The sequence below is a fragment of the Magnolia sinica genome, chromosome 2, assembly GCF_029962835.1.
Source record: "Magnolia sinica isolate HGM2019 chromosome 2, MsV1, whole genome shotgun sequence".
NCBI lineage: Eukaryota > Viridiplantae > Streptophyta > Magnoliopsida > Magnoliales > Magnoliaceae > Magnolia > Magnolia sinica.
The window spans coordinates 114969369-115041457 of NC_080574.1; the positions used below are offsets into that span (position 1 = coordinate 114969369).

The 72089-nt window shown below is 39.1% G+C and overlaps 2 protein-coding genes across 2 annotated transcripts; one reads left to right on the forward strand and one right to left on the reverse strand.

Moving 5' to 3' along the window:
• Positions 1 to 1793: 1793 nt before the first annotated feature.
• LOC131237427 (cypmaclein-like) lies at positions 1794 to 17692 on the forward strand. The gene is made up of 3 exons (XM_058235174.1): positions 1794 to 1906; positions 16864 to 16909; positions 17465 to 17692. The coding sequence occupies exons 1-3, from the start codon at positions 1847 to 1849 to the stop codon at positions 17644 to 17646; spliced, it is 288 nt and encodes a 95-aa protein (XP_058091157.1). The 5' UTR covers positions 1794 to 1846; the 3' UTR covers positions 17647 to 17692.
• Positions 17693 to 18943: 1251 nt separating this feature from the next.
• On the reverse strand, positions 18944 to 58276 carry LOC131237426 (uncharacterized). Its single transcript, XM_058235173.1, has 6 exons — positions 57977 to 58276; positions 51878 to 52077; positions 49949 to 50089; positions 49768 to 49848; positions 21009 to 21133; positions 18944 to 19227 (listed from the first exon to the last, which is right to left on the reverse strand). The coding sequence occupies exons 1-6, from the start codon at positions 58218 to 58220 to the stop codon at positions 19179 to 19181; spliced, it is 840 nt and encodes a 279-aa protein (XP_058091156.1). The 5' UTR covers positions 58221 to 58276; the 3' UTR covers positions 18944 to 19178.
• Positions 58277 to 72089: the final 13813 nt, after the last annotated feature.

Here is a 72089-nt window from a genome sequence, read left to right on the forward strand (position 1 = left end):
ACAGGATCTGCTTATATCGGCAAGTCACAGATCATACACCTGAGCCAATTAGATGCCAGAAGTGACGTAACACAATACGAAAATGATGAATTCAATGAGCAGGGGGTCGAGGAACCAAAACCCTCTATGGGTTTCCTTGTTAATCGTGGATCTTCCACACTTTTTGGATTTGGGAATCTGGACGGATCTAAAATTACTGGTTTCTCGAATCTTCTTCTCGTAGTCAATTCCTTTAATGGGAGATATTTATGGCCCACTAAATGGATTTGATCATTAGGACTGGGGGTGTCAAGATCCTCTGATGAAGATAACCAGGCTGATATCAGGGAACCTCAGGGACTAACCCAGACCTCAAATCGATTATGACTGCTCATCTAGTGGCCCACCTCCTCCACTTCTGATCAAGGTGTTGGATGGTCCATATCATTTGGGATACTGGTGGGATTTGACACATGATACTGATTTGCTATTAAACCAATTCGGATATAATTCTCCCATTCTATTGATCCCAATCGGACAGCGGATTAGGACCGGATCATCCAACCGAATTGTCTTTCTCCTGATTTGGGACCAATTCGTAACCAGATTTGTTTGGATATATCGGTTCAATTTTTCGATATTTGAAACCTTCTCGAACACTGCGTAGTTTCCAAACATCTTTAGAAAGATCTCCCATTTTAGAAGGAATATAGTAGATGGCTTCACTAAAGGTGTCATTGCCAAATACATGATAAGATCCGTTTTCTGAGCAAGTCTTTTTATGGGTGTGTTGGGCACGCTGCCTCGTTAATTGGCAAAATAAATATGGCCACATGACATCATCCTTCTCATCCTCTTAAAGGCATACATATAGGTTAATTTGTGCTTCTACATTAATATCAAAATGCGTAACGCCTAAGAATGATCAAAGGAAGATGGTCCCGAGTGAGAGTAGGATTTCTACTAGTACTAGCCCACCACATGACCGCTTTTCATTGGTGTACACAGGGGCCCCAACAATGGATGTAAACGGATTGGACAGCCACAGCTTATACTTGTTTCTTTAATTCAGATGGAGACTATTTTCTTTTAATAGTCTATCCTATGTGCACCAGTCGACCAGTTAGAATATCGGATTGATGGGACCCATCTAAAGTGGGTCTAATCATTTCAATGGTTTAACTTGATTTAAGTGTGCACGCCACTTCTATAATTTCAGAGAACATGCGCATGAACAAGCACACCCTACTGGCGTATCAAAATTTTTCTCTTTGGAAAACGTATGAGGATGATTTTGAACACTTTCTTTCCAAGAAAGGGAAAAAAACAAAAAAATAAAGCTTTTTATACTCCGGGAGAGTGTGATGCTTCATAAGCATGTGCTTGAAATTTCTATCAGTGGCGCACATATATAACCACAATAGGTTGGTCCAAATTACTTCCTTAATTCAGATTGTTGAATCAATAAAAAATTATACTCGAGTAATGTTCTAACTGTCCAATTAGTTGAAAATTAGTGAACAGCTAAAATACATAATGGTCAGAATTAAACAAACAACTGTGCACCCACCAAAAGTTAGGATCATTCAGGCAATCTGATTTTGGGTTTATGGCCTATCTAGAGTGGGTCCCAAATTTTAGACCGTTTAATTTGAGCTACATATGTGCCAAGTGTAAATTTTTAAGTGCACGAGTATGAACCAGCACACTCTGCCAGAGTATCAAATTACATCCATTCAGAGTTTGGTAAGTGGATGAGAATACCCTAGGCTGCTCACACGTAAAGACTGCAATGAAAAAGGCTCCCTTTATAAAGGGAACATGCTTCTCATTCCTTCCCTCAGCTCTCTCTCTCTCTCTCTCTCTCATGGCTAATACAAAGGCCACGTTGGTGTTTACAGTCTTGTTCCTCTTCCTTGTATCAGAGGTACGTATATATATATACACGCATGATCTTTCAATACCGTTTTATATGAGCTAGGCTCCTATGTTAGTTTTCCACCGTTTAAAAATAGTGGTCACTCATCTCCTATGCGTTTTGTAAGAGTCGCCACCATTTTTTAAATGGTGCAAAACTAACATACGAGGGTTACGAATGCTTGTTTTCTATATTAGTCTTTGATGTTCATGACTTTACAAAAAGAGTTATTATCCAGTTCACTAGAGCTGGGGATCGAGTCCAGTCGGACCGAGTTAGGGCTGACCCGACTTGATCCGGTTTTGAAATAGGCATGACCCGGACTTGACTCGATCGACTCGATACCGAGTCTAGCATGCCTGAACCGATCCAAGATCTGGCATGAACTAATCCGGATGGAGTCCGACCTGGTTAAAAGTACCGAATCGATTCAAGTTGGCACCGATTCGGATTGAGAGAGAGAGAGAGAGAGAGAGAGAGAGAGGAGGGTGGTGGTGGTGATGGTGGTAGGCGGTTGTCGGGCTTGAAAGAGGAGGATGAGGGAGGGAGAGACATTGGGATCAGGTCGGGATGGGTCCGGAGTCAGCATATAGGGTTAGAAATACTTAGAAATTAAGGTTTTTATTATATATATATATATATAATATCTGATTCGAGTTGGTTTCAGAACGAGTCGGGTCTGACTGAATCAAGTTTTGGGTCGAGTTGGGTCGAGTAACTGGGTAAGTTGAACTCAACTTGGTTTGAGTACGGATTGGATGAAGCTTACTCGGCTCGGACCGACTCACCTATTCGGTTCATGTGAGTCGGGTTTGAACGAGTCGAGATGAGCAAGTCAATTCGTCCAGTGCCCACCAATAACTACAATAGTTCAGTGATCCAGACTGTCCAACTATTCCCAGTGATATGTCCCACACACAATCTGGAAGGCTTTTAATAGTGGTCGTCCCATCCCAACTGTTCCCTGTGATGTGGCCCCCGGTTTCAGATTGGCCTGATTTGTAGCCAATAGTGAGAACTTTAGGGGCCAAATGATGGACGGCTTGGATGTCATGAAAACTTCACGGTGGGCCCCACACGTCCCTTGTATGTCAAAGCTTATCCTAGAAAGCTATGCAGTGGATTCGCCTCAATGAGTTATTAGGGGGCAGACCCCTAAGTTTTAGATGAATCAACCAGACCATCGAATACACATCTCTAGCACTAATATACAGCTATCCAGACCATCAAATTGTGTGTCCCATTGTAGATGGATCATCTCTCGAAAATCACACTTATCAAGCAATCCCAACCATCCATTTAATAGCTATCAAATGAGGTTAAGAGTAAAACCTTGTCAGTGCAAACTGGGGTCAGCTATTTTTGGACCGTGGATTATTAATGTGATGTAGAGGAATGCTAGTTGTATTCATCCAATGACCTATTACCATAGTTAAAAGACTCCCATTATCTCAAAGAGGCAGAGAGTATGCTCGCGTCGAGATGCCCAAAACAGGTTGGCTAGGGGTATGGAGTCAGACCGAGTCCGAGTCAACTCAGACAAGTCACACAGGTGAGAGTCTATGAACCAGGTATATGACTCGTTACCTTGTGGCCCGACTCAACCAACTTACAATTCATCTAGTCCAAGCCCAACCTGATCAACGGTATCAACCAAAGTTTTCATGCGTGTAACTTATGTGGGCCTCACCTTGATGTATGTGTTAGATCCACATTGTTCATCCATTTCACCAAATCATTTTAGGAAATGATCCCAAAAACGAGGTAGATTCAACACTCAAGTAGAGCACACCACAAGAAGCAGTAGGAATTGGACGCCTACCGTTAAAATCCTCTTGGGGCCCACCATGATGTTGTTTTGTCATGTAACCTCATCAGCATAAGGTCACATGGACCTGGACCAACGGCAAACACAGATATCAACTTGCTCCGAGCCTCATGTGGCCCGAAGAAGTTTTTAATTGTGGGCGTTCAATCATCACTGTTTCATATGGTGTGTTCCACCTGAGATTAGGATACGCAATTACTAATGTTTTCTATGGTGTGGTCCAATTGATATTTGATCTGCCTCATTTTTTGGATCTTGCCTTAGAATTATTGGAAAAAAGTGTTGGACAGTGTGGATCGAACACATACATTATGGTGGGCCACGGTAGCTTCACATGTAGAAACCATTCGGTTTTGTCGGCACGGATTTTATTTTTATTTTTATTTTTTTTTATTTTTTTTATTTTTTTATACTTCGCATGCACACACACCCCTACACACTCACCCTACTGGAATTTCACCACTCGGCACAGATTGTGCACCCAGTTTCCTCATAATTAGAGTTGTGCATCGAGTTGAGTCAGACCAAGTTAGGGCTGACCTGACTTGATCCAGTTTTGAAATAGGCTTTAGCCCGAACTTGACCCGACTCAGTACTGAGCCCAGCATACATGACCTGATCTGGCTTGGACTAATCCACACCAAGTCCGACCCGGTCACAAGTAGTAAGTCAGGTTGAGTTGGCACCGAGTCAGGTAGGCTGCAGCCGGTATCCACATGCTATAGTTACAACTCAAAACCTAGATTCACTTGTCAAAATTGCAACCTCTTGGTCAACTTAAAACTTAGTTTTTATATATATATAGATATATATATATATATATATATATATATATATATATATATACACACGAGCGCATCAAGTTTTGAATTGAGTCGAGCTAATACCAAGTTGAATTTCGAGTCGAGTTGAGTTGGTGTGTGACTCGAACTTGACTCCGTTTGGATTAAGCCAAGTTTGTACAACTCTAACTGTACTAAGTGAACTCTGTCGGACCCACACTTAATATATGTGTCTTATCCACACTGTCCATCCACTTTTACAGATCATGTAAGATCATGATACCAAAATTGAAACACAATGAAAGCTCAATTGGACAACTCCACAGGAAAAAGGAGGGATTGTGGCCTCGACCGTGGAAATCTCCGAGGCTCCCACAGTGATGTTTATTTGTCATCCAACGTGTTAATGAAGTCACACAGCCATGGATGGAGATAAAACATACATATCAGCTTGATCAAAGTTTTCTGTAACCCTATAAAAGAAAAAAAAAAAATCAACGGCAGGCATTCAATTGCAACTGTTTTCTGTGATGTGGTCCACTTAAGGTTTGGATATGCTTCAATTATGGGATCACGACCTAAAGTGATCTGGAAAAGAGGATGGACAGCGTGGATAAGACACATACAGCACAGGAAATAGCGTGGATAAGGCACATACAGCACGATGATCGTATGCTTTATCCATGCGGTCCATCCATTTCTCTGGCTCCTCCAGCGCATGAGCCCAAAAATGAAGCAGATCCGGAGCTCAAGTGGACCACATTGGAGGAAATAGTGTGGATTGAACGCTTACCGTAGGCTGAAAACTTCTTGAGGCCCACGTCATGTTTATTTTCCATCTGGCCTATTGGTAAGATAACATTATTTTCCATCCGACCTATTGGTTAGGTAACATGAACACTAAGTGAAAACACAAATATCAGCTTGATCCAAATCGTATATGGTCGAATTTTCAATAGTAAGTGTTCAATTCCCACTGTTTCTTGTGGTGCTAATGTAGAGAGGGTTGCGGACAGTTTCATGGCCAAGATGGATTAGAAAAGGCCCATTGACGATAGAAGTGATCCAGACCGACAGACCTTAAATCCGGCATATCTTACAATTTGAGATGAGTTATCAGACATAAAATATATGATTTTAGGGTAGAACGAGCTACTCTAGCCACCTAATCCTACTACACCGGGTTACACAAGCCGGATTTACGAAATATCACCAGATCCACTACTGGTCGTTTCCCTATTTTAATTTCGTTTTTACTAAAAATAGTGTGTCCTATTTGGCTTCACCGAGCTGTTTGGATCTGTAAAATATGCCTAATTTAAGGTTGGATGGTCCAGATCACTTCTGTCATTGACTGGGCCTTTTCTGATCCATCTTGGCCATGAAACTGTCCGCAGCCCTCTCTACATCAGGTGTGGACCACTTGAGCTTTTGATTTGCCCTTTTTTTGGGTTTATGCACTAAAATGATTGGTAAAACTGGATGGACGGTATGGATCTAACACATACATCATAGTGGGGTCAGGGTTTTTCCACACGTCAACACTCCGTTGCTTGCGTAATGAGCAGCACGCAACTCAATTCCGGAAGGAAAAAAGAAAACGTGATGACCAGCACGCAATCCAATTCCGGAGACAAGAAGAAAACTTTTCATTTTGGACGTGTGGAACTACCGTGTGGGTCCCACCATGATGTAAATGTATTAGATCCACACCGTCCAAAGATTTTTCCAGATCAGTTAGTGCAAGATTCCAAAAATAATGGAGATCCAAAGCTCAAGTGGACCACATGACAGGAAACAATGTTGATTGCACGCCTACCATTAAAATCTTCTTCGGGCCACAGAAGGCTGGGATCAAGCTGATATTTGTCTTTTCCCTCATCCAGGTCCACGTCGGATTGCATACTGAATTACACAGTACCTTCTCATCGTACTGAGTAAACTCAGTTGGGCCCACCTTGAATATATGTGGTTTATCCACATCGTCCATCGGTTTTTCCATCTAATTTAAGGGGTTGAGCCCGAAATTGAAGCATATCCAAAGATCAATTGGATCATAACACGGAAACAGCGGGGATAATGATTTCCACCGTTCAAAGCTTGCTAGGCCCTACAGTGATGTTTATTTGTCATCCAACATGTTCATAAGATCATACAGACATGGATGAAGTGAAACCACAAATGTATGGTTGATCCAAAACTTCTATAGCCCCTAAGAAATTTTCAATGGTAGATGGTCAATTCAACTGTTTCCTATGATGTGGTCCATTTGAACATTGTATATGCTTAATTTTTGGATTCAAGAACTAAAATTATCTATTAAAATGGATAGACAGAGAGGATAAAATACATAAATCATGATGGACCTCATGGAGTTTCGGTGGGCATCATTATGGCCCACCTGATTTTTATTTTTTATTTTTTGATAAGGCTAACTTTTCATCCTCAGAGTTTCATGAGTGACTCATCCAGTGGATAGTAGAGCTGGGCAAAAGAGACCCGATCCGGTGGATCCGACCCGTTCCGACCCGATCAGAACCGAACCAACGGTCTGGATCGGTACTGATCGGGTAGCTCCATTCAAATCCGAAATCTTTCGGGTCGACTTCGGATAGCCGCTGATCCGACCCGACTCGACCCGAAAATCCGATCCGAATGGTTCCGATCAAATCCGAACCTATCCGATCTGGAGTCGCTCTTATTAATGCTTATACTTTTCCCTGTGGTATGATCCGCTTGAGCTTTGAATATGCATCGATTTTGGGTTCAACGACTAAAATAATTTTCAAAAACGAATGGACGGCATGGATAAACCACATGCATTCAAGGTGGCCCCCAACAATACTTACTATGTACAATAAGAAAGTGTTCGTTGGTGTACCGCACACAGCTAGAGGTGGGCATCGGACCGAGTTGGATCGGATTAGGGCTAACCCGATCCTGCCCGAAATCTAACTGGGCTAACCCGAATCCGTTCCGATCCGGGACCGAGTCCGGAACATAGGACTCAATCCGACCCGACACACGGTTGGTCTGACTCGAACCGCGTTTGACTCGTTCAGAAAAATCGAGTAGGGTTGGGTGTGATTCGAATGGTTAAAAACGGTGAAAATCATTATCCCATTGCTATTTTTGGTGTGGTCATTTTAGTTTTAAATATGTTTTTTTTTTTTTTTCAAATGATTTAAAATGATCCTGCAAAATGGCTAAACGGTATGGATATAATAAATATACAATTATGGGGCCCATATGAGATTGATACCAGTTGAGCCGTTCGTACATCTCGGAGCATGAGGCTCTGCAGCGGCGAACGTGCTTTGCACGGCAGCTGCGGCAACTTATTGCCCACGAAAAGATATCTTTACTTATGTAGGTCTGATCATGGAATATGTGTTATATCTAAACCGTCCATCCATTTGGCGAGCTAGTGTTAAGGCTTGAGACAAAAAATAAGATAGATCCAACTATCAAGGGGACCACACTGGAAAAAGTAGTGGGACTACACTGGAAATCATTATTTGTTGCTATTTGTGGTGTGGTCCAGATGATCTTTGGATATGATCCATTTTTTTGGATAATGCTCTAAAATGATCTCTAAATATGTATCAACGATGTAGATATAATAAATACATCATTGTAGGGCCATATAACTTTGATCACCTTTGAACCATTCGTACAACTCGCAGCTCGAGGAGCGCCAGCGGGCTGAAGAGTGAAGACGGGACGGATTGGCTACTCCCCTTGACACCGGCACCGTGGCCAGTGGTCGGTGATCTGTGGGGCCCATCATGATGTATGTATCTCATCCCTTCCGTTCATCCTTTTTAAAAGATGATTTTAGTGCTTTAACTAAATTATCATAGGGAGATAAATCTCAGGTGGACCACACCACAGGGAAACAATAGTGATTGGATATCCATCATTTAAATCATACTAAGGCCCATTGTACTGTTTATTTGACATCCAATCTGTTGATTAGGTCATAAAGACCCAGATGAAGGGGAAAACCAAAGATCAGCTTGATCCAATACTTTTATGGGCCCTAAAATTTTTTTAATGGTTGACATACATTCAACACTGTTTCCTATAATGTGGTCCACTTGAGATTGGGATATACCTCATTTTTTGTGTAATACCATATAAGTATCTAGAAATATAATTGAACGGCATTGATGAAACAAATACATCATAGTGGGGCCCACAGAGCATCGACCGCCAGCCATTAGCTGGTGGCAGGGGAGTAGCGAATTCGTTTTCACTTTCCAACCACTCGTCTTGGTAAGACAGCTGTACATAGCTGTGTACGGTACACCAACGAACACTTTCTTATTGTACACAGTAAGTATTGTTGGGGCCTACCTTGAATGCATGTGGTTTATCCATGCCGTCCATTCGTTTTGAAAATTATTTTAGTCGTTGAACCCAAAATCGATGCATATTCAAAGCTCAAGCGGATCATACCACAGGGAAAAGTATAAGTATCAATAAGAGCGACTCCGGATCGGATAGGTTCGGATCTGATCGGATCCATTCGGATCGGGTTTTCGGGTCGAGTCGGGTCGGATCAGCGGCTATCCGAAGTCGACCCGAAAGATTTCGAATTTGAATGGAGCTACCCGATCAGTACCGATCCAGACCGTCGGTTCGGTTCTAATCGGGTCGGAACGGGTCTGATCGGGTCGGATCCACCAGATCGGGTCTCTTTTGCCCAGCTCTACACACAGCTATGTACAGCTGTCTTACCAAGACGAGTGGTTGGAAAGTGGAAATGAATTCGCTACTCCCCTGCCACCAGCTAATGGCTGGCGGTCGATGCTCTGTGGGCCCCACTATGATGTATTTGTTTCATCAATGCCGTTCAATTATATTTCTAGATACTTATATGGTATTACACAAAAAATGAGGTATATCCCAATCTCAAGTGGACCACATTATAGGAAACAGTGTTGAATGTATGTCAACCATTAAAAAAATTTTAGGGCCCATAAAAGTATTGGATCAAGCTGATCTTTGGTTTTCCCCTTCATCTGGGTCTTTATGACCTAATCAACAGATTGGATGTCAAATAAACAGTACAATGGGCCTTAGTATGATTTAAATGATGGATATCCAATCACTATTGTTTCCCTGTGGTGTGGTCCACCTGAGATTTATCTCCCTATGATAATTTAGTTAAAGCACTAAAATCATCTTTTAAAAAGGATGAACGGAAGGGATGAGATACATACATCAAGATGGGCCCCACAGATCACCGACCACTGGCCACGGTGCCGGTGTCAGGGGGAGTAGCCAATCCGTCCCGTCTTCACTCTTCAGCCTGCTGGCGCTCCTCGAGCTGCGAGTTGTACGAACGGTTCAAAGGTGATCAAAGTTATATGGCCCTACAGTGATGTATTTATTATATCTACGCCGTTGATACATATTTAGAGATCATTTTAGAGCATTATCCAAAAAAATGGATCATATCCAAAGATCATCTGGACCACACCACAAATAGCAACAGATAATGATTTCCAGTGTAGTCCCACTACTTTTTCCAGTGTGGTCCCCTTGATAGTCGGATCTATCTTATTTTTTGTCTCAAGCCTTAACACTAGCTCGCCAAATGGATGGACGGTTTAGATATAACACATATTCCATGATCAGACCTACATAAGTAAAGATATCTTTTCGTGGGCAACAAGTTGCCGCAGCTGCCGTGCAAAGCACGTTCGCCGCTGCAGAGCCTCATGCTCCGAGATGTACGAACGGCTCAACTGGTATCAATCTCATATGGGCCCCACAATGATATATTTATTATATCCATACCGTTTAGCCATTTTGCAGGATCATTTTAAATCATTTGAAAAAAAAAAAAAAACATATTTAAAACTAAAATGACCACACCAAAAATAGCAATGGGATAATGATTTTCACCGTTTTTAACCATTCGAATCACACCCAACCCTACTCGATTTTTCTGAACGAGTCAAACGCGGTTCGGGTCAGACCAACCGTGTGTCGGGTCGGATTGAGTCCTATGTTCCGGACTCGGTCCCGGATCGGAACGGATTCGGGTTAGCCCAGTTAGATTTCGGGCAGGATCGGGTTAGCCCTAATCCGATCCAACTCGGTCCGATGCCCACCTCTAGTGGATAGTTTGAATTTTGTACACAAATTGGTGAAATAAGCTCTTAAAGGATTTCACAAGTTCTCATGAGAATTATGTCCTAGATTGGATAAAGGGTTGGGCAAAAAGTCACATTTTTAAAAACTAGGTGGGACTCAGTAAAAATTAAAGGGGAAAATTTTCCTACTATATTACTATGTCCCACCAGATTTTTGGATTAGGCTGACTTTAGACTCTACCAGTTTAACGAAGTAACTCATTTGGTGAATGGTTTAGATTTTATCCGAAGTAACTCATTTGGTGAATGGTTTAGATTTTATCCGCGCATCCTGTGAGATGAGTTCTTGTAGAGTTCTCATAGGTTCTTGTGAGAGAAAATCTCTCCTCTCTCTCCACACATACACGTGTAGAGGGTTAACCAGGCTTACATGAAAGGAAAGGGGTGTGTGGCTCGTATGGCCCAAACCGTGATGTTTCTCAGAAATCTACCATGACCACTAGGTGCATGACTCAATGTTAAGTCAAGGGATTAAAATCCAACCTCATATGTGTGATTCAGGTGAGCCATATGACTGGAAACAATGTAAAAGGTGACCCCTGCACTCTAAACTATTTCCCTTGGTATAACCAGCTTGAATTATGGACGTGGGTTTGAGTTTTCGGCCCTTTTTTTTTTTTTTTTTGCAACATCTAATGATTCAATTGGATTTCACATAATCATCCAGGTGGACTTTGTAAAAAAATCAATGGTGGATGTCTCTTTCCACTGTCCTTAGGTGTGGGCAACTTGAATCACAGGTTAACCTGAATTATTTAGCCTTAGTCTAACATGGGATGACACATGTAATGACCGCAATAGATTTCATGTACACATCACGGTGGGTCCCATCAAAAATCAAGGAGAACATTCCCCTCCCAGTTGTTTCTCTTAGTATGGCCCACCTGAATCACGAATGGGGCTGATCTTTTAGCCCTAGGCTAAAAATTGGGTTATACACCTGATTTTGTAAACACTTCATGATGGGCTCACTCAAGCCACACATTCATTTGCTCGCGCATAAGCCTCGTTATGATCTAGTTCATAAGAGACTGGTAAACGGGCGCGTGTGTGCATGTGTTCACGCACGTGAGGGCTGTGTGTGTGCACACACCTGAGGGCTCACACTAGTTGGACTTACAACTAGCAATCCCTTTCTTACTCTCCTCATCTTCATTTATGCTCTCTTAAAAACATATCCTCTCTACATCTCTTAATTGTTCTCTCTTTGTATTAAGTTTTACTCCCTCTCTCTCCATTGAGTGCTTAAAGGATGATCTGAATCATTCATGTTTTAGATTCTATGTTATTCAATCCATCCTAAGAAACATCAGTTCCAATGAGTGATTGTATGCTCATATTCAAATTCAAAATGCCAAGGTCTTGATATAATATCAATAAAGCATGATTATAACTTCTATACGGTAGTAATAAGAACATGATGGTTTAGATCGATATACATATCAGATGCAATTAGCTGTACTTGCAACAACCAATCCCTCTTTTCTTCATTTATCCCCTCTCTCAAACGTTTAAATCTCTCCTTCGATCACTCTATTAATTGCAATTTAATGATTTAAGGAATCATTAGATAAATTATATTTCAGCACTCATCATTAAAATTTGATGTTTTCAATTATTTTCATTTATTCAAATCATTTGGCAGATCCAACTTATAAAGTACTAAAATTAATTAATTTTCACTGAAAATATGGATCTTTTTTCAGCTCCCCTTCCCTAACTAAATGCTGAAGACTTGCAAAAAATTAATTTATTGTGCATGTATTACATCTACTCTGTCCATCATTTCTCTAAATCAACTTAGGATGTGAACCAAAAAATCAAACCAATCTAAATTCATCGAGCGGACCACACCACATTAAAAGTGGGCAGGAGATGTCAACCATTGAATCCTTTTTGGGCGTAACTAAAGATTTAGATTTGGCTAATATTTGGTTGTCTTTATACCAGTGGTGCTCACCTTATGATCATGTTGAATTGCATACAACATCATGGTAGGCTTAAAAAGGATTTTAATATTGGACATTCTCACCCCATTATTTTGTGAGGTGTGCCTCACCTGAATTTTGAATTGGACTGATTTATGCTAGGTATGATGAAGATGAGATGGCTTATGTGAGGGACCACTGGAATATTACGATAACAAGATAGTAGGTCCCACACGTAGGATATGAACTCACGTTTTAGATGAGAGATTAAGATTTTTATTTTATTATTTAAAAAAAATAAAAAATTTGGTTGTGGTAGGGAGAATTGAATTCGTTGGCAACTAGACGTATTGAAGAAGTTAGCATTTAAGAGACTAAGAGAGTTTTCAAAGCCTACACGTGTATAAGAAGCCAACGCTCGTATATGATCCTAGACATCCATGCTTGCACATAGGAATGAGGTGAATAGTACATGTAGATCACATGCCTAAAAGTCACGTGGGCAATAATATTAGAATCTTAGAAAATCATGCTAAGTTTTCTCATCCCTAATTGTGACTTGTTCACCACACACACACACACACACACACACACACACACACACACACACACACACACATATATATATATATATATATATCATGATGGACCTCACGCTAAGGGTAGTGAGCTACTATGCAATCCGCCACCTTTCCCCACCAGTCATGCAACTTGTTTAGTGGGTTTGAGGTGAGCCTTCCTTAACATGTTTATAAAATCCACTTCAACCTGAAGGGGCATGACGCTAATTTAGGCATACAAATTAAGCATCATCGCATCCATAATTCTAGTCGACCACATTAAAAAAAAAAAGACTGCAGAGGATGCCCACTATCCAAGCTGTTTCACTTGGTGGGGTGCACCTAAATCACAAACCATCATATTTTTGTGCCCCAGAGCTTAATTACTATCACAGACTTAATAGACGGAGTAGATTTTATAGACACATTATAGTGAGGCCCACCTCAAACACACTTAGATAAGTCACATGACCGGTGAGAAAAAGGTGTGTCGACCATTACTCCCATTACTCTCTCTCTCTCTCTCTCTCTCTCTCTCTCTCTCTCTCTCTCTATATATATATATATATAGAGAGAGAGAGAGAGAGAGAAACGCTCACCAGCGTACCTTCTTACATGAGCATTTTGGTACACATGTCATGGGCACCGAATCTAAACGGTCCACGTGATGCGGCATCCCTTAAAACCTCACAAGCGCAATTTTTAGTCTGATCCAAAACTCTAGTGAGCACATGGGGATGAAATCACATCCACCCGTTGTATGGGTTGCTCTATTATGGTGATTTCCCATTATAAGAATTAAGTCGATCCATTTATCATGTGGATCAGGGTTTAAAAAGAGAAATGATCACTTACAAGCTGATTGCATTGCGAGAGTGCGTACAATATATTTTCAGCCATAAAAAAAATAATAATAATAATAAAATAAAAAATAAAAAATTCTAATCCTCACTCCCACGTAATTTTTTGTGGCTGAAAAATAATTATTTTCCGACATGGGATTAAGTCATTTTTGCGTGACCTTCTCAGCTAGACCCAACTTCACGAGTACATGTTTTATATCCTGTAAGTATGCCATTCCATTCTTAGATTAGGCAACCTATGTCTCTTGAAAGTGGACCATTTGTTATGTTCATGTGTATTTCTCTCGTGCATTGTGGCCCACTTGATCAGGGGATAGATTAGGAACATTGAAGTGAGAAGTATGGATTTTTCTAATTTTTGGGCTGGGCACATCCAATATTTTCTAGGTTTGGGCTTAAGCCTACTATGCTAGGTTGTGCTCAGCTTGGCCTCGGGTCTTTAAGGTGGCGTTTCGATGATAAGTTATTTTAGATAAACTATTCATGATTGACGCGGCTAATCTTAGATAAGTATGCTTGGTAACAGCATACTTGTTAGTAAAAAAAAATAGAAAGCATGTTTCTTTTCCAACATAAGGTAATAGTTATCCCTCAAGGTTGTTTGGTCCACCAACAAATCCACCGTCCGAGTGGGGCCAACCTTTGATGTGGAATGTTTATTGTGTGGGCCCCACCTTTGATGTAGTCCATCCATCATTAGTGTCTGACCTTTAATGTGTACCGTCCATGACATGTCCTCTCATTTTTTATCCATGTGTATGCTAAAAGGGTTGGTGAGAATGATTCATCCATGTCACAATAAGCATACGTAGGAAGAGTAAAAGAGATGGCTTCTGAATGGTGAAAGGTGGAAGTAATCATGCATTTTAGATAAGGTCCGGCAATTAAGTCCACCTTTTCAACTGGAGAGAGGTAGTGGTTTGCAAGAGATGGTTGTAAAAGAGACTTATCGGACGGAGCGGATTAGGTAAGACCCTGAACTCACCCAACACGATGCGGCCCTCACCATTGGGCCCACCTTGATGTATCTACTCTGCATCCACACCGTACATCCATTTTGACAGATTATGTCAGAGCATTATCCCAAAAATGAAGCAGATCTAGTTATCAAGTGGACCATACCATAGGAAAGAGTGTTGATTGACCATTAATGGGGCATGAAAGTTTTGGATCAAGCTGATATTTGTTTTTTACCTTCATCCAGGCTCATGTGATCTTATCAACAGATTGGATGGCAAATAAACATTAGGGAAACATTAAGGTGCCGCTCAAAAAATTTTAATGGTAGGGCATTCAATCAACACTGTTTCCTATGGTATAGTCCACTTGATAACTGGATCTGCTTCATTTTTTAGATAATGCCCTAAAATGATCGGGAAAAGTAAAATACATACATCAAAGGTGGGCCCCACGGTAAGGCCCTTACCGTCTTGAGTTATGCGTCTCTAGCAAGGTACCAGATTTGATGCCTGGGCACTTTGAAACTATACATATAATATAGTATTTCCAATCATTTTAAATAAGGTCCTGCCATCAGGTCCTCCTTTTCAACCAGAGAGAGAGAGAAGTAATGGTTTGCATTCAAAATCATACAAGTAGTATAAAAATCACTTATATAAGTTAAATTTCAATTTTTAATTTAGTTAAAAGATTTAAAGCTCTGATTAATAGATTAATAAGTATTTATTTATTGAATATGGACTATAATTAACTAATTTCATATGATCGTTTATTAAATTTACACCAATATATTACTTTAAATTAATTTTCACTATTTAACTTCAATTCCATAGATTTCGTGTGTATAATTAGGTGTGTACATCGAGTTGAACCAAGTCGAGCTGGCCTCAGCTTGACTCGGCTCGGCCCTCGAGCTTGACTAGCTAGCTCGGCTTGATTCGGTCAGCAGCTCAGGCCAGCTCGAGCAGAGTTTGAGCCAAGATCAAGTTGTGTTCGCCATTGTAGTATTTTCAAAAACACCTGAACTGTACCTTCAAAATCTCATTGTATTTGAGACAGCATTAATGGTTTTACATGTATTTTATCAAACACTTTCTAAACAACATAAAAATCAAGACAAAAAAAGGGTGTAGGTTTCATATACATACCTTCCGAGTTGGAGAGAGAGAGAGAGAGAGAGAGAGAGAGAGAGAGAGATTAAAGAGTTGAGAGGGGCGGTCGAGTGGGAGTTTGGGACAAGCAGGGAGATAGAGCGTCTAGGATGAGCAGGGACTGGGAGTCTAGGAGAGAGGAAGCAAGGACAACTAATGAACTAGAGTCTATGTCAAGCAGGGAGAGAGGGCCGGGTGGGAGTCTGGGACAAGTAGGGAGAGAGGGAGCAGGGAGATAGAGGCGGGTGGATGTAGGTTCCCAGGAAATCTGCAAGAACACATAATGGGAATATATATATATATATATATATATATATATATATATATATATATATATATATATATATATTCAAGTCGAGTCAAGCTCAAACTCAGCTCGAGCTCATTTTCGAGCCGTTTTTACGGCTCAACTCGGATTGAACTCAGTTTCGAATCAAGCTGAGTCGAGCTTTTTCGGGCACGTCAAGCGAGCTAATTGAACGGGCTCAGTTCGTGTACACCCCTATCAGGATAATATAATTTCTTAGTGCCCATGTACCAAATATCTTACTCTTAAATTTTGAACCGTTCAATATCTGGGCCGAAGCGAATACAAGAAAAACTAGCACATACACGTGTACACAACAATGGCTGAGATGATCGAGTCCTGTTGCTCAAAACCCAACATAGAATTCATCTTTAGATTTTCAAGCATAAGCAGGTACTGATTTATTTTAAAATCTTTCAGTTGCATGTGTACGGGAAAGGAACGTTGGCGGCGGAAGAAGAGATAGGTAAGAAATTATTTTGAGCGAGTACGCCTTTTTATGCACACGCATCTGCCATGTGGCAATGTGGGACACGTGTATGAGATACAAGCCTTTCATGAGATGGAAATCAGTGTCTAAGATGCTGTCTCATATCAGGCTGTATGATCAACACTCAAGACTGCTCTCCTACGAAATAAATGGGCATTCAGAATCAGTTTCTTCAGAAGACATTTTATCTGGTGGGACCCACCTGATCAAAGATGGGGGGGCATTGACTGTAATTAATTTTTGTATATGAGAAAATCTCAAATGTGTGCACCTGTTTGCAAGATCCAATCAACTGATGGGGTGGGACCCACATGATAAACTGATTCGATTTGATATTTGCTCACGTATAAAATAAACATAATCAGATCAATTGTTTAAAATAGAAAATTATGCAGTGAGCCCCCCCTCCTAATGATCCAACGGAATCATGCAAACGTGTGCGATGTTGCCACACGTGAGTGAACACACACCCTGTGCACAGTCATATTTTAATATGTGGTCAGGTGATTAGAAATGTTGACACGTGTGCAGACTGTGGGTCCAAGTGCGAGTACAGATGCAGCAAGGCGTCGAGGCATAAGATGTGCATAAGGGCGTGTAACACGTGCTGCGAGAGGTGTCATTGCGTGCCACCTGGCACATCTGGGAATGAGGATGTGTGCCCCTGCTATGCTAACATGACCACCCATGGTGGTAAACACAAGTGCCCTTGAAATACATGCAATACCACCCTATTACAAAATAAAATAAAATAAAATATGCGTGCGCTTCACCACCCCTATGCTATTTCTGATGTTTATTATTTATCTATTCAAAGAATAATAGTATGAACTATGAATTAAAGAAGAAATGGCCTCTCTCTCTCTCTCTCTCTCTCTCTCTGACTTGGGAATGGAAAAGACATTGATATACACGTGGTACACATGTACATACATCCAACCATTCAGATCATGGGCCCTGTTCTTGTAAATAGATCGCATCCCCAAAATCAGAGAAAATGGATTAGGTGGGGCCCACCCTGATGTATGTATTGCATATCTACGCCGTCCATCCATTTTGCCAATCAAGATGACCCCGCCTTTATCCATATCCATTGTAATACGGGCTTGACAATTGTATTAGAACGACCATTAACATCCCAAGCAAACCTCACATGCCACTAACAACTCTTAACAAAATCTTCATCATATTGAAATGGTCAATCAACAAAATTCCAAGGAAACCAACGTCTCGCATTGAAACTGTTACTAAACAAAAAATCTTCATCATTTATTTATTTATTCAAGTGGCCATAACCATTATCATAGTGAAACGCTATTAACAAAACCCCAACAAAAATCTTTTTTTTAAAACATATAACAAATCAAATGATAACAAGTTAAAAAATAGGAGGGGAAGGGAATTTATGCTCAATAATCTAATGATTATGATTGCCCGCATGCAACCCATCACCATCACCTCACGAAGAAAGGTTTCAACTAATGGAGCATTAATGAGAAAATAACCTCTGTTGATGGAAATGCTCTCTCAACAACGATTGAAAGAGGTGTGATCCACAGCACACACGCCCACATGGCATGGCATGCGTGTGGAGATATAGACGGCTACTCCCCATGTGGGTACCACACAGAACATGCCCTAGTACATGAATCAATCCGATCCACATAGTATTGTACCAGATCTGGACATTCAATACTGTTTTCCATTTATTTCTCAAACATGCAACCAACCTGATGGGTGGGTCAGCAATATTTTGGGGCTAGGACTTGTCCACACCGGGACCACAAATTGACGGCTTGGATGCTAAAATTGCCTACCCCTCAAAACATAATCAACACAACTGCCGCCGCCGTGCTTTTCAGGGACTCCACTCCATTACACCCAAAATCAAACCGCAATTGATTATGTTTCATATACCCAAACCTCAGGCTTTTCCATCTCCCGTGCAAGTTAACGTTGTATTAGCAAATGCAGTCCAGTAATCATAACCAAAACATTTGAATCGGTAAATGACGAAGGAGGTGATATATTATTGATGGATGAAATTAGTGCCCTTGCAAGAAACACTAAAAACAAAACCAGTCAATAACTTTGGAACTAAAAGAGTACCTGCTAATTTAAGTAGTAATCAGACCTTTGTCGGTTTATATCTACAAAATGAGACATTGGAATTTCTTCTTAGTCGCTCTCTCTCTCTCTCTACTTTGTTGGTTGAGAGGTTGAATGAGTTGAATGGTCGGGTCTTTCAAACTACACCTGAAGGGAGCCGCAACACAAGATGGCCGCCCACAACACTGCCCGTCGAAAATTGGAAGCTTTGGTTAGAAAAATGGAGATAAGGAACAGGTTAAAGTACAATGATGACAGGTAATGCATACTCACAACATGTAATAAACATATACGGATAGACATGGCAATGGGCTAGGCAAAACCGGGCCTGGATTTTAATCCGGTCAGGCCAGGCCTTCAGATGGGCCCTCAAATTTTCATTTTGTTGTGCCCATGCCATTGTCAGCCTCGTAAATAAAGATGATAGGGTGGGGGTTTTATGTCAGGGTGTGTGTATATGGAAGGAACTAAACATTGTGCCAGCCCATGCAAGTGGTGCCCATTGTTAAACAACCTAGACCCTTGGGCTGATGGGCCTCACCATGAGAGGGATGCCCCAAAAAGATCCACATTGGAAGATTCTGACTCTTTCATAAGGGGGCGAGAGTACAAGAAAAAAAATACAGTAACAGGCCAGACCAGCAAAAAGGCCAAAGTTATTTTATTTATTATTATTATTATTTTCCCATTGACTAGGATCTTTCCAATCCACAATGTTTTGGGGACATTTCCCATCAGCTGACGCAGCCATGCCAGATGCACTGTCCACAATCACTTATCATTCATTATAAAAGGGTACACAATTATTGAACCTTTTATTCCATTAGAGAATCATATCTGTCCCCTATAACCTATAAGATTGGCAGAAATCCTCCAATCCAGATCAATTAATTGGTAAGCCATCTCATGAAAGGGCCAATGCCCATATCTTACACTAGTCAGGTGTTCTAACCATACTAAATATCTTACCTAACTCTGTGAATTTCAACCTACCAAATAAATATGTAAAAAACCTTTTTCTTTTGTATAATAACCAAATAAATCCAGGTTTTTTATTACCAAATCCCAAACATTTGACTGCATTTTCCAACTGAAATAGAATGTGATTACCAAAATTGCATTGTACATTTTTTAATGTACCACTCCAAACATTTTCTGGCTGTCCAAAAGTAGTCAATACAGTGGAGAGTTATGGAGATGAATATTTCATTTCCATGTCATAATCTACCCAAGATGATTTTTCCAATTTCACAAGGTCAGTTTCTCGGTTTTAGTTCACCAAGTCCCAAATTCATGCCCCATTCTCAGGTTCTTATTTTGAACATTCGATTTCACATCACACAACCCAATTCCAGCCTGTCTCAAAGAATTTTTCTGTTTCAGAACCAAGTAATCTTGGCATGATTTTCAGGCAACGGCTCACCCAAGAGGTGACTCACTGATCAAATGGTACAGATCCATTGAAATTTGCATCAATCCAAGAGTTTGTAGGGACAATACCAGTTACTAAATGATATGAGAATGTGTTAACTCCTCGGTAGGCTTAAAAAACCTTCAGTTTTGCAGTTCAATAAAATGGGCCTGAGGCTCAGTGATCCGCATTGTAGATCAGATGGGTCGTGCCTCAGAAAGGGACTGCCACAACAATCTTCCAGATTGGAAGATCCTAACCCTTAAATCAGTGAACTATAAATCACAGAAGACAAAATTAGAGGAATAGCCCACATTCAATGTTAAATGGGGCAAAAAATCAAAATGTTGGGAACCTGTGACCTGGATGATTTTTGGAGATAACCCCCTTCCATGGTGGGGGGGCCATCAGATCAGCAGTTCAGATCACCAAACCATGGGCCTCCATTTGTTAATAGTCCTGAGCTCCAGAAAATTCCGTGCTCGCTGGTTCATATGACCTATAATTCCTCTTAAAGGATATATGCATAACTCATAACTTATAAGTAAGGCATACCTCTTTACATAGTAGTAGCAGAAGTCAGCCAAGATGAACGTTTGAACGATCTCAGAGAGGAGAACCATAGAAGGCCATAACCCATGACCCAATGCAGTCAATAGGTATCCACGGGAGTCCAATACCTGCAAAGGAAAAATGACTTCATGAAGGAGAAAGTAAAGGATATATTTTCCTCTTGCACAACAGGAGACACTTTTGCATAGTTTGTAAGTGGTTTTCAAAGATTTCTATTCATCAAAAATAAAAAAATCGAGGACATATGCTCTCCAAAATTACAAACAGTTGTGTTTACACAAACAACTAAAGGCAGTGGTTTCACTAAACATATTTAATGTCAAAAACTCATGGTAACTTCTACAAACCTATATTAAAGGTCCAAATATTTGAAACATGAAAGTGGCATTTAATACACAACATTTGAAAACCTTATCGCATGACCCCACAAAATGACAATGAGAAGCCGACTCAGTGCATGCAGAGTGCACCAAATCTTCATTTTGAAAACATCAAGATTTTAAAAACTTGATTCCAAATGCAGCCTAAATGGAACTAGAAAAATCTAAGTTTTCCATACAAGCAAGGTTGCAAATAACAGTTACATAGAGATTGGTACAGCCATATCTCATCCATTTCACTCATGGCTGATACAGTATACAAAGATGAAACAGTCCAGTTCACAATAAGGTGCCCATATCGGCCCAAGACGCAGAATAGTGTGTATCAGTTACGGACAGAAACTGTAAAAGGCATGCTTTCCAACTTTTTTGTTTTTTCCCATTTTTCTCTCATTTCAGTCCTCTTCTCTACATTTCAACCCTAGAGCCTAGAGCAAGCTTAGAAACCCAACTTCGACTAACTTTAGGCCCATTTTGGAGATAAAATAGCATATTCAGAAAAATAGCTCTTGCCTCTATTAGATAAATAACATATTCAGGGGAAAAAAAAGGAAAAGAAAATTACAAAATAGTTTCATTCAGGAAAAAAATAATTACAAATACTACAGAAAAGTTGAAGCAACATACTCTACACAAGGACAATAAAAAGGAAAAATCCAAGATAGCCCACCTACGCAGCCGAGCCCACACAGGAGAATGATAGTGATGCAGGACAATTAACCACTTGCTCTAAAAGAGAACCGGTGAGGAGTCTTGAACACGAGACCTCCCACTCTCATACCACTTAGATGCAAGACGATTAACCACTTGCTCTAAAAGCTAGCATGGCGAATTAATCCCTTTATCTCATAACCCAAGCCCCACATCGCATGGGTTAGGACCTCGGTTCAACCCTCTCGTGGGCCCCACATAACATGGGTACCACCTCACACAAGCCACCTGCCTCATGCGAGCCACCCGCCTTATACGGGCTGCCCATCCCGAGTGTGTCCTCGCATCCCACAGTCTACCCCACTCGAGCCTAGTGTGAAAATGCCCCTGCATTAGATAGTAGCCTCCCATGGAACTTTACCACCTCAATCACATAACAGAATTTCCACCCAATTTTGTATAAATATCAGCCCTCAAAACACCTCTAAATTCCAGTTGAACCTTGCGCAGCCAAGCAGCAAACTGCTAATCCTACTCGGGTTGCGGTTGATTTCCCTTCAAGTATTCTCCTGTTTCTCCAGCCAAACACACCAGATAACCGCAATGAAGGTTCCTTAACCTAGCCACCTCCTGATCAAGCCCCAAGCCCCAACTCACCAGTTTCCAAAAAGCTGAGAAACTGATTCTGAGAATACCCAGGATATCCCAAACTTGCTGTTAACAGTATCTCCCTAGCTACTTGACAGTAAATAAGAAGATGATTTACCAATCCTTCAGCATTAGAGCACATAAAGCACCAGTTAGGAAGCAGCAACCCACTATGATGGAACTGATCAATCGTCAGTGATTTTCCTAGGCAGGCTAGCCAAGCAAATGCCCTGATTTTCAATGGGAACTCAGCAGACCATAAATTTCCCACTTTAAAAGGATATGCAAGGATTATCCAACATGAGATATGCCAACAATCTCACTGAGAACTTACCATCACCTTGTAATCTCCAAATGATCCTATCTCTCACGTGGTTCAATGGTCTGCTTGAAAGAATAACCCTCACCACTTGTTCAGTCAAACACAAACTGTCAAAGAATATTCCCTTCAACCATCCATTGACAATGCAAGTTGATGGTCAGAATCATGTACACGACATGAACTCCAGGGTAATACCAGTCCACTATAGTACTCAAAATATGGATGATTCTTATAATCTGATAATCTATGCAAGTGGGCGCCATTCATGCATGATTCATAACATAGGTATGCTAACTAGCAGTTGTGCACACGAAAGACAGAGGAACTCTAATCCATTCAGAGGGGTCAATGCACAATGTGTCTATGGAAGCCTATCCTTCTCAAATGTCCATTTCTGCAATCACTGCCATTGTCATCGTCTCCATCATCATAGCATTCACTCGGCTAATTGGGCTCAGCTTTATAAACCCTAGCTTCACAATTATAGTTGAGACCAGTGTTTGAAATATCGATACTTTTGGCCGATATTATCGTTATCGGCCCCCAACGAAACAAAACCCGCGCGATAACCCCCGGAAGATTAAAAAAAACCCCAAAATCCAGATATCGCACGATATATCGTCGATATCACACGATGTATCGTTGATTTTATCGGGATTATATTACTTTTATAGGGAATTTATCACTTTTTTCAAGAAATTTGCTATACAACACCTACCAGGGCTATTGTAGCCAACTCCAAGATGTTGGGAGAGCATCATTATCCGAAAAAAATGGGAAAAAAAAAAACTTTCAACGGTAGATTTATGTAACTGTAAAGAAGATCGCCCTAATCGGAAGTTGTGTTTGATAGGCCATTTGAATCGAAGCCTTTGATTTGGAGAGATTTGGGTGCGAAATCTGTCGAAATCTTCGAAATCATTGGCATTTGGGAGAGATTTTAGGGTTCTGGCGTTCCAGAACCCTCTCTGCTTCGAAAAAAAGGGCCTCAAGCCCTTATTTAGAGGAAGCGGACGGACTGGTGTATCGCACATCACCGGGTGTGTTGACGTCACCAAGTTATGTGGGCCCCATCATGAGGTATATGTTATATCCAAACCGTTCGGCCATTTGGCGAGTTCGTGGTAAGGCTTTAGCCGAAAAATAAGACAGATCCAATGATCAAGTGGACCACACTGGAAAAAGCAGCGGGATATTAAACGTCTACCATTGAAAACCTTTTGGGGGTCACAAAAGTTTTGGATCGTATGATATTTGTTTTTCCTCTTCATCAAGGTCATTGTGACCTCATGAACAGATTGGATGGAAAACAAACGTTATGGTGGACCTTACGAATGTTATAACGGTGAGAATCATTGTCCTCACTGCTATTTGTGGTGTGGTCCAATTGATGTTTGGATGTGACTCATTTTTGGGCTCATCATCTAAAATGATCTCTCCAAATGAATGAACGGTGTGGATATAATAAATACATTATTGTGGGGCCCATGTAACTCTGATCTCCTTTGAACTATTTATACAACTCGAGGTGGATGATCGTCAGCGCTCGTCTTGGCTTCGGATGAAGTTCATGCGCTGGAAACTTAGGTGGGGTCCACCGTGATGTTTGTGAGAAATCCGCTCCGTCCATCCGTTTTTTTAGCACATTTTAAGACATAGGGCTAAAAATGAGCCGGATCCAAGACTCAAGTGGGCCGAAAACATGAGGATTGAAGGTCCACAGTTGAAATATTTGTGGGGCCATAAGTTTTGAATTAGTCTAATATTTGGGTTTTCAATTCATCCCAGTAGTAATGACGTTATGAACAGTTTGGATGGAATGTAACATCACTGTCGACCCAGGAAGGTTTCAACGGTAGGAATTTCCCTACCCACCTTTTTCTTTAGTGCGGCCCACTTGAGTCTTGGATCCTGCTCAATTTTTGCCTCAAGTCTTAAAATAAGCTCACAAAACTGATGGACGGAGTAGATTTCTGACAAACATCACGGTGTGCCCCACTCCTGCAAAAGGATTTAGTAGGAAATCTGCGTCCCATCTTTGCACGACACATACCCATACCACGCTGATGTGTGGTACACTAGCCCATCCACACCCTCCATCCATTTTCATAAGTAATTTTAATGCATGAGCCCAAAAAGGAGACAGATGTAAGATCAAGTGTACCACACCACAAGAAAATGTGGTGGCAATGATGTCCACCATTGAAGCTCTTTAGGGCCCACCGTAATGTTTATTTGACATCCAATCTATTAATGACGTTTGACAAACCTGGATGGGAAAACATAAATATTAGCTTTATCCACAACATTTATATCCCCAAAAAAGTTTAATGGTGATCATTCAATGACCACTATTTTGTGTGGTGTGGTCCACCTCAGATTTGGATCTGCCTTATTTTTCGCCCATGCCCTAAAATGATATGTTAAAATGAATTCCAATTGAGGTTTGGATATGACTCATTTTCATACATATCTTTATACATTTATAAATGGTATGCATCATATTTAAATATATTTACCCTGTTGGTTGCTTGCCTGGGCTATTTGGGCCACTTTACAAATCCTATTTTCCAATCATAGTTGAAAGGTCTAGGACCAATTCCCCGCCTCAAATCAACCTTCCTGAGCTTGGGACTAGCTGGCACACCTCATCCATACTGAGTTCAAAATATTTCTAAAAAATACATTACAACGTTTTTCTTTTTTCTTTTGATCAAGCAATGAAATTTCATTACGAAAAAGATATGACGCTCAAACTTACAAAACAAGAGGAGAAACTAGAAGAGAAACCAGCAGATAGAAGTGCAAGGATTGGGACCCGACGCACGGTTAAATGAACCGTTTAATCAGGTCGGAAACCCCATAACCTAACCAAATAGATTAGGCAATTTGAACTCTCAATCTCTGATAGACTTTCCACTAAACTTTGGAAACAAAGACGCCCATTATAGAATAAAACCCTTGATTTTCTCTGTCAATGCTTCTAAAGAAATCTGGGCCTCCTTGAAGATTCCAGAGTTCCCTTACTTCCATATTTACCAAAAATGGCAAAAGGCATGATGTTCCATAGTGTTATCGGATATGAGCTGTTCTATGGGCCATTTATGTTTAGGATATGATGGGTATTCTTGCTTTGTTACTAATGGCATTATTGTAATTACTGAAAATCATATTAATAAATGAAATGGGGGGACCCTAATCTCTCATTTTCTCTTTCTCCTTTCATGCTTTCTCCCCTTTTCTTCTTCTCTCCCTTTTATCAATCACGCCACATAGTATCAAAGCTAAATCAATTCAGACATTGATCACTTCCTCATTCCCTCTCATTTCTTCATTCTTCTATTTGCTTGAGGTGAATTTTTAATGTCTATGGGCTGATCTACATGAATTCTCATGGACAAAAGTGGGCTATCGTGCATTTATCGTTAGTTTTGCTTGTGACTAGAGATGATATCTAAAGAGTGTAAAAGGTGTATATGGGAAGGATCAGAGAACAACTGTATATCTGAAGTTTTTGGATCAAGCAATGATTGCGCTCGTTGCCATGTCATCTTCTAGAATACATGGATCAGGCAATGATTGCACTCGTTGCCATGTCATTTTATAGAACACATGTTGGGTAAGTTAAACGTTCTTCCCTTGTGTATTTGATTTCACCTACATAAATGGATGTCAAGTATAAAAGCCAAGACTAGTCTTTTGTCTCCATCTGAGTCGATGAACTTTTAGATTACATCCACTAAACTCAATGGAGCAAATTATGTTCGATTTGTGTGTTTCATGCATCAACTTGATCATGTTCATGACAGGTTTGAACCAAGGGCTATTAAGTGTATTTTTATTAGGTATACCCATACCCAACGGGGTACTAATGTTATAATCTTGTCTTCTAGAGATGTTATATGTCAGATGATGCCATATTCTTTATTCTTTAAACAAACTCCATATTTCTCTAAGGAAGGAAACGCTTTACAGTTTGAAGAGCACTCCGTAACTACTCTTTCCATTGTACCTAATACTACTACTAGAGTTAGGGAAATGTTTATGCAACCTATAGATTGACCTTTGCAAGTTTATTGCAGACGTTTCAAAAATGGAGACGGAGTACATCCAAGCATGACTTCTACCAATCCTCTTGATCTGTCAGAGGATACATCATTCTTTTAAGTCATTGCCTAGACCATCAAATAACGGTAATTTACCTATTGCTCTTGGTAAGGGTATCCGTTCATGTACTCAGCATCCTATTTCCAACTTTGTTTTGTTCAGTGATTTAACTCCACTTTGATAATTTGATTCGTCTCCGTAATTTGTCTATTCCTCGTTCTTTCCGAGAGGCTTTAAGTTGTGATTGGTGGAAACGAACTATAAAAGAAGAGATGGTTGCACTTTATCATAATCAGACTTAGACATTAGCGTGTAGTTGGGTGCAGATGGGTGTATACGGTAAAATACGATCCTGGTGACTTAGTGGATCTAGTTGTCCAAGGGTATTCTCAAACTCTTGGAGTTGAATATTTGGAGATCTAGTTGAAAAAGTTTACATGAAGAAACCACCTGGATTTGTTGCTCACCGAGAGTCAAATATAAACTCAAAAGACAGAATCCCACCCAAAAAATATAAACTCAAAAGACACTAAGAGGCCCAATCCCTGAACATGATAAGGACTCGAGAGAACACATCAGCCGCAGAAACAGAGAGATTTCTGAAACAACGGTTATTTTTTTCCATCCAAATAGCCCAAAGAACGGCTAGAAATAAGATCCTTCACTTTCTTTTACCCATTGCCTCTCTTTCTCTTTTATCAATCATGCCACAAATAGAATGCTCATTTTGCTCGTACTTGGGCTGATACTCCAATACAAGAACTCCTCTTCCAATGAAAAATTCCCTACCCGGAATGTCTTAAACTAAGAAGAAATTCCAAACACCACAAGCTACCTGGTAACGAAGGAACTGATGAGGGCATGTTTCCTCCTATCTGCACATCATGCATCAATTACAGCAAGCTAAAACAAGATATTACAAACTGCTGATTGTCGAGATTTTTGGTCTAAATGCTAGCCACATGAAAGCTGATACTCAAGTGTTACTCTAAAGGGGGTAGAAAACTACGTTGGATCTTCATTAACAATGCACCAATAAAAGGACTTATCATTGTCACCCTAGAGCCTGCCAAAATTAAGACCATCTAATACAGGATTTCTAAGATATTCTTTGGAGTAGAGCTCTTTATAGAACCCTATTGTTGCATTATGGATATCATCCTTATCCTCCAGAGTTCCTCCCTCCACTAGCAAGCCTTTAGTAGTGTTTTTAGAATTAGCCAAACTATGAAAATAATCAATGTTTCTATCCCCTTCTTTCAGCCACAAAGATCTTGCAAAGTGTTCTTAGAATTAGCCAAACTATGAAAATAATCAATATTTCTATCCCCTTCTTTCAGCCACAAAGCTCTTGCCCATTGCCTCTAAGCAAATTCCTCTTACTTGATGAAGAAATTGCTTGAAGACATTGGCCAAGAGCTTCATGGATGAAAGAAGGCGAACTTTTTTATGAATAATCCATTTTTTCTTATGAAGTACAATTTCAACTCATGTCATAACCTAGATACGAGGACGATTGCATCAAATTAGCACCTGCATCAAACTCATGACGTAACTTTCTATGAGAATCCGAACAATATGACATTTCAAAGTCATATTAGGGCGTTCCATTTAAGCAACCAGTTGCCTGGGAACCCTCATGCATAGAGAAATGGACAAGGATTGGCTAGGGCATCCTAAGGAAGTGAAGCACCGCAACAACGCCTTGTTGCAAAGAGAAGTATTAGGCAAGAGTTTGCATGCCATTCTGAAAGCAAGCAGGTAAAGAAGCAAGTCTAGGAGAATAGGATTCATCTCACCACATGGAATATGGGAACATTAACAACTACAGAGTTAGCAGATACAATGAAACAAAGGAGAGTTAACATAACTTGCCTTCATGAGGCCAATTGGAAAGGGGCCAAAATTAGAGAAATTGATGGATAAGAACTTTGGTATATAGGATAGGACAATATAGAGGTTTGGAAGTGTGCGAGGGATGCTAGGTTATTTTGGTTGAAAAAGTTATTCACAAGATTGTGAGATAAGACAAATGGAGGAGAAGTATTGTGGTACCTATTTATAAGAATAAAGTAACATAAAAAAATTACACTAACTATTATGGGATTAAACTTATGAGTTATACTATGGAACTTTTGGGAAAAAGCAATTGAGCAACGACAACGACATGAGACGAATATATTGGAGAATCAGTTTGCTTTCATCCCATGCAGGTCTAACAACGAAGCTATTTTCCTACTTGGACAAGTGATGGACATATATAGGGAGAGGAAGGATCTCCACGTGATCTTTTATCGACTTAGAGAAAGCTTAATAAGGATCCCTAGGAAGGATCTCCACATGATCTTTATCTACTTGAGCTTTGAATCTGCCTTTTTTTTTGGGCTCATATCCTAGAATGATATGAAAAAACGGGATGGACAATGTGGATCTAAGAAATACATCATCGTGGGGCCCATGTTAATTTCAAACGTCAAGAAATTTTATTGCTTGTGGTGTGGTGCAACACATTTCGGGGAGAGAAGAAAACTGAAAGTGTTGACATGTGGAACTTGATACGGGGGCGTAACGGTGCAAAATTTTTTTTTTGCCAAAAAAATATGAAAAAATATTTATTAAATCCGTAATATTCTAAGCATTCCAAATATGCATTCATTTATAAATTGGAACATGTTTATGGTGGTGTAACGGTCCACTATTTGGTGAGAAGTTGTATCGGACTGTCTGATTAATTTTTAACCAGGTAACTTGAATTTGACTACAAAATTCATATATTTAAATTTTTAAATATGTAATTTATATACTTAACAACTTGATATTATTTCTCCCTATAGTTCTTTAAAAAAAAATGAAATTAAATTTAGGTAGATGGCGTTACCAATTTGGGGCTGACTTGGAGGACCAATCTATTCTCCAAATCAGCCTCAAATTCATGTTATTTATTGTCATTATCCCACTTATAAATTGGTGGACATTTATTGGATAGTGAATCATAAAAAAATAAAATAAAATCAAAAGGTCCTATTTTAAAAAATAAAAACTCACAAATTAATAATTAAAACTATTTAAGTAATTTGATTTTGGCATTGTGAGTTAGCAATTGCAGTCCATAATTTAATTGTCAAATTTTAAGTTAATATATGTCTCGTGTACAATTATTTAAGGCTTGAATTAGGAGGGACTCAGATGTAAAGTGCAACACGTGTCAAAGTTTTTTGGGCCCCACCCGTGATGAATGTGTTATATCCATAACGTCCATTCATTTTGCCAAATAATTTTAGGGCATGAGCCCAAAAATGAGGCACATCCAAAGCTCAGGTGGATTGCACCATAAAAAACAACAATAATTAAATGTTCACCGTTAAAAATTTATTGAGGGCTAGAAAAGTTTTAGATCAAGCTGACATGTGTGTTTTCCCTTCATCCACGTCAATGTGACCCACTTAATAAGTTAGATTGAAAATAAACGTTACAGTGGACTTTAAGAAAATTTTAATAGTGAGCATTCTATAACCATTTTTTCCTATGGTGTGGTCCACCTAAGATTTGAATATTACTAATTTTTTGAATCCTAACATAAAATGACGTGGCAAAATGGATGGACGATATGGATAGAAAATATACATCATAGTGGGCCCCACTTGGGTCTGATCACATTGGATGGAAAATAAACGCTACCGTGCGCGTACGAATTATTTAACGTGAAAATCATTATCTTTGTTGCTATTTTTGGTGTGGTCCAGATGATATCTGGATATAAGTCATTTTTTGGGCGGTGCTCTAAAATGATCTCTGAAAATAGACGAACGGTGTAGATGTAATAAATACATCACTGTGGAGCCCATATAACTTTGATCTCCTTTTAACCGTTCGTACAACTCGGAGCTCGAGGAGTGTCAGCGCGCGTCTTTGCGTGACACGTACCTACATCAGTATTAAAAAAAAAAAAGGGCAGAGAGGGAAACGAAAAGAAAAAAAGAGGGAAGGAAGAGAAAAGAAAAAAAGAGGGAAAGGGGGAGGAAGAGATTGAGAGAGAGAGAGCGAGAGAGTGAGAGAGAGAGAGAGGAAGAAGAAGAAGAAGAAGAGGAAGAAGCAGCCGCAGCCGCAGCCACAGCAGGGCGCAGCCGCAGCCGCAGCCGCAGCTGCTCGAGAAGAAGAAGAAAAAGAAGAAGAAGAAGAAAGAGAAGAAGGAAGAAGAAAAGAAAGGAAAAAAGGTGAGTTTTTTTTTTTTAGGGCCCGTTACAGCCGTTACGGTTCCGTAACGGCCGTTACGCCCGTAACGGCCCCTAACAGCCGTTACGGTCACAGAATTCCGTAACGGCCGTTTCCATCATCGTGGGGCCCATGTTAATTTCAAACGTCAAGAAATTTTATTGCTTGTGGTGTGGTGCAACACATTTCGGGGAGAGAAGAAAACTGAAAGTGTTGACATGTGGAACTTCCGTGGGCCCCATCATGATGTAGTTTTTAGATCCATACCGTCCATACAATTTTCTACATCAATGGTAGCTATTCAAATCCCCTCTATGGTGTGGTCCACTTGAGCTTTGGATGTGCCTTATTTTTGGGCTCGTGCTCTAGAATGATCTAGAAAAATTGATGGACGATGTGGATCTAACACATAAATGAACTGGTGTCATCAGCAATGACATGGACCAATGAGAAGCGATGCCCAGAATTTCCCTATGCGCTCAACTGTGAGATGTGGGACCCAAGTTTGTTTTTAGGTATGATAAAATCAATGATCAACATACAATTACAACTCTTTATTAAGGAAAGAGAGTGGTTGATCTCTGCAACACATTGTTGGCAATCGTGTTGTTCCTCATATGTCTGTACATTGTAAATGGTTACCAAAAATGGCTAAACGGATGAGAATTTGAGGCATGAGATGTTATGTCATTCCCACTACTGCACTCTAATTCAAATGATGCAGTTTGTAAAGTCGGACGATAGGCTCATTTTCCATATGCTTTTCTACCCTAATATTCCTTAATCACCAAGCACCACCCATCTCCACCCGGGAAGAGTGAAACTTTGGTCGAAAATGGAGAATTTCCTCAACACCAAAGCTCTCCTAGATATGTCGTTGATGCCAACACCATCAAAACCTCCGGAATTCAACTACTTCAACCTCCCTCTGTTGCTCAAATCTGACTACTTCCACCACCCTCCGCTGCTGGATTCCAACTACTAATTACTCCCTCGATGTCGGAATCTGACTGCTTCTCCTCCACCCACTGATCCCAAAATCCGACTATTTATACTTCCTCCGCCCGTTCCGGAATCAAACTTCCCTCCTCTGCCAACACAATCGGAATCTTTGTGCGCACAATACGTTTTTTTCTTTTAAACAATGCAGCACTGACCTCACCAAACACGATGCAGCCCTGATGATTCCTACTCGCCCAAATACCCTGGAGAAATTCACTAGTAAACATTCGGCGAGGTATCCTTCCACATACATCGTCACATATTCCGACAAGAGCTTCCCATTTCCTGCTTTCTAAGAATCATTTCTTCTTCGAACTTCAGTCCAACCCTTGTCTTCATCTCCCACCATAGCTACCTAACTTTCATTCATTTCTCCCTCTACAATATCCTTCTTTGATTCGTCCATACTCTTCGAAACCATGTTCACATTTGAGTTTTCGGCCCTCGAAAAAATACTCTACTGCACCACTCAGATTTCCGCTTTCCTCACTTTCGCGTCATCTCAGATTTTCACTCTAATGAAACAAGTCCGAGCTGAGGATGCCTTTATCTTTATTGAGATTAATAGATTGAAATTTTTTCGATAATTCTAAAAGGAATTCAGCTGAGAACTTAAATAGATTTGCCTTGGGGAAATAAAGGTTTAGGAGTCAGTTGCTTGGGTATGAACATCAGTTATGTACTGAAGGGAGGTTTTGGGTGTTGTTCAAAGGAAGTAGACGGTTGATTGCTTGGGGTATTTTCAAATTTACTTATTTGCTTTCCTAGAGAACGTAAATAGATGTTTGTATAATTATTTTGTTCAATTATGTGGGACAAGTCTTTATGGGTTGCAAGTCATTCATCTTTGAATTGAGATTCTTATTTAATTGGTGTTGCAATGGTTTCCAAAAATTTGATTGACCGAAGAGGAGACAAGGGTTGTATTATGGTTTCTCCTTTAGGGGTTTCCCATTTTTGGGTTAATTGATGAAGCATCATGATCTTCTTTGAAGAAGATTCGGTTTTTGAATGGTATTGAGAAAACCATGTAAAAAAGAATGTATTTCTCTTTTGTTCTTGCATCTCTTGGAACCAAAGAGATTTTAAATTTGTTCGTTCTTATTCTGTGAAGTTCTTGAAGAACCAATTTTTTAATGGATGTGATTTGAGATTCTCTATCAAAGATTTTTTATCGATTTCAAATTTAGTAGATTCAGATTCAAAGAAAGCTATCATATTGGCTTCATAATTTTGTTCAAAGTCTCTTTCCGTAGGATTATAAGATTCATGGGATTGAGTATTTGTTTCAGACGGATAAATTGGAATGCAATATTATTAGGGGGCATTTGTGTAGAGTATCTTTGGGTTTGTGATGAAGGTATTTGAGGAGGAGATGGTATTTGGTTTTGGGTTAAAGTTGATTTCAACTTTTCCCATCTAGGTATTCTATTATGGATTTTAGTTCATTATTAGTCTAAAAGGTCGGCTTCTGGATGTCTTTCATTTCCAAATGTCCCGAAACTCGAAAGATTAATCTCATTCCATTTCATGAGATAGTCTTGGGGACTATTATTTTATTATAAGAGTTGGTCGGAAATAGAGTGGTTACTCCTTTTTGGTATCGGTTGTTTGGGACTATAGATTTCATTGCTTTGTACTATATTCAATATACTATGGCTACATTTTTTTGTATGAGGGACTAAGTCAAAACTCTTTAGTATGGATGCCTAAAATTATTGCTTGATGTGCTCCTGGATCGGTGAGAGATATTAAGAAGTTTGGGCAACAATTGAAGAAGGCAAGGCCATCATGAAGGCTGGCTTCTATCATTCCTACTTTGAAATCACAGAATTGATTACGACGTTTATCTCTAATATATGTTAGGACACAAGTTTTTAAATGTGAGCGTATCAGGGATTGTATAGCTACCTGGAAAAGTCCCTATATGAAGATAATTGTATTTTCTTTTGAGAATTCTATGGTAGCTTTTGGAATCAATTGTAAATTTTCCTCATTTTCTATTATTGATTGTTCAACCATTTTTATAACATAATTAGAAGTCTCTTTGAATGATCCATTATTACAAATTTCTTTGACTGGGACCTTTGGAATAGTCCAATCTTGGATAGATTTTTTTATATTGTTATATATAATTAATTCAGAATTTTTAATGGACATAGTATTAATGGTTTCAAAAGAAGAGGGAAAAAGATTTCTTTAAAGGACTCAATAATTTTAGACATTTTTAATAAATTTTGATCGATAATCAAGATTGACTCCAATTGCATGTCAACGATTTATGCTAAAACACGGTTTATCTCCAACCCAGGGTGTCCCGTATCCGTTAAGATACGGGCGTAACGGCCGAGGCCGTTACGCGATAAGGGGCTGTAACGAGCACCCCACCAATTTTATAGCCGTTACAGGGCGTAAGGGCCGTTACTGCGGCCAGGGCATAACGGTCAGAAAATGGTCACTTTTGTTTTGGCTTTTTAAGGTTTGTTTTTTCACTTTTTTTGAAACTTCTTTCTTCCAAACTCTTACTAAATCATTCTATTACTATTTTCGACCAATCTTAGCTTGATATTTCAGATAAAAACAACTTATATTAAGGATTTTCTTGATTCGAAGCTCCATGGGTCATTTTCTAGAAATTTCTCAAAAATAAGTATATATACTTTTTATTGAATGTTTTACTATTTTAATGGTAGAATATGATGTGTTAATCATAATAAAAGATATTAATGTCCATTTTACATATTGTTGATATCATTTTATATTTTTTTATAATTTTTTTCTATTTACGCACTATTTTTTGCCCCTTATTAAAAAAGTTGAAAAATCAATTTTTATTAAATGTTTTGTTGTTTTAATGGTAGAATGTGATGTGTTAATCATAGTAAAACATGTTAATGTGCATTTTAAAAATAGTTGATGTCATTTTATATTTTTTTATAATTTTTTTCTATTTACACACTATTTTCGGCCATTTTTTTTAAATTCGTAAAATCAATTTCTATTGAATGTTTTGCTATTTTAATGATAGAATATGATGTGTTAATCATAGTAGAACATGTTAATGTGCATTTTACAGATTGTTACTATCATTTTAAATTTTTTTCTATTTACGCACTATTTTCGGCCCTTTTTTTAAAATTCGAAAAATTAATTTTTATTGAATGTTTTGCTGTTTTAATGGTAGAATATGATGTGCTAATCATAGTAGAACATGTTAATGTGCAGATTGTTGATGTCATTTGATATTTTTTTTATAATTTTTTTCTATTTACGCACTATTTTCGACCCTTTTTTAAAAATTTCAAAAATCAATTTTTATTGAATGTTTTGATGTTTTAATGATAGAATATGATGTGTTAATCATAATAGAACATGTTAATGTGCATTTTACAGATTGTTGTTGTCATTTTATATTTTTTAAATTTTTTCCTATTTACACACTATTTTCTGCCCTTTTTTAAAAAATTCCAAAAATCAATTTTTATTGAATGTTTTGTTGTTTTAATGGTAGAATATGATGTATTAATCATAGTAGAACATGTTAATGTGCATTTTACAGATTGTTGTTATCATTTTATATTTTTTTATAATTTTTTTCTATTTACGCACTATTTTCGGCCCTTTTTTAAAAAATTCGAAAAATTAATTTTTATTGAATGTCTTGTTGTTTTAATGGTAGAATATGATGTGTTAATCATAATAGAACATGTTAATGTGCATTTTATAGATTGTTGTTGTCATTTTATATTTTTTTATAATTTTTTTATAATTTTGAATTAGTGACTTTATGTTTTTTGTTTTCTTATATTGAACAGGTTTTGGAGCTTCTTAGGGTTTAGAACATAAAATCATCTTTATTAATTAGATTCTGAAACTGTATATAAATTTAGAATAGCAAGTACCAAGTAGACTGGACTCACAATCTCACATAGACATAAGTCATACTCATATCTAATCTATATCATAGGAGCGTTATAGCCGCCGATGACATAGACTACTGTCCAATAAACGTAAACAATATTTATGATGAGGATGACCCCCTTCTACCTTGGTTGGAAACAACGGAAAAGCAAATTGAAGAGAATAGTGAAGAATTGGAAATTGATGACCCAGAAATACGCACAACGCAACAAGAGAGTCATGCACGTGTTGGACCCAGTAAGAGGAGTAGCGTTTATGCCAAGTACAGCTCAAGATCAACAAAAGATTATGAGCAATGGTAGCGTAACCATGTTAGATGATAGTGATGATGACCCCCCTACCCCTGGTGCTGGCACTTCTGGTGTTGCTCAGCACCCTATACAGCCGTTTACAGATCGCGATGCTGATGAACATCGACGAGGTAGTACACGATGTTGGACTTATGAGTGTACCGAGTCACGATATAGCCAGCAGGAGGGTACGTCTAGTGATGCACCAGGTCCGGGAGGTCCGGAACATCAGCAGGCTCATGGTCCTGGTTATTATGATGGATATTCTTATGGTCAATTGGATTATAATTATGGTGGTTATACTAAGCTTGTTCCATCACATTCATGTTAGAGTAATCCTCCCGATCAATATCCATATGATTATAGATATCCAGATCCAAATCCAAGTTACTCATCACAGCAGACGCACTCTCAATCTCAAGATTCTCAACAGGCTGAGTACGGGCACCAGTATGGCTATTCGACGAGCACTGGTGGATATCCTTACTCGGGGTCGGAGTCATTGCCTAATCAGGATCAGTCATCTTCTGGTTTCGTTGATCTAGTATTTCCTTCTGGCACTAGATATTATGGATATGCAGCACCTCCACCTATTGGACAGCCTCAACCTGATGATGACGATGACGATGATGTGGAGGTCGAGCAACCACAAAAAAGCAGAATTTCATTTTAGTGGTGACTTGTGATTGTAAGTATATATTTGTATTAAGGTAAGTATTTGCAATAGACAGCTCACAGGAGTATTATTACAAGAAGCCAAGCACACTTGACACTGCTGAACTTGTATTTAAAATAGCTCTCCTAACAACCAATCAAGTAATCTTTAATCAAGTTGCACGAGAGTATATCAGACACTATTTTTTTTTTTTAATATTGTTGACTTGAGGATGACAGATCATAAGACAGGAATCACAGTCACAGCCACAGGTAAAATAAATCATGAAAAATAATTGCAAACACCTACACATGTAAGATATTTTCATATTACATTCATTCGAATATATCTATCATTGATAGTAGATAGTTAGAAAATTAAATATATGAGTTTTGCAGTCAAATCCAAGTTGACTGGTTCATAAATTCATCAGACAGTCCGCTACAACTTCTCACCAAAGAGTGGACCATTACACTACCATAAACATGTTCCAATTTATAAATGAATGCATATTTAGAATGCTTAGAATATTCCGGATTTAATCCATATTTTTCATTTTTTTTGGCAAAAAAAAAAAATTTTGCACCGTTACGGACCATTATGCCCCCATGTCGCCGTTACGCCCCCGTATCCGTATCGGTATCGGAAGGCACCATTACGCCAACCGATACCGATACGGGATACCTTGCTCCAACCTTAACAAGCTACAAAGAGGCCTCAGACCTAATCTCCCTTGATTATGAACAAATTTCATTCATATTTGTCTAAAAATTAAGCTTAAAAGAAAACAAAGTTGAAGGAGTAAGAGAAAATGAATTTGAATATTGAAATGAAATGCAAAAAAACAAAATAAGTGATTTTTGAAAGAGATTATTGAAAATACATACTTTGAAGAGGACTGAGTGCTTTGCTTTGATACCAAGTTGACTACCAAGAACGATACACTCAGAGACAGAATATTAGCTTGCTAGTCAAGCTTGGAACAATACACTCAATACATTGAGATACAGAATATTAGCTTGCTAGTCAACATTCTCTCTAGGACAAAACTTAACTGGTTATTCCAGTTCTGTCCAGACAACAAACATTGTGCATATTTGAGCGGAGAAAGGAGAATGGCAGATTTTAGACATCTTCGAGTCCACCGAATTCGAGTAGCTTCCAGACTTCAAGGACTCTTGAATTAGCAATATTTTGCTTTTAAATTATTGTTGCTACAGTAACAATGAATAATGACCGTTGCTACAATAGATTCCTGGCCTTTTGCTACTACAGTGCTTGCTTTTGTTGTCAGCTTGATTTAGCTTATCAGTGACGTGTCGAAAAGGTATCCGGCTATGACAGTGCTTGGTGGCTTGGTTTAAACTTTGATGGCATTATTAGCTTGAAGAATTAGCTTGTTTTCAGAACATATCTTTGGCTGAAGAGGCTAGAGAAGTGTCCGACCCTATCGAAGAGTCTTGTTTCCTATGGCTTTGACTTTGCCTTTTGAGGATCATTATTTCTTCTTTTAGCTTGGTGATTTCTTCAAGCGGGTCTATTTGATTTTGAGTATTCGGCTGGCTAGTGGCTACTTTGAATGATTTTTTGGGGATTGGATTTTGAGATTTTGGTAGAGATTTTTGTCTTATAAGGAAGGCTGGGATATCGAATTTGTCCCACCATTTTATGAAGGTTATTCCGAATAGGGCTGGATTAAGAGAATTTTCAACATCAAGTTTTTTTATAATCCCATTTGAGAATCCATGGGATACCTGTTTTTGCAAAATGATTCGTCATTGGAGGATGGGAAGAAGATTGACTTTGAAGGAATTGTGATAATAGGGGATCGGGCAAAATTGAAGATTGGGCTCCGTAAAGAATCCACCAATTTACTTTGAACCATGCAAGAATTTGATGTTGTTCTATGTAGACAGGAGAAAATTTTATGAACTTGCGGGTTAGGATTAGAATACTTTAACTCAGAGATCTTGCGGGTTAGATTGGATTGTTTTGGAACAAAATGGAGGTTTGGGATATATTTTTTAAAGAATTTGATCTATTTAGGAGGAAACAAATTCTTTGTCTAAGAAGAATAAGAGATGCTCACCATTGGGAATATATTGGGGCTTTGGCGAATTTTGGAGGGAGAATTTATTGGTAGTGATCAACAGGAGATGAGGCATATCAATTCTTTGTTTGCCTTTATCCCTTTGAGCCATGACCCTATACGAATTCGCGAGATAAAAAGTGGGGTAAAGAATTTGAAAATCATTTTTATAAATTCAATTTCGAAATCAAAAATTGCTAAGAGTGATTGCCATCTTGCAAAAATTTTGTTTTGAAGCGAGGTTTTTGACCATTCTTTTGTAAAATTTCTTTCGTTGATTTGTAATATATTCTTAAGAGGAATTTTTTGTTCAAAATATTGCTTTGAAATTAGAGTATGCGTGAGACTATGGCTAAATTTTCCTTTTTAATGGTAGAATAATTCTTTGTGGTAGGATTCCAACTTCCAGAAGTATATTTAACTATTTGTGCTTGGCCATTATTGTTAATTTGTAACAGTATTCCTCTAAATCCGAATTTAGAGGCATCAGTTTGTATGATTTTATTGAAATCTGGATTAGTAATATTAAGACACGGTAGAACTTTCACCGTTTCTTTGATTTTCTTTACTCCTTTTGTGTGAGAGTCATTCCATTTTCCGATGTTGGACTTTTGAAGTTGTTTTTGTAATATTTTCTTTCGGTAGCAAGGTCCTCATAAAAACTTGAAATATAATTAAGGCATCCTAAAAACCTTTGTAATTGCTTTTTATCCATTATTTCATCTGGAAATTTATCAGAGAACTGGATTACACGATTTATTGGGGTGACTATATGCTGACAGATTTTAAATCCTAAAATTTGTATAGAGGTTTGAAATAGCTTTATTTTTCTTTGAAAAAATACTAAACCATTGGTTTTAATTATGTGCTCAAATATGGATAAATGTTTCCAGTGTTGTTCTATATTGTCAGAGAATATTAGACAGATTTTAAATCCTAAAAATTGTATGGAGGTTTGAAATAGCTTTATTTTTCTTTGGGAGAATACTAAACCATTGGTTTTAATTATGTGCTCAAATATGGATAAATGTTTCCAGTGTTGTTCTATATTGTTAGAGAATATTAGACAAATTTTAAATCCTAAAAATTGTATAGAGGTTTGAAATAGCTTTATTTTTCTTTGGGAGAACACTAAACCACTGGTTTTAATTATGTGCTCAAATATGGATAAATGTTTCCACTATTGTTCTATATTGTTAGAGAATATTAGAATGTCATCTATATAGTTTATGGTAAAAAATTTGTATTGGTGAAATATTTTGTTCATGATTTTTTGGAATTCAAAAGGAGCATTTTTAGTCCAAACAGCATAACATTCCATGCATAATGGCCAAAAGGCACTGTGAATGCCATTTTTTAGCAATCTTCTGGTTTAATTTGAATTTGCCAGAATGCTGATATTGAGTTGAATTTAGATAATATGTTTGCATTATAGAGTCCATTAATGAAATCTTGCTTATTGCGAACAGGGTACCCATTATCTTGTAAGACTTTGTTCAATGGTTTATAATTAATAACGAGTCTAGGGGCTCCTCTTTCTAGTTCAGCAGCGTTTTTTACATAAAAAGATGCACAGATCCAAGGAGAATGTCTTTTGCATTAGTTTTTTATTAAGATCTTTGATTTCTTGATCACAAAGTTTCAAGAGTCTAAAATCCATTTGTGATGGTCTAGCTTTTGTGGGAATGTTCCTTTCGTCAAAATCTTTGATGCAGGGAGAGAAGCTTGATGGGTTTTTCAATGCCAGAATATCGAGGGGAGGTCTGAGCGGCATTGAGAAAGGGAAGCTTTATAGTTTTTTAATTTTTTGCTTGATATAAGGCTTTTGGAGTTTTTCTTGAATATTTGTGAGTTTTATTTCATCCTTGAGGTTTTGTAGGTGGTGTTCTTTATAAGATATTAGATTAATTAGTTCATCAATTTTCCCATGTTTAGGCAGTTCTATAAAATTGAAATAGAGAGTTTTATTGTTAATAGTGATTTAAAGGCCTTTATGAGTAGTTATAAAGGGTTGGATTTGAAGTATAAAGGGTGTACCTAATACCACATCATATTGTAAATTTTTGACAACAATGAAGGCTACAGGAATGCATTCACCATTTTTGTAGATATGGACATTTGGTAATTTATACTAAACAAAAGCTTTGTCCATTAGTTGTTATCATTGAGCTATTAGTTTTTTTTTTTTTAAGGGTCATTGAGCTATTAGTTTTATCACAAATTATTGTTGGAACTAATCCTTCACGGATGCAATTAATATTGGCACCTGAATCGAGTAGGCCAATAATTTCTTTAGACAAGAAGTGTTTGGTTTTTAGAGTCAAGCTGGTAAACCATTTTTGGAATTGATATTTGGTAATGGTTTCAATGACTTTTCACATTAGTTATTGAAAAGTTAACACGGCATTTGCAGGAAGAGATAACATGGCGTATGTTGTTTGCAGACATAGTTTTGGTTATCAAGAACTAGGATGATGGGGACATCATGCGCACACGAGCATGCACATCACCCCCTCTACGCACATACGCACGCAGAAGGAGGGCCCCACCATCGATCTGGCTCGATGACGACGTCCAGGGAGGGCCTCCTAGCTAAAAGACTAAGTTTTGGTTCAAAAGGGTGGGCTCGATAGTCAAGAAAAGCCCATCATGGGATCTCATGATCGTGGCCCACTCGTCAGATTGATTTCATATTTTAGGTTTTGCTTATTGTTATTATTTAGAACATCGTGAACGCTTTAGATTTCTTTGTTTGATTTTTATTATACTTCATCGCCAAGTAATATATTGCGCACATGACGCAAGTTTTGGGATATAGGGTTTTCTTATAAATAGGCACCCCTTGTAGCTTTTTTCATTCATTTCTACGTTTTCCTACTTTCTGAGTTGTAAAGCCTAATTGGTGCGAAGCCCTCCCTTCATCGAAGGGTTAACTACCGTGATGCGAAGCCACATCTATCCCGATTCGCCCCCATCCATCACCATCTCTATTACCCATCTTCCACCATCCCTTCTTCTCATCTCATCCCATCATCTACACTTCGAATCAATTATCTATTGCAGCAATTCTCTTCCCCACAGCAGAATTTCAGAATCTGGCCCTACAGGAGGGTTGCAACTTCGGCGGAGCACCACGCACAAACCGTACATTGGATCGAGCTGAGATTTGGGGGTTTTGGAGTGCATCACTGGCCGATCAAGGCCAAGGTGGCCTTTTTCTAAATAGTGGGCCCCACACACGTACGGCCGAGATCACACGCATGTGCGTCTGGGCCATTGTTGTTGTCCACGCGTGCGGTACTTCTTTGGTTCGTCTCTCTCCTCTCTTTCACTCCGCTTTCACCCAAAATCCCTAAACCTAACCCTAAATTACTCAAATCTCCAATTTTATGCCCCTTTTCTCACCCTAGGGTTCCTTGATTTGAAATTGGTGAATCCCTTGGACTAGGGACTGATTATTATGCATGTGTGGATGATTATTTCTTATTTTTTAGTATCGTTTGGTTCATAATTTTTATTGATCCAGCCCTATCATGTGTAGGCCTAGACTCGCATGGATTCCCCTTAATTGAATGTTTGAACTTTCATGTGGGATATGGAATTTGTGTAATTGTTTTTGAACTAACGTGATCTTAAGCCTGAAATCTCGCATATCATATTTAATTTTCATGTCCTGCATCAAATTTAGTATCAAAGCCTAGGGTTCTTGTAGGGGAATTCATTACATGTTTAGGGTTTGGTTGTTTATGTCCATTACGCATCAATTCTTATCATATATGGTTGTTTAGAAGTCCATAAACCCTGACATAAGTTGCTGAAATTTTCTGGTATCCCCTTATTTGAATTATTCTAGAAATTAACTTAGCTTTCTATTTATATGTTTAGAAACTTTCCTTTTCTGTTTTTTAGAAACTAATTTTTTACAAACTTTCTTAATCTGTTTTTAGAAACTAATTTCCTTTCCTTTTTCTTTTTTAGAAATTAGTTTACTTTCCTTTTTCTTTTTTAGAAACTAACTTACTTTCTATTTTTAGAAACTTTCCTTTTTCTTTTTCTTTAGAAACTAGGTTGTTTTTTTTAGAAACTTTTCTAATTTGTTTTTTTTTTTATAAGCTTTCCTAATTTGTTTCTTTAGAAACTTTCCTAATTTGTTTTTATAAACTTTCCTTTTTCGTTTTTAGAAACTAGGTTACTTTTCTTTAGAAACTTTCCTAATTTCTTTTTTTTTAGAAACTTTCCTAATTTGTTTTTTTTAGAAACTACCCTTTTTCGTTTTTAGAAACTAGGTTGCTTTTTTTTAGAAACTTTCCTAACTTTTTTTTTTAAAAAACTTTCCTTTTTCGTTTTTAGAAACTAGGTTGTTTCTTTAAAAAAATAAATAAATAAATAAATAATAAAAAAATCTTATATTTTGACAACTATATTGCTGAATTTTGGTTGGCACCCTACACTAAGCATGGAACAATTGCAAGAGTCACTAAACAAGTTGTCCCAGAAGATAGAGTTTTTGATTAAGTGCTTGGAAATGGACCAATGCTTTGAACAACTTAATGTACGCATTACCCGACTAAAGACCATCGCCAGGACAAACCCCACCATTGGGGTAGATGTCCAATCTCAGGCAGGTGGCCTAGTGGATAGACCAATGAATGGAGTTAGTGAAGGAATCAATTATGGGTGTGCACCCATGCACCCACCCCATGAGAGACATCAAAACCATTATTTTGAGGGGTACGACATGTGCGGCCTTGTGGCTGGAGAGTGCACCAGAAGGTAGTATAGAGTTACCCACTGAGGCCATTCCGATAATGGATGAGTTACGTGATGTCTTTCCTGATGATCTACCGGATGAGTCTCCCCCTAGGAGGGATATAGAGCATACCAGAACATGTGACACCGTAATACCTACAGCCGAGTTTGCGTTTAATAGTTCTGTCGATAGGTCCACAGGTCTCAGTCCTTATGAAGTCATTACTGTTTATAATCCTGGGAAACCTATTGATCTTGTCCCTATGTCACTGTCCCAAAGGGTGTCAGAGCCTACAGAGTCTTTTGCGTATCACATTCATTCATGGCATCAAGAAATCAGGCAGAAGATCACTACTAGTAATGAACATTACAAATTTTCTGCAAACCAACATAAACGTTTCAAAGAATTCAATATTGGGGACTGTGATAGTCCGCATCTGGCCCGAGCGGTACCCTCCGGGGGCCGTTCGTAAGTTACATGCGCATAGCGTTGAACCCTTCAAAATTATAAAACAAAACGGTCTCAATACGTATGAGGTAGATCTTCCACCTTGTATGAGAATTAGTTCCACATTCAACGTAGAGGATCTAATTACTTTTCAGGGGACCACTGATATTTTGTCCGGCCCTTCGCCTACCCGTCCTCATTCTCCATATTTATCCCTCTAACCATGGCCCCTTCCCGACCCATTTTCCCAGCCTCTACCTCCCATACCCACTCTTCGTGACCTTTCTTCCCAGCCTCTACCTCCCATACCTACCCTTCCCGACCCATTTTTCCAGCCTCTACCTCCCATACCTACCCTTCCCGACCCATTTTTCCAGCCTCTACCTCCCATACCTACCCGTCCCGACTCATTTTCCCAACCTCTACCTCCCATAGATACCCGTCCCGACCCATTTTTCCAGCCTCTACCTCTCATACCTACTCGTCCCGACCGTTCTTCCCAGCCTCTACCTACCATACCTAACCTTCACACACCCAGAGAAGAAATAGAGGATATTCTGGACCATCAGATAATATCCACGTCGGACGGCGGGTTTCAGAAGTACTTGGTTAAATAGAAGTCACGCCCAGCTTCAGACAGTACGTGGCTCACGGAGGAGCTTCAGAGACTTGATCCTGACATCCTATATCGATTTAGGAATTTTATTTCGCCAGTGGCGAAATCTTTGTAGCCGGGGAGAATTGATGGAGACATCATGCGCACACGCGCACGCGCGCGCACACCACCCCCTCTACGCACGTAAGTACACAGGAGGGCCCCACCATCGATCTGGCTCAATGACGACATCCAGGGAAGGCCTTCTAACTAGAAGACGAAGTTTTGGTTCAAAAGGGTGGGCCCGATAGTCAAGAAAAGCCCATCATGGGATCTCATGATCGTGGCCTACTCGTCGGATTGATTTCATATTTTAGGTTTTGCTTATTGTTATTATTTAGAACATCGTGAACGATTTAGATTTCTTTGTTTGATTTTTATTATACTTTACTTCATCGCCAAGTAATAGGTAGCACACATGACGCAAGTTTTGGGGTATAGGGTTTTCTTATAAATAGGCACCCCTTGTAGCTTTTTTCATTCATTGAAGATTAATAAAAATTCTACGTTTTCCTACTCTCTGAGTTGTAAAGCGTAATTGGGTGTGAAGCCCTCCCTTCATCGAAGAGTTAACTACCGTGATGCGAAGCCACATCTATCCTGATTCGCCCCCATCCATCATCATTTTTACTACCCATCTTCTACCATCCCTTCTTCTCATCTCACCCCATCATCTATACTTCAAATCAATCATCTATTGCGGCAATTTTCCTCCCCACAGTAGAATTTCAGAATCTGGCCCTACAGGAGGGTTGAAACTTCGGCGGAGCACCACGCACAAACTGTATATTGGATCGAGCTGAGATTTTGGGGTTTTGGAGTCCATCACTGGCCGATCAAGGCCAAGGTGGCCTTTTTCTAAATAGTGGGCCCCACACACGTGCGGCCGAGATTACAAGCATGTGCGTCTGGGTCATTGTTGTTGTCCACGCGTACGGTACTTCTCTGGCTCGTCTCTCTCCTCTCTTTCACTCCGCTTTCACCCAAAATCCCTAAACTTAACCCTAAATTACTCAAATCTCCAATTTTATGCCCCTTTTCTCACCCTAGGGTTCCTTAATTTGAATTGGTGAATCCTTTGGATTAGGGACTGATTACTATGCATGTGTGGATGATTATTTCTTATTTTTTAGTATCATTTGATTCATAATTTTTCTTGATCCAGTCCTATCATGTGTAGGCTTGGACCCACATAGATTTCCCTTAATTGAATGTTTGGACTTTCATGTGGGATATGGAATTTGTGTAATTGTTTCTAAACTAACGTGATCTTAAGCCTGAAATCTCGCATATCATATTTAATTTTCATGTCCTGCATCATAGGAGGGTGGAAACAGAAAGCTAGATTTATGGAGAGGTGCTTTAGAATAGTTCTGGTTATCAAGAATAAGGTGGGTGGAAACAGAAAGCTAGATTTATGGAAAGGTGCTTTAGGATCTAAAGGATTTAAAATTAATCGAACTAAAATAAGAGTACGTAAAATGCAATTCTAATAACAATAGGAGTGGAAACGAGCAACAATTAGTTAAGATCACTGACCAAGAAGTTTCCCAAGATGACCACTTATGATATTGTTGATAATTCATGAGTGGAGAGATTGAGGAAGATGTTTCCCATAGAATTCAAGCAAGAATGTTGAGCAGTTAAGGAACAACATGTTAATATGATGCAGGACAATTAACCACTTACTCTAAAAGCTCGAATTGATAGAGCATGGCGAATTAATCCCTTTATCTCATAGCCTAGGCCCCAAATCCATGGGTTAGGTCCTCAACCGAACCATCCTCATGGGCCCTAAATCCATGGGTTATGCCCTCTCGTGGGCCCCAAATCCATGGGTACTACCTCACACAAGCCACCCGCCTCACACGGGCCCTAAATCCATGGGTTCCACAGGCTGCCCACCCCGAGTGTGCCCCTGCATCCCACGGGCCACCCCACTCAAGCCTGGTGTGAAAATGGTAAGGAGTCTCGAACACGAGACCTCTTGCTCTAATACCAATTTGATGCAGGACAATTAACCACTTGCTCTAAAAGCTCGAACTGATAGAGCATGGTAAATTAATCCCTAGATCCTTTGATTCCCTAAACACCCCATTCCTAAATCTCCATCCATGAATACAAAACCCTAATGAAAATCTGATTTTTTGTGAGACTTTCCCCAAACCAGAATTTTGCTTACATCTTTGTCTATCCACATGGTTGTTACACTACCCATGTTAGATTAGAAGTCCCTACTTCCAAGTGGGCCACTATTGAATTATTTTATATTTTCGTCCACCGCGTATGTGATAACCTAAGACCTTTTTATTATAAATCTAAATTTTTGAATCTATTATATGGTTATGTTTTATTTTACATGTAGATTACTTAAATTAATATGTAAATTGATCTCATCTTGCATCCTAGGGTAGTTTTCATCATCCTACATCAAATTTGCTCTTATACCATTTTGATGTAGGACAATTAACCACTTGCTCTAAAAGCTCGAACTGATAGAGCATGGCGAATTAATCCTTTTATCTCATAGCCCAGGCCCTAAATCCATGGGTTAGGTCATTGGTTGAACCTTTGTCGTGGGCCCCAAATCCATGGGTTCCGCGGGCCGCCCACCCCAAGTGTACCCCTGCATCCCGCAAGCCACCCCACTCGAGCCCAGTGTGAAAATGCCCCTGCATTATCATAGGATGAGTTTAGCTCAAACAAGGATGTTCATATGGATGAGTGGCAAGACAAGGAAGGATATAATTAGAAACGAACATGTTTAAGGTAACTTCAGAGTAGCACCAATGAGCAAAACATGAGGGATAGTAGACTTAGTTGGTTTGGTCATGTGCGGCAAAGACCACGAATTGACCAGTTAAGAATGAGTTGAACAAATTGAAGGCTCTAAAAGAGGAAGACCTAAAGGGATGTGGGAGGAGGAAGTAAGAGATGACTTGAAGATTTATGGTCTAACTGAAATTATGGCCCTTGATACAGTGGAATAGCAGAACATGATTCATGTTGCTGACCCCAGTTAATCGGGATAAGGCTTAGATGATGGTGAAGGCAACGAGGAGGAGGATGATGATGATAAAGTACAATTTCAAGCTCCATGAGGTTTGTGAACTATCCTAGACATAACTGGGTCCACCACTTGGAAGCAACATGCAAGCCAGTCCAACCTCGGATGAAGTACAGGTGTTGATGCTAAGAGGTATTTTAAAACCCAGCCATGATAAAACACATGGTCGAAACAGCTTGGACTGGAATCGGCCATAAAAATGAGCAAGTCACTATAAACTCATGTCGGCTAAGTGGACATTGTTTTGTTAGAAACATGGAACTATAGTATACAAAGGTGAAACTCACAGCTTCCATTCAAAAATCAAGCACACTAACCACTATGCTAACAGTAGCGTACTTGTTACTTCCATTTTTACAATCTTACGTTAAGTAGGCAAAACAGGCGTAAGTAGGCAAAACGGGCAAAAGTTGGTCTGAATTTGGGACATCCAGTAGGACTGAACTGCCCATAAAAATGGGTTGGCATCTGGTCCAGGTTTTAAATCAGTAGGGATAAGTGGGCAACTTAGCATCCAGTCATACATAGGATTGGGAAAACAGGATTATTAAGGCAAACCCAAAATATTTTGTATGTATGAGGCTATGACGACGATGACGATGACGATGATGATGAAATTAACAATATCATGATCACCAAAATCATTTAATGAACTCCCCAAGCAATTATGGCACATTTTAGATGTTTTTCTTCCAACAACTAAGTAACCAGTAATTTACATAATTGAGTATACATTAAAGGAAAGGAAATTCTCCTTTAGTCTCCAGAAAGTAAATACTTGAAATTGTTATAATGAAATGCAAGAAATTCACTCAGCAAGAATGAAAACTATTATAGTGAACTGCTAGGAATCAACCGCCAACCCTAAGCAAATGAAGGTATGTGTTCACGCATTTTTTTCAACAGCTTGAAAGTAAACATGTAATTACGTAATTGAATATGTATCATACATTAAGACAACAATCAGCGGTCATCTGGACAGTCCCAAGTCCCCCAGTCCAAAATAAATCAACATCATCACATTTATAGACATCTGGTCCCAAAGCATCTAGAACGCACCCTATGACCTTTTGCAACTCATAGAAATTAAGGATTCCAATGAGCAGGGAATCCCAACCATAATTAGATGGGCAGAGGAAAAACTCCACTTGGAGAAATCTACATCAAATAATGATGGCACCATCTCGAATATTCAGGAAATGATGACTCACTATACCCCCATAATCCACTCCTTTAAGTCATTCAGCCCTTTTAGGATTTCATGAACAAAGTACATTCTCATAAACACACTCCAAACTGTTGTCAGTTCTAAAAATCATTGAAGAACCTTATTCTGGATAATTTTGCTTCTACAACAAACACTAAATTTAAGATTCCATTGGCAAATTGACAGGACTCAGTTCTACAAGACTAAATTGGGGTAGGGAAAAAAATGCAAGATAAAATAACACTGAAAAAATGCAAGATAAAATAAGACAGAAAAATGAAACACGTGTTAATCAACAAACTCTACAATTCAGAAGGGTAATTTGTTGGAAACCACACCTGGAGAACCCAATGTGCACAGCTCAAGAATCGAGCAACGCCCAAAGCAAATACGTAATGAGCGGTGAATGACTCAACAATCTGCATAAACCCATCAAAATACAAAAAGATTAGCATATGCATACCAGTTCCAGTTGATAACTGAGGAAGAGAAAATTCGCAAATTAGTACCGAAACAAACCTTTGCATTTTGCATGACACGTAGTTGTGGTAAAACTGATACAGCCTCCAAGTAAACACAGAAGGCCCATGAGATTCTGTTGAAAAGATGGTGTGTAGTTGTTGGATGAACAGCAATTGCAAGTAAAGCACATGGTATCACCTGCATTACTCCCATGTTAATCAGTAGCAGGAATTAGCATGCTAGTTGCATAATATATTTCATCAATGGAAATCTAGAAGCTACATTATAAGCATTTCCCCCAGTTTCATTATTATAAAAAAATTTAAAAAAAAAAAAATCAAACCACATTTCAACACGCTGTCCAGAAATAACCTGGCATCTCCTATGCATAGCTTGAGTTAAGAAGTCAAAGGAAAACACAGTCTAAAAGCTTCTGCAGCTTTCTGTTTTTTTTTTTTTTTTTTCTTTCTCACGTATTAAAGAAGATCGGAAGAGAAAGGGAGGAGATTGTTCAGTTCACCAGGTTACTGGACTGCCTAAAGAGTATCGCTCCTCCATCTCAAGAAGAGGACTCGATGATTTGGATTGCACATCGCTCAGGCAAATTTTCTGTGCCCTCATTATTCAGACTTATTAGCCAGTCATCTCACATTTTGAGCCCTCATCCGTTTCATCGTTGATTCTGTGGAGCCCCCTCTTATGTGGCAGAAACTTCAAAGATACAAACATACTCAGGGCATGAATACCTTTGCTAAAATGGGCTAGATTCCTCTTCACAAGAAAAATATATCACAAGATTTTTTTTACGCCAGTGGCACCAAATTCCTGATTGTAGCTTTGATGCCCTCTAGGTTTTGAGAACATTTTTGTATTCCTCTTGCATTTAATAAGTTTTTACTTCAATCTAGAGCAATAGTAGCTACATAATCCAGAGTAACATCTGAGACAAAATTCATCAGATGTGTTGCGCCATTGCATGTGTCATTAGTGTTCCAAAATTGAGACAATCACATGCACACCACTTCTGTGGGGCATGACTTAGCACTCAAATATCAATTTGGGAAGATTTGTAATTTGTTTAGGAGGCCCTTTCAAGATCTAAGGTGGATAGTTCTATAAAATTTTGTTCAGATTACATCATTTCAGGCCCCCAATGTCATCCTAAAAATTAGTGACAAATTAGTAATTTGTATTTTAAATATTTTTTTAGAGGAAAAAAGAAATTAGTAACAGCTTTATCATTAGTCATTTCTAATCGATGGATTCCTAACGTAGGTTTGGTTTTGGAGTTTCTGGGAGCCTATTCTTGAGTTGCATAGTGGTCTATGTAAAAAGCTTTAATGAATTTTTATTTTTATGAGTTTCCACATGAAACCCTTATGCAGGCATGCACACAGAGAGAGAGAGAGAGAGGCGTGCACGCACGCACGCATGCACACAGAGAGAGAGAAGGACAAGTAGCCCATTCGTGCACTGGAATAAGAAATCCTAAAGAAAAAGTACAAAAAAAGGACAAGGAGCCCATTCGTTCACTTGAGATCCTCCTGTAGAAGGCAATCATATTGCATGTGGCTTTGGCATTAAATTTATCCAACTGGTTGTTGGGCGGTATAGATGGGAACATGAGTCTTGAAATCCTGGAAGTTTCCCAGTACCATGACTAAGCAAAGGTAAAACACACCAGAAATGGATCTATAGATTATAACTTCTAATATTAGTATGAAATGAAAAGTATTCAGAAAGAAATTAAAACAAATTCTCACTAACTTTATTGATGAAATTAATGTAATAGAGTGAGTTATTGATAAAAGATAAGCATAGCTTGTCATATTGTCATACACTGGGATCATGCACACAATAAAAGCAAAGAGTCCATAACAAGGACCAGGAGAAAGCATTGACAGAATTGAAAGGCATCTACTCAAAACCTAATATAGAAGACTTCAAATGCATTGTACACCATTTAACATAAGGTTGGGCACATACCACATAATAAATGGCGAAGTTGTCCTTGTCCTCCATGTAACTAGACCGCAGCTTAAAACGGATCATGTAAATAACCCACAAAGTTGTGACCAGCGTGGCTGTATCGAGTAATGTGTGTATGTCATATTCCATGACAAAACTACAGTAAAGTCTGACTGCTAAAAATATAGCTGTCAATTCCTGGGATTTAAGAGAAAGTCCTGCCAGACAATTAGCAAATGTCAGTAAAAATGGAAATAATGCCACATGCAAATGTACGTACATAAATACATACATAAAAACAGATGTGGTTGTGTGTGTGTATCTCACAGCAAGGAGAGCAGCAAAAGAGAAACATTCAGCCTTGTCATGTTGAGGAATACAATATCCATGAGGAAAGTATGATCTTTGGCCCCAAGGTTTGCATGTTATCCTTGAGTCTTGGAACTTTACAAGTGGAGAGCACAATGGATAAAGGACCTATCCAGCATTGGATGGTGATCCAGACTGTATCGACTATCGAGTATATGCCAAACCCCAAATATCTACCAGATCATAAGATCCTGGCCATCCGGATGTGTGTGTGTGTGTGTGTCACAGCCAATCTTTTAAATATTGACGATATTGGCCGATATATCCCACGATATATCTTGTATCCCACATATGCGATACGACATGCATAGGAAGTGTCGATATATCCCACATATTCAATCCGGTGAGCATTTTCAGTCTCCGATCCTGTTTTTGTTGAAATTATGTTAAATCAGTGTCAAATGGTTATAAATCCATTAGTTCTTCATGTTTTGCATGAAAAAACATGGAACTAGAGCTTTGATTTTGATATACATTGGTTCTTCATGTTTTCTATTTTATTTTATTTTTTGAAATTTTCCTTCAACCAACTGTCAATTGAAACTAATTTCAAAGTATTTAGGAGTATTCGATGAAATGATCATCACATACATTCTAATTTCGAAATTTGAGTGTTGGTGGTCCGATTTGGGGAAATTTGAGGAAATTTCAAAATTTCCCCAATCTCTCCAAAATTGCTTGCAATGTTGCACTCCAAACATGAAATCAAGCATGTATGAGGGCTAATCTACTAATTTGTTAAGTCCACGTCAATTTTCAGAAAATAAATTTCATTTTTTAATTAAAAAATATTAAAATATTTTCTTTCAAAATTTCCCTTCGACCCGCTGTCAATTGAGACTAATTTCATAGTATTTACGAATGTTTGATGAAATGATCATCACAAATACTCTAAATGTTATGCATTCAATTTAAATATAGTTGCATTAGTTCAATTAGACAACACATAGCTTAGGACCCTATACAAAGGAAACCTATTATGTGCACTTCTTTTTTGAGATATTATGATTTAAAAGTATGTATTAAGGTATTTTCTAACCATCCCTAAAGTTTCATTGAAAAATTCAACCATTTTCCCAATGTTTCCCAAAATGTGCGATAAATTACCCGATACAAACGATATATCCCGTGCGATAACCGATACGTATCTATATCCCAAGGATGCGATACGTAACACAATAACAATATTTCAAACACTGGTCACAGCAAGGAGAGCAGCAAAAGAGAAACATTCAGCCTTTTCATGTTGAGGAATGCAATATCCACGAAGTTATCATAAAGGAGGAAAGTACGGTCTCCGGTCCCAAGGTTTGCATGTTATCCTGGAGTCATGAATCTTTGCAAGTGGAGCACCATGGATAATGGACCCATCCAGCATTGGATGGTGATCCAGACAGTACTGAGTATAGGCCAAACCCCAAATATTTCCCAGATCAGAAGATCCTAGCCATCCAATCTTTAATATTTTTGGGCCATTTCTGCTCCTTTTTTCTCTCTTATCCATCTACTTGAAGGCCGCAAATGGTGTGGCCCATTGGATCAAAAATCTGGAACACCACCACAGGCCACCTTGTACAGATTCAAGACCTAAGGATACCGTGCAGATCTTCAGGGCAAAGAGTATAGAACAACTCCCTATAGAAGAGCTAAGTCAAAATCAAACTAGGTGGAAGGGATAATTTTCGGGTTGCAAACTAATGATTTAGTCAGCTCCTTGATCGGAGTGCCATTGAAGGAGACTGAAAGAATGTTATTTCCTGTGTATCAGGTAAAAGCTCTTGATTCAAAGCACTGATTTCTGTTTTCTCAGCTGCTTTTAGTTTAATTCCTAGAAACAATAACTCATGGCTGATTGTCTAGCTAAACAAGTTGAGTACGAGTCCTTGCTAGTCGGTGATAATTATCCATCGGCTTAATGGATAGTACCACTCCTCTCTCTTTTAGAAAGGATTACTTTCTTTTAAGGTTAAGTTTAGCTACTTCAGTACAAATTCTCAGGGTCATGGGAGATTTTGAGCCAGGCTAGAATCATGCTAGGAAAATCACTGACCCATCGCTACGTAATTCTTGTGAACAAGGAATATTCCAAGATGTCTATACTGATCCATGTTGGGAAAGCAGCCATGTAAATAATAATCAAGATCACATAGATATGTATGCACATATCCATGAACCTTATTCTTTGGGATCATATGGACTGATTAACAAGGATCTGTTTAAAACTGGTTCTAGAAAATGTAATACAATCAAGAGGTTTGAATGTTTGATAGACCTAGAAGTGCATTTACATCTGGGCATGTGGCACATATGCAAACCTAGACCATGTTTAAGACACCTAACCAGATCATATGGCGGGTCACTGAGAAGATGAACTGGCTTGAGAACGTCAGTTGATAAAGCTAGCTGCACCTATACAAAAATAATGGATATTTTAATAAATTTTGCCAATCGTCTTTAGTATTTTAGTTTCATAATGTTATCAAACTTCATATGTGCCAGCCAGTTCCAAGCCCAAGTGAAGGAAGGTTGATGTCAGGTGGGTAGTCGGCTGTCAAAACTGCCAAAAAAAACTCATAAAACTGATCTCAAATAACTAGGACAAAGATATGATGATGGTGATGAATGCTTAGGTAAACTACAGCTTGCTAGGAAACTCAGGTGAGATTTCACTTTTTCCTTGTTCAAAAGGTTAGGCCTTTCTTTCATTTCATAAAGTTAGGTTTATGGAACCCTTCTCTTGCAAAACAGAGAAGTCCTCATTCCCACATCAAGAGAGATGGAAACTTTCCAAATGCATACAAGCCTTCTTCAGTATCCTTCTTGCTTAGTCCATGGGCTCGTGCTTAGGTAACTATAGTTTGCTAGAATACTGAGGTGAGTTTTCACTTTTTCCTAGTTCGGAAGGCTGGGCCTTTCTTTTTTATTTCATAAAGTTGGGTTTATGGAACCCTTCTCTTGCAAAAGGGAGAGAAAACCTCATTCCCACATTAAGAGAGAGGGAAACTTTCATGATGTATACATGCCTTCTTCGATATCTTTCTTGCATAGTCCATGGGCTCTAGCTCCAATGTACTGGACCAGTTCCCTTTTTGTGGTGATTGATAGATTGGCAAATTCTATTGCAGAATCTCAAGCTAAATCTAGGGTGTCAAGGTCTTCCCTTGTGATCAGCTATTTCTATCCATTGCATTAGTGGATAGCTATCCTTGCTTTTCTTATTTTGATTAAGCTTCAGCATTGGATAAAAAATGAAGAAGAAGAAGAAGAAGAAGAATCCATATTTTGGGTAGCACCCTTTCAAAAGTATGACTACAACTGCTATCAGCTGCCTTAATGGATAGCTAGCCTTGCTTTTCTTATTTTAAAAGACTTTCAGTCATCATCATAATCTAAAGCCCTATCCCAATTAATTGGGGGTCAGCTACATGAATTCTCTTATATCATTCCACTCTGTCAAAGTCCATAACTTCAATTAGAACATAGGTCATCAAGACTTTTCTTACTACCTCCACCCACATCCTTTTGGCCCTTTCCCTCACCCTTTTAAAGCCTTCAACTTATACTAACTTATAACCAAGGTATTCTATAACAGTAATTGTGGCCATAAATGGCCACACCATTACCTTAATGATACAAGTCGTAACAGCCATTAAGGCCTCGCTTTTTTTTTTCTTCTTTTTTTCTTTTTTTTTTTTTTGAAAAATCTGTTTCAGCTCCATTATAGACCATTATGGAGCCATTACGGGACCGTTACAAACCATTTTTTTCTAAAATGGCTGTGAGAGCCGTTTCAGCCCCATAATGCGTAATTGCTACCACTGCTACCGTTACGCATCGTTTTCGCATACCATGCTCCTAAATCGCACAATTCTTAGTCTCTGTTGCACATGACCAAACCATCTAAATTTAATTTCCCTCATCTTGTTACCTATTCAATGATACTCCGGAGTTCCCTCAAATGCATTCATTTCTAATTCTATCGTTCCTCATCTTGTCATTTATCCATCTCAACATCCTCATTTCAACTACACTCATCATATGAGCATATTGTTCCTTAATTACTCAATATTTTGTTCAATAAGGCATGCCTGGTCTTATAGCCATCCTATAATATTCCCCTTTTAAGTGGTACACAACAATCACATAAAACTCTAGAGGCACATTCTTCCACCCTGCTTGAGTTATATGGGCAAGACCCTTCTCAATCTCTCCACTCTTATGAATTATAAATATAAGATATCAAAAGTGGTCATTTTGCAAAAAAATCTTGGTCAGCACTCTTAGCTCATTCCCCATTTCCACTCCTATTATTACAAAAATTGCACTCAATATACTTTTTTGAAAGGTTACTTTGTTTTAGTCTGACTAATTTTATATATTTGGTTATAAAGCACTAAGCACCCCTCCATAAACCTAGCTTTGCATTTACGAGTTTACACCCCCTCTCGTCTTGTCAATCAAAACTTTGTTATCTACAAACAATATACAGTATAGGATCTCTTCCAACAAATGCCTCGTTATCTCGTCCATAACCAATGCGAAAAGTTATGGGTTCAATGTTGATCCTGGTGCAAGCCTCCAATAATTGGGAACTCACTAAGTGATACAAATGACTGAATAAAAGCAAATTTGGTTAGTTGATCCAATTCCCTATAAGTGTGACTCTCTTAAACCTAGGCTTTGGACTAATCTAGTTTATATTTATACATATATGCAGGCAAGCTAGGAACGAACCCAAGACCTCAATGTTAAAACATGCCCTGTCCACATTTGAGCTTCAAGCTTGACTACTATACTTCTAACAGTGAAACTCCACATATTTATCCCTCTTCTATCCTCGTCCTTTGTTTTCTTCATCCTTTTTCTATTTTACGCTTACATTATTTGCTATACTCTTGTTATATCGCTCCAACAGCCAGTTGAAGCTGCAAGGAATAAGCATTCAGATTTGCAGTACATTTCCCACTTGGAATCTGAAATTTTTGTTCTTGGATTGTTCACCATCAAAACCCATTGATGGCATAACGCAACCAATATCTAAAGTTCCTTGTTGATAAAGCATACAACTACTCTCTTTTTTTAAAGGATAACTGGTATTTTATTAAAAGAAGAAAAATGAAACAAAAAGAGAAAAGAAGGACCCTGTTGAGATAGCAGAGAGCCTAGAACCCAAGGAACAGCAGATCGTCTTTTTTAAACCCAATTACATTACCCGCCCATTCAAATATTAAGTTTTTCACCCTTTGCCCGACTTCTTGAACTGAGGCCGATTTATCATTGAAACACCTGTTGTTTCTCTCCTCCCAAACCGACCACCAGATAGCCAGAATGGCCATCCTCCAGACATATTTTCTAGCTTTCCCCATCTTGACCCCGTGCCAAGAAGACAGATGCGAGGCAACAGAGAACGGGTTGCACCAGCATACAACTACTTTCAACTCATACATCAAATAAGCTGGAAAGCAAAGAACGCATCTTGCTTGCTTGCGGATAAAATCACCAATGCATTCATAACCAAAGAGGAATTCCCATTTCTTTGGGAACTGATATTGACACCCATTTCAAAGAAGAAAAGAAAATGATGTGAATACTATTACTTTACTGCATTAAGGGAGAGACAATCACATATCAAATACAGCATCTGTACCATACAACAGGGGATTGAATTCCGCATAAAGAGATTATCAACCTGCTGTATGGTACAACGTAGGGAGAGATCGAGGAACTTTGAAGGGGAAAGGAACCGACCGGCACAGGTGCGTTCTTTGATGAGCTTGTAGATGAGGACGGAGATGCCGATGGCATGGGAAGCCTCGGCAGCGACGAAGAGATTGTCGTGGTCGTGGACGACGAAGCGAAGGAAGGCGAGGGTGGCCATGCCTGCAATGACTGCAAGGAAAGCTTTCACCTTGGGAGGCTGCCTCTTCACCCATGAAGCCACTGCCCGCCCTACGTTCTTCCCTGATCGCCCTGATGTATATGACGATCCCATCTCTCTCTCTCTCTCTCTCTCTCTGAAAATGGGAACGACTTTGAAGTCGGTCTTGGATCGGTTTTATAGAGATTGTATTAAAGCTGAGTAAATCGGGAATCGGGTGTTGAAACGAAGAGGAAGGGACTTAGGAAGGGACTTGGGATTCGGTAGTGACCTATCCACTACCGAGGTCGGTACAGGTTGGTGCTGTGGGACCTACTATGATTTATGTGTTTTATCCGCACCGTCCATATATTTTTAAAGATTACTTTACCATAAAAAACCAAAAATTAGATAGATCCAGATCTCTAATGGACCACACCACAGGAAAAACCGGTGATTGAACGCTTACCATTAAAAACTTTCTAGGGCCCATTATACTCTATGTTTTTCATCCAACATGATGGTAAGGTTACAAAAACCAGGATTAAAGGAAAACATATGTATGAGCTTGATCCAACACTTCTGTAGCTCCGGATAAGTTTCAACGGTAAGCGTTTAATCACCCGTATTTCCTGTGTATGGTCCACTAACCCATGGACCACAGACCAATACTGCCCTTGGTACAGGAGAGGTGACTACCGAATCCGAGTCCAACAGGAAGGGTACCCTCCTGTTTTTACTTCTCCTTTGAGAGAAACTTTAATGCTCTGACACAATGTGGTTGATAAAATGCAGGCATCAAGAAATTGATCAAGTCGCATATAATTAATCAAAATAGGATGTAAAATTTATGCTATCGAGTGTAAGATGCATAACATACCAAACTTTAATCATATTGTATGATCTGACTATTGGATATAAGTTTTAAAGGTGAGCGTTTAAGCACCCCTATTTCCTGTGTATGGTCCACTTGAGAATTATCTACATCTCATGTTTTGTTTTGTATTTGAAAATGATCTGAAAAATTTGATGGACCGTGTGGATAAATTACGTACATTATCTTGAAACCCATGGAGCATGGACCATTACCGGCCTTGGTACTTAGAGAGGAGACTACCGAATCCGAGTCCAGCAGGTATGGTCCCCTCCTTCTTTACTTTTCTTTTGAGAAAAACTTTAATGCTCTGACACAACGTGACTGAAGATATGCAGCAATTAAGAAATTGAACAAGTCCCATGTATTTAATCAAAAAAGGATGTAAAATTTATGCTATCGAGTGTAGTTGTATAACATACAAAACTTAATCATATTGTATGCTCTTATTATCGGATTGATGGACATTTATTGGACGGTTAGAAATAAAAATATCCAACTGCCCCATTTCCACTAACAAGTGCCTGCGAAACACAGGTTATGATTGTTCCACCAAACTGATAATGGTATTATGACTCTGCGCCAGTGGGCTGCACAATTTAGTCAGTTTATTTGGGATAGTATATGCCACGTGTACAATATCTAAGTTCTTTTAAGTATCAAGCGCATCCGCAGTCCGAGTATTATAAACCTTCTATTTTCTTTCTTATTTAACAGTATTTTATTATATGGGCGCGCTCGTATGATATCGCGCTGCTGTGGGTCCCACCTCAAATTTATATATGATCCACTCCGTCCATCGTGATCATAACCCCATGATTACCCCATAAGCTAAAAATTAACCCAATTCAAATCTTATCAGGTCCACAAAGAAAGAAACAGTGTAAAATTATTCCAACAAGTTCTAAATTCACATGGTGATTACCTGGGACACGCGGATTGCCTGCAGCGACTGGCTACAGGAATGCCCCGGAGTACAACGTGCCCCAAGCTCTGTGGGACCTCAGTGATGTATGTACTATATCCAGACGGGTGGCCCACTTTGACAGCTCATTCTAAGTGTTGATCTAAAAATTGAGGCTGATCCAAAGATCAAGCGAAAAACATGTGAAAATGATGAGGATAATGACATCCGACACTTAGATTTCTAAGGCTCACGGTGATATTTATTTGCGGTCCAACCCGACCATGATAAGGGTAGGTAGACTTGGACGAAAGAAATCGCTAAAGCTAGTTTAGATGCGGTTATATAAGTAGCTTTTTTTATTTACCACAGTAATTAAGTTACTTATTCAAGATAAATAAATTTTTATTGATCATTTTTTTACTCAAGCCTTTAATTACTTTTTATAAGGTTTTTTTTTCTTTTACTGAAAATGGTCTAATCATTGCAGTCTTTTTTTAAAGTGTCGTTTGGTAAAATTAAAAATAAAATTCGATAGTTAATTTAAGTGATGAAAACTTAAATTGTTAAATTTTAATACTTGTAAGTATTGAAAAATCTCTTTTATAATTAATTTGAGAAAAGTACTGATATCATAAATAAAATATTTTTTACAAAAAATTATTTAGTAAATTTAGGTCATAAATGTTTGGAAGTTGACAATTTATTATATTTATCCATATTGTCTCAATTGTTATTTTTATTTTTGTAGTGTGAGATAATCCCTGATATTGTCATGCAGCCAATTTTTATTTATTTATTTATTTTTGTTAGCTTGTTAGTACACCTCACCGCCAGTTCACACATCACTGTTAGCCACCCCCACTAGGGAATTGATAATAAGACCTCAGTGTTGAAATCGAGGTATCTGTCACTCAGTCTACCGCTTGAGCTCTGGATATGGTGTAACAACATCTCTTACTTAACCAATTAAAGTCAATTTGAAAGTTAGGATCATCTAATATTTATTTATTTGAATAGTCTATCCACATGGGCTCCATGCTAACAATATTGTTGATCATGAAACCAAGAGGCTCACCTATACTAATAAAATCTGATTTAAAAGCTTTCAATTGTAGTCAATTAATCACCAATTTTTTTGTGTTATGGTCCACTTGTGATTTAGATTAACTTCTTTTTAGTCTCATGCCCTAACATAAGTTGGAAAAAAAAAAGAAGGATAACAACATGGTGCATGCATCACAGTGGGGCTCAAAGAACACCATAATGTACAATCATTTAGTCTACCTTATATGCCGCACAAGCTCATCCCAAAAAATATGAGATGGTTTACCTTGATGTCTATGTGAAATCCACACCAACCCCACCATTTTGCTAGCTTATTTTAGGGCATGGGCCCAATTTTTAGGCAAATCCAAATCTTAGGTGAAGCACGCCATATAAAACATTGGTAATTGAACACCCACCATTAAAAACTTCTTAAAGCCACAAAAGTTTTTGGATCAAGTTGATGTTTGTATTTTCCTTTCATCTATGTCTGTGCATCCTAGGCAATAGGTTGGATGGGAATGAACTTTATCGTGGGCCCTGGGAAGTTTTTAATGGTGATGGTTTAATTATCACTTTTCCTGCCTGTGTTGTGGTTCATATGTAATTTCGATCAGCCTCTTTTTTATTCTCATGCCTTAAAATAAGTTGAAAAATTGGATGAACGGTGTGGATAAATACATACAAGTCCATGGAGCACAACCATATGAATTCTATGTAACCTAAGCATGCCATTCTCATAATGTAGCCCGCCTAACAATTGTATAAGTGACCTTCCCCATCCAAAAAAAAAAGATGGCTCACCTTGATATCGATCATAAATCCACACCACCCCTCCAATTTCTCATATTATTTTATGGCGTGAGTCAAAAAATGAGGCAGATCCATAACTTAGGTGGACCACATCACAATAAAATGCGGTAATTGAACTTCCACCATTAAAAACTTCGTAGGGGTCACAAAAGTTTTGGATGAAGTTAATATTGGTGTTTTCCCTTCGTCCAAGTATTTGTAACCTAATCAACAGGTTGGATGGCAAAAAAACATTACAATAGGCCCTAGGAAGTTTTAATGGTAGACGTTCAATAACCATTATTTTTGTGTGGGGTGGCCTACTTGAGATTTGGATTTGTCTCATTTTTTGGCCCATGCCTTAAAATAATTGTAGAAAATGGATAGATGGCTGGCATGGATAAAACATATACATCATGGTGGGCCAATAGAGCACCATCCAGTAGCCACCTTGCCACTAGAGTTGTATGTGAGTCGAGCTGGCCAAGCTTGACTCGGCTCGACCAATAGCCAACCCTTGCTCGAACTTGGCTCAGCTCAGTCATTGAGCCTGGATGTCTAGCTCGGCTCGGTTTTGTCAGCAGCTCGAACCAGTTCGAGCTCAAGCTTTCGACTCAAGTTTTAACTCGAGCTTCCGAGTCGAGTTTGAGTTTGTCACTTTGATATGAGTTCGTGCTTTCTAGCAGAGTTCGAGTTCGATATATTGAGTTTGAGTTGAGTTTGAATTTGATGTCAAATTCGAGTTTGAATTTGAACATAACACTAAAATGCATAAAATACAATTATAATACATTATAATTACAACCATCATAATTACATTATTCACAACTAATAACCTCCATAGAATGAGTGCTTTCCTGTTCTTGGCATATAATTATATGCTCCTGTATCGTCATTCGATCCATCCGAATTGTTGTTTAATTATATATATATATATATATATATATATATATATATATATATATATATATGGGAAAAGGTACTATGCGCTCGACCTCACGAGTCCGTCCCATGAGGTCGAGTTGTGTGGGCCCCAGCGTGATGCATTTCAAACATCTACCCCATCAGTCAAATGCACCATTCCATCATGAGCCTAGGTCTCAAAAATCAAGTCAATCCGTGACTTGTGTGGGCCACACCACATACAAAAGTGGGAAGGGGTCGTGCACCATCAAAACATTCATAATCATTTTTTGGGCCCACCGAGATGTGATTTGCAAATCCAGCCCATCCATTATGTGTGTCCCACTTGGATGAGGGTTCAAACCAAGTTTCAGCAGCATTCAAAACTCAGGTGGGCCCCACCAAGTGCTTTTATATGTTTTAACGGTGTCTTCACATGATTTTAGATGGTATGGCCCACCTGAGTTTCGTATACGGCTGATTTTTGGGATATCCCATAATTTAGAGGGGACCCATCAAATGCACGGTGTTGATGGTCGACACGCATCACGGTGGGGACCACACAGCTCAAACTCACGGGAGACGAACTCGTGAGGTCGAGCGCATTGTACCTTTTCCCTATATATATATATATGTATATATATATATATATATATATATATATATATATATATATATATATATATATATATATACAAACACACACACACACACACACACACACACACACACACACACACACACACACATACGTGATGTGGATCCAAAATCTGAACCGTTCATGTGAAGCAGCACCTCGTGAAACCCCCCGAGACCAAGTTTTACTTTGATCTACAACTTCGATGGGCCATGAAAAATTAAAACAGTTTCCTCCCTTGATTTGCATTTTTCTTTGCTATGGCCCACCAGAATTTTAGATTAGGGTGAAAATTTCCCACGTGAGGTTTCATGGGATTCCGCATCACATGGACCGTCCAGATTAGACACCCATGACACGTGTGCAAAGGTGTGCACGTGTGTAGGTGCGCAGGGGAGCATGACTCTATATATATATATATATTGGTTCACCTCTTCTGAATCAAAAAGTGAGGAAAGGTTTCCTCCATGCTCTTTTATACTTTGAAATAGAATTTTTAAACTTTTTTAATATAAAGAATTGTACATAGTACCCAGCGCCTTATAAAATTTACCGAGACAGACGAGAAACTTGAATTTGTTACTTTTCTTCTTTTTGTTACTCGTGTTTGATTCTACTTCAGCATCATGTTGTCTTGGAGGACATTGCTGATATATAAAAGCTTCTTCCATATTACGTTTTGAGGGCAGTTGGAGTTGATTTTATTCCAAAGCCTTTAATTTGGCTTTCTCTTAAGCTTCTTCCATAGTAGTTCTCCGTGTACCAGAAGGTTTGGATGAAGTTGAAGGTTTCTTATTTGAATCTATAAGGGCCTAAAAAAGAATTTAGACATCCTTTAGGGATTATGACATGGTTTTACATCACCACCCTAATATGCCAAGTGTAACCGAAGTCGATTAGTTTTGTTAACAAACTTTGCCCCACATAAACCACATACAATCTTCATTCTTCTAGACCTTGGTGATTCGACTAGGGAACTGTAGTCCGAAATGTTGGTCGATGCGTCGGATGATGACAGATCTACACTGAATTTTTATTTTTTTTAAAATAGTATATTGAGGATTTATAAAAATAAATAGAAATTAGAAATGAATAACTTGATATAAGAGCTAAACAGAAGTAATATGATAAGCAAAAGCAAATAAACAATAACGAGTAAAAGTCACATTACACCACTTTCAACTTTAGTAACATTACATCACATTAAAGTTTTAATAAAATAAAAATAATTATAACTGCTTTCATATATTTGTTGTTGCAAGTACAATCTTGTCTTGACTCTCGATCTCTTCCTCTTCCTCATCATGAATATTACCTCCCCAAATCGGATGCAACCAATCTTGGTATAAATTAATGCTTTTACTGTTTTTTGTGAAAGTGAGTTTTGATGCTTACTCATAACTTTACTCCCCATGCTAAAAGTAGATTCTGATGCCACTATTGAAATTTGTATTGATAATATGTCTCATGCCATTACAAATAATGTAGGGTATTTTGATTCATTGACTCTCGTCTTCCACCATTCCAAAACATCAAAGTCCGAGTACTTTACGATTAGCTCTTTCAGATACAATTCTAGTTCTGATTGCTTTGTCTGAACTTCTGTTTCTTTTTGTGCTAAGACATGTATTCATTGAGCACATCATTATTGCTTATGGAAACATCCTTAACTCTAACTTCTTTAATACTTATTGTTGGTAAACTAGTAGTATACGAATTGTATAATTTTTTGAATATGTGACGAACCTTGGAGGTTTCCGTTACTGTTCTTTCAACATAATAAATTTTCATAAAAATAAACTTGATTAAGCCTATATTGCAACGAGGATCAAGAATAATTGCTAAGGCCATCAACAAATGACATTCGTTCCAGTACTTTTCAAACTTATTTGCATACCAATTGTCATCTATCATATAAAATCTAGACCCACATTGGCATTGTTTTGTAGGGCATCCTTAATCTTTCAAAGATACAAAAGAAACATATTTGCGTTAGATACTTATTTTAAGAAAAAAAATCTTTGTTCAGTTATAAAAAAACTTTGAGAAAGCTGTGAGCTTTTTTTGATTTATTCCAATCATCTACACTCAACAATCAAGAATACGTTTTGAATATTATTAATGATATTTATATAATATGTATGTATGTATGTATGTATGTATATATATATATATATATAATATTATAAGTTAAATACTTTATTAATTGATAAATGATTATTAATATAAAATATATAATATGTTAGTAATTATACTTAAATATAAAATAATATATATATATATATATATATTTACATGTAATTATAATAAAAATAAAAATTAATATATTATTCGAATAGTAACATATGATGGAGTGCTTAGACATACAAATGATCCCTTAGGACATTTTGACCGTTGATGGTTGAATTGGAACTAATCCGATCATTGGATTGACTGGAATCGATGGGAAAACCCAATTATCACTAAGTATAGCCCACCTAAGCTTTGGATCTGCCCTATCTTTGGTCGTAAGTCCTGATAGGATCCACAAAACTTGATGGATAGGGTAGATCCATTGAGATCATCCAGGTGGACCCCACATTTAAGTAGAGAGTACACTGCCTACGGCTCCTGTGTCCCACCAGAACGGACAGACCCGGTCAAACTGTGTCTGACCATGAAAAACCGAAAGAGGTAGGGATTTCCCTCCTTTTCTTTCTTTGAAATCTCAAACAGCGGACGGATAGTGTCCGTTTTCAACCGACCATGGCCCACCATGATCGTCCATCTGGACGATCTGAACAGTCTATATTGTAGAGGACCTGAAGCCGAACAAAACCATGGTCGATCCACCGTTGGATTGCACACACGTGCACACAATATCAGCCTCAAATCAGGCTACAAACACACCCATTTCTAGAAATGGAAATTCGCTGCTGCCACGCTGGCAATCCGTGTGAGAGGAGGGATTCTCCATCTCGACCATCCATCCTAGAGTGATCCTAGCCCTTCAAAGCTAGGGTTTTGTACAAAGAAAGAGAGAGAGAGAACGAATCGACCGTTTTTCCTCCTACCACTGAACCCTCCAACCCAGCTCCATCCGATCTTCGAAAACTCATGTCTATAAGCTCCCTCGAGCTGAATCAAATCACCCGATGCCTTCAGATCGAAAGAATAAGGTTCCGTTTGCAATCCACCATTACCACCTCTTCATCTTCCTCGCCAAAACTACATGCATGATCGTCGTTTCAGCTCACTAAGTTGTTGTGTGAGACCCGACCTGAGTTCGCAGGTGTGCATGTGTGTGTGAGTATGCACCTCGTTCATTTTGGTCCCACGGTCCTACCGGTCAAATTCCAGCGACCCGCGACCCTCGGATAGTGTTTGCGGTCATCCTTGAGTTTGGTCACGTAGACCCGACTCGGATTGACCCGAGACCTATGCCATTGTGATTGCATCGTTGCCGCAGTTCCAACGCCACGTCTTGCGCCTAAACTCGATATGTAGATCAAAAGTTGTGTACATTTCACTATATGACCATTGATCATGTGGCCCACTTAGGTGGAATGCATGTGGACCACTATCACCCTTGGCACAAGTTCCAAGGTACACTACCCACACACTACACAAAGATCCATAACTAACACCACCAACCACAAACACCACTAAGAGGCCTAATCTAACCTACAACTTTGTAAACTCCTCCCTAAGGTAATGATGGATTCTCTTACAAACCCATCATAGTCTCTCTCTCTCTCTCTCTCTCTCTCTCTCTCTCTCTCTCTCTCTCCCCCCCTATCTCTCCCTCCTTCTCATTTCTAGCTAGCAACCTTCCTCCAAAAATCTCCAAATTCTCCAGGCCCTTACAAGCTAGATCTCTCCTAATCTAACCCTCAAAAACTCATCCCAACCATTAAAACTTCACCATTGGAGCTAGAGAACCCAAGTGTGGAAGAAGGAGGACAAGCTATGAGGTGGGTGATCCATAAGATCAGTCTCTTTCCTTTATTCTTGCATGAACCTTTTTCATTTGATTGAGAGTGTATAGGACCCACCAATCAATGGTGGAGGTCCTACAAAACTCCATGAGTGTGGCCAATAACCAACTTTATGCATGCATGATTGCCATGATGGCGCCATTCTCCATGGACCCCATCATGAGATTTTCCTTTGATTTATAGGTATGTGGGTCACCTAGACCCTAGATCCATAGTGGGGATGGTATCCCCACCTCAGATTCCTGATTTTTGAAAAGGCCCATGCTTGCATGAGACCCATGATCATGTAAATGTGGTTGTGATTGTTGTGGAGGACTCATTGTGGCGGAGTCCTCCCTATGGCCGTGACTCTCTCTCTCTCTCTCTCTCTCTCTCTCTCTCTCTCTCTCTCTCTCTCTCCTTCCCTCATTTTTCCCTAATGTATGTGGCCCACCTGATGTGTCCATAAATTCCAGACCGTCCAGATTTTTGGGACGTCCAGGCCCACCTGCTGGACGTCTGAGCCTATCCGGTTTACATGGGTTGGATGGCCACTACGGCCTAATTTCTTGGTTGATTTTGTAAGGGGCTTGGGTCTAGAGTATATGTGGCCCATATAGGTGGACCCCATTTCGCTGAATCTAAGCTTTAATCCCTCCATTTAGTTTACAATGGGCTGGAAATGGATAACAACATGTTGTTGTCCAGATTTCAGGCCCATTGTTGTATGGTTTTATATGTTGTTGCAAGGCCTATTCACAATGCCTTTCTTCCAGATTTTTTTTGATATTCTCTGAGGTGTCAACCCCACCTTGATGTAGGATGGAGCCCACACCATCCACCCTTGATTTGAGCTCTATGGAGTGGGCTCAAGAGGGCTGGACGGTCCAAATTTTCTAGACTATCCAGCATTCCTGCACGCAGAAAATACTCATGTATCATCTTAGTTTTAGGGATAGTGGGCTACTCTGGTGGGTTTCTCCTTTGATTTGGCAGGCCTGGGTCCACCCCATTGGGTGTGCAAGATGGGACCAGCAACATTTTTTTTAGTAGCAGAATTTTATTTATAACCCTGTTGTCCATAAATTACAGGAGTTAAATAAAATATTTTTACTATCCCAAAAATTCTAAATTTTTGTAGGGAGGTGTCCCACCCATGGTAGGACCTACCTACATAATTTCAGGGCTAAGGGACCCCATTTGGGCATCCAAAAGATGTGGGCCAACATACTGGACTACCAAAATTTTCTGCTGTGCAGTCCAGCAAAATAGTCCCATAAAAAATAAAATTTTAAAAATACTTTCTAAGAAGGTGGGCCATATTTCTGGGTCCCACCATATTGTAGGCTTAATAAGGGACCTTGGGTATAAATTTCAGGGATTTTAGAGGCCCAGAACCCACCCATTGGATGGCCCAAATTCAGGACAGTTATATTCCAGCAATATTTCACCTTGGACAGATGGTGTTCTTTAAATTCATTAAAATACTTTTGAGTATCATAAAATTCTAAAATTTTGTAGAGTGTGGTATACTCATGGTAGGACCTACCTACCAAATTTTAGGGCCAATGGACCCCTGTGCACACCGTGGCAAGGGCCGGACTGGCCCACCACGTTAGGACGTCCAGGTCAGTCTGATTTTCTGTACAGACTATTTCCTAAAAATAAATTAAAATATTTTTAGTTATCCAAAAATCATGAAATTTTATAGAGGTGTGACCCACCTATGGAAGGACCACCTACAAATTTTCAAGGCCATCGGACCCTTGTACCGACCGTGATGTGCCCTACAATTTGGATCAGTTTTGGGCCAAATACCCAGGCCCGTAGGATTTCCCACCATGGGACGCCCCTACCTTGGGCTGTTGGGCCTGCATTCTAATGGCATGGCTTACTTGAAGTAAGTGTTATATATCCCCCTTCTTATCTGGTGGGACCCACAGTGATGTGTGTGGGTCATCAGAAAATAAATACTATAAATTAATTTATTTGCTGGATTCTAACAAATCCAGAAAGCGGGTGGGCTGGAAATTCAGCAATGGGCCCAATGTTGCTGCCCCATAAATGTCTGTTTTGGGGAAGTATGACCCACTACATTTAAGGAAGATTTGAGTTAGTTATCTTGCCATTTTAATTTTATTCTTTGGCTTAATTAGTGCATGATTAAGGGCCCATTCCAATTGAATTCTTCTCGGGCTAGTCTTCTAGCTAATGGGCCTTATAGCCTTGGTTGGGCTAGAACTTTTGATAGGCCCATTGGACCCTTGTGTCCTATATTTACCACGCCATTGTGATGGGTCTTATGGGCCAAATACTCAAGTAGTTGGGTCCTTGCTTGCTCACTATAATAAATCCATACTTGGGCCGAGATGCGAGGCCCAACTTGTGTTAAATATAAGAATTTCCTATATGTTAGGATAATGAGCTGCCTATTAGGCCCACCACAATGAGTGAACTCATGATCCTTATGGTTGGGCCCAAACCTCACTTGAGGGCCCACTTCATAGCCTATGATTTGGGCTTGGGGTATGGCTCATTAAACTATACATTGCTTAGACCTTAGATCTCTTATCATTTGCATAGTGGGCTACCTTTTTGGGACCCAATTGAGGTTGGATATCCTCCTTGGTGGCCCTAAGGTAGGCCCATAGAGGCCTTTATAGGTGGTTAAATGCCCACCTTGGGTTGGCTAGAACCGTCCCTCTTTAGGGCCATGGCTTTCTCTTAGCTTGTGGGCCCCCACTAGAGAACTCTTCTTCTTAGAATACCTGTCCATGTGCCTAGACCTTGACCCTCCTTAAGATGGAGGATTTCATATTCCACAAGTAGCACACTTACATTTTTGTGACCCATATACATCATCTGTATGAATTGATTGCATTGTGTGGTGGTCATTGAGGGATGGAGTTTCTCCCATCGTACACATTGTGTGCCTGCAACTAGTGCATGATTTATATGTGTGACTCATGCATTGACATCGCATTTCATGGTGATACCGCCCATTGCTTCACCAGGGCCTTGCCTCCACAGGGACATTCGTGGATGGCCGTATGTGTGGACACCGGAAATATTACTTGAACATACTGGGTGCATAGGATGCCCATGAGTGAAATTTTCAAAACTTCTATGGTACCAAGGGAATGTCCCAACGTCGTAACCGAGCGGAAACTATGAGCACACAAGGGCCTTATACTGTTAGGCTGCGACTCCCACTGTTGTGTAGTCAGTTGGGCAGGGATGTGACCTTATTCACCTGTGAGGAAGGGCATTATTAGGCTGAGTCTGACCACCTCGTGAAATGAGTTCGCTACCTTCAGGCCTTGTTGGTGATTGGCTGTCCACAGGCAATTAGTGAGGTCTCTTACGCTCGTTTGACTGTGCGGGTCTGTAGAGCAACAATTATTTAACAGTGTAATGGACCCCGGTGATTACCTTATGATTGGAAACGTACTTGACATGTGGTTTAGATTTGAGCATTGGCATTACTTGCATCGCATTAGCATTAGCTGTATAACCTTTCATGCATTGCCTTGGTATGATGCCCAGTACCCATTGCATGGTATTCATGATAAGCCTTGGTAAGGCTAGTAATATTCTCATTGAGCATGTTTCTCTCCTTGTACATCCTACTATTCTTCTGTGCACCATTATCACACACTTACACCACCCTCTAAGCTTTTATAAGCTTATGCATGATTGATTCGTGCAGGAGACTCTAGGCAGGCGTCGTAGTAGCAGAGCGTGGAGTAAAGTCGAGCCTGAGACCCCAGTGTTACTGATTTCTCTCTCTTTTCCTATTACCTTATGTGTGTTCTTTTGAACCTGATGTAAACTTGTAAAAGTTCAAATTCTTAGTGGATTTTGTGATGTGTATCCTTTGTTATTTCTAGATGTACTTACTGTGATCTTAGGTATGCTCGCATCAAAAATAGTTATACTTTATGGAAATCATCCTTGTAGGATCTCAGGATCGGAACCTCTCTCAGGAGCTAAGAATGGGGTACTACGGAGGCTGTTGCGGACAGAACCGGCCATCGGGTTCCTTATGAGTCCGGTTACTGAGTCTGGGGCGTGACAAGAGTTGGTATCAGTGCATAGTAAGTAATTCTAAAATAACTCGGGATAACATCACATGTCTGCTCAGAGCATAGGACAAATAATGTCCCAAGATCCTTCCTTTTGCTCCATATTGAGCCTGAAATTGTCTTGATTCCTTGTGTCGTCATTGTTTTGTAAATGATGCCGCGTGGACGTGGCACCCGTGGTCGTAGTGCCCGTGGACGAGGCGCCCGAGATACCCACCTTACTCGAGCACATCCTGCTTTTGTTGTTGAGGATCCAATTCCCGAGGTCCCGATCCAGCCTGTTCCTTCGGTTGAGCCTGTAGCACCCACTCCTTCAGTTGCTCCAGCTCCCCCACCAGTTCCCCCTCCTTAGCCTGCTGTTCCAGTTATAGAGGCTCCTACCCCGTCGGCCGCACCCATGCCTCCGCCTGAGGCGAGTGCTGTCTCTGCTTTTTCGACAGTACCCATAGGAGCCAAGCATTTTTAGCAGTTAATGCAGCTTGTACCTACTACATTACAGACCCGTCAGCCCGCTACCACCGAGGTTTTTGGGCAGTCTGATTTACTGCGTGCTAGTGTGATAGCCCGAGAGTTCCGGCAGCATGATCCTCCGAGGTTTAGTGGTGACCCTGACCCTTCCGCTGCCGAGGCTTGGCGCACTGAGGTTGCGAGAATTTTTGACACTATTCAATGTCCTACGGATTAGAGAGTATTCCTTGCGACCTATCTTCTTAAGGATGAGGCCCGTCACTAGTGGTCATCCGTATCCAGGATGGTCGAGAGTTTATGGTCCGTTTCATCCAGAAATTCTTCCCTGAACACGTTCA

What these genes read in the sequence shown, in the direction of transcription:
- LOC131237426 (XM_058235173.1), bottom strand. Translation starts at nt 58,220, where the DNA reads ATGGGATCGTCATATACATCAGGGCGATCAGGGAAGAACGTAGGGCGG. An exon ending in CAAAGAACGCACCTGTGCCG is followed by an intron (nt 52,078 to 57,976) that starts GTCGGTTCCTTT and finishes ATTGTCTGGCAG; the next exon opens with GACTTTCTCTTAAATCCCAG. An exon ending in GTGTCATGCAAAATGCAAAG is followed by an intron (nt 49,849 to 49,948) that starts GTTTGTTTCGGT and finishes GGGTTTATGCAG; the next exon opens with ATTGTTGAGTCATTCACCGC.
- LOC131237427 (XM_058235174.1), top strand. Translation starts at nt 1,847, where the DNA reads ATGGCTAATACAAAGGCCACGTTGGTGTTTACAGTCTTGTTCCTCTTC. An exon ending in TCCTCTTCCTTGTATCAGAG is followed by an intron (nt 1,907 to 16,863) that starts GTACGTATATAT and finishes AAAATCTTTCAG; the next exon opens with TTGCATGTGTACGGGAAAGG. An exon ending in GGCGGCGGAAGAAGAGATAG is followed by an intron (nt 16,910 to 17,464) that starts GTAAGAAATTAT and finishes ACACGTGTGCAG; the next exon opens with ACTGTGGGTCCAAGTGCGAG.